The sequence below is a fragment of the Typha latifolia genome, chromosome 3 (assembly GCF_019914945.1).
Source record: "Typha latifolia isolate L0001 chromosome 3, TyphaL0001v2, whole genome shotgun sequence".
Classification (NCBI taxonomy): domain Eukaryota; kingdom Viridiplantae; phylum Streptophyta; class Magnoliopsida; order Poales; family Typhaceae; genus Typha; species Typha latifolia.
The window spans coordinates 5,391,201-5,452,424 of NC_133088.1; the positions used below are offsets into that span (position 1 = coordinate 5,391,201).

The 61,224-nt window shown below is 36.2% G+C and overlaps 8 protein-coding genes across 9 annotated transcripts in view; 1 reads left to right on the top strand and 7 right to left on the bottom strand.

Annotated features, from left to right (window-relative positions):
• LOC140783218 (large ribosomal subunit protein uL6-like) overlaps window positions 1-73 on the bottom strand; it is a 1,867-nt gene extending 1,794 nt beyond the window's left edge. The window contains exon 1 of the mRNA XM_073130009.1: window positions 1-73. This exon is cut by the window's left edge and continues 342 nt beyond it. Coding sequence (XP_072986110.1) covers window positions 1-21 — 21 coding nt within the window. The 5' untranslated portion in view covers window positions 22-73.
• Window positions 74-14,912: 14,839 nt separating this feature from the next.
• On the top strand, window positions 14,913-16,259 carry LOC140783449 (uncharacterized). Its single transcript, XM_073130339.1, has 2 exons — window positions 14,913-15,151; window positions 15,861-16,259. Exons 1-2 carry the CDS (start codon window positions 15,026-15,028, stop codon window positions 16,089-16,091), a joined length of 357 nt encoding a protein of 118 aa, XP_072986440.1. The 5' UTR covers window positions 14,913-15,025; the 3' UTR covers window positions 16,092-16,259.
• Window positions 16,260-16,446: 187 nt separating this feature from the next.
• On the bottom strand, window positions 16,447-19,279 carry LOC140783448 (uncharacterized protein C594.04c). The gene is made up of 3 exons (XM_073130338.1): window positions 18,893-19,279; window positions 18,544-18,807; window positions 16,447-17,127 (listed from the first exon to the last, which is right to left on the bottom strand). Exons 1-3 carry the CDS (start codon window positions 19,118-19,120, stop codon window positions 16,648-16,650), a joined length of 972 nt encoding a protein of 323 aa, XP_072986439.1. The 5' UTR covers window positions 19,121-19,279; the 3' UTR covers window positions 16,447-16,647.
• A 4,765-nt stretch (window positions 19,280-24,044) lies between these two features.
• On the bottom strand, window positions 24,045-25,118 carry LOC140783552 (peroxidase 44-like). The gene is made up of 2 exons (XM_073130461.1): window positions 24,909-25,118; window positions 24,045-24,806 (listed from the first exon to the last, which is right to left on the bottom strand). The coding sequence occupies exons 1-2, from the start codon at window positions 25,116-25,118 to the stop codon at window positions 24,045-24,047; spliced, it is 972 nt and encodes a 323-aa protein (XP_072986562.1).
• A 4,554-nt stretch (window positions 25,119-29,672) lies between these two features.
• On the bottom strand, window positions 29,673-33,907 carry LOC140783241 (uncharacterized). Its single transcript, XM_073130044.1, has 2 exons — window positions 33,535-33,907; window positions 29,673-30,140 (listed from the first exon to the last, which is right to left on the bottom strand). Exons 1-2 carry the CDS (start codon window positions 33,760-33,762, stop codon window positions 29,883-29,885), a joined length of 486 nt encoding a protein of 161 aa, XP_072986145.1. The 5' UTR covers window positions 33,763-33,907; the 3' UTR covers window positions 29,673-29,882.
• Window positions 33,908-40,269: 6,362 nt separating this feature from the next.
• LOC140783296 (UNC93-like protein 1) lies at window positions 40,270-42,261 on the bottom strand. Its single transcript, XM_073130130.1, has 2 exons — window positions 40,917-42,261; window positions 40,270-40,715 (listed from the first exon to the last, which is right to left on the bottom strand). Exons 1-2 carry the CDS (start codon window positions 42,101-42,103, stop codon window positions 40,478-40,480), a joined length of 1,425 nt encoding a protein of 474 aa, XP_072986231.1. The 5' UTR covers window positions 42,104-42,261; the 3' UTR covers window positions 40,270-40,477.
• Window positions 42,262-47,463: 5,202 nt separating this feature from the next.
• On the bottom strand, window positions 47,464-48,394 carry LOC140785101 (pectinesterase inhibitor 9-like). The gene has a single exon (XM_073132832.1). The coding sequence runs from the start codon at window positions 48,345-48,347 to the stop codon at window positions 47,745-47,747; it is 603 nt and encodes a 200-aa protein (XP_072988933.1). The 5' UTR covers window positions 48,348-48,394; the 3' UTR covers window positions 47,464-47,744.
• Window positions 48,395-52,884: 4,490 nt separating this feature from the next.
• LOC140784690 (protein GRAVITROPIC IN THE LIGHT 1-like) lies at window positions 52,885-60,295 on the bottom strand. 2 transcript variants are annotated; one of them, XM_073132214.1, is made up of 3 exons: window positions 59,903-60,295; window positions 59,383-59,449; window positions 52,885-54,506 (listed from the first exon to the last, which is right to left on the bottom strand). In XM_073132214.1, the coding sequence occupies exon 3, from the start codon at window positions 54,440-54,442 to the stop codon at window positions 53,177-53,179; it is 1,266 nt and encodes a 421-aa protein (XP_072988315.1). In that variant the 5' UTR covers window positions 54,443-54,506; window positions 59,383-59,449; window positions 59,903-60,295; the 3' UTR covers window positions 52,885-53,176. The 2 variants fall into 2 exon arrangements, with proteins under 2 accessions (XP_072988315.1, XP_072988314.1); XM_073132213.1 differs by having other exon boundaries at window positions 59,375-59,449.
• Between the last annotated feature and the right edge of the window lie 929 nt (window positions 60,296-61,224).

Consider the following 61,224-nt stretch of genomic DNA (forward strand, 5'->3'; position numbering starts at 1 on the left):
CGACGATCGGATCGTCTTCATCTCCTCCACCGGGAAGAAGTCGGCGGACGTGGGAGATGGGAGAAGAGGAGGGAGGAAACCCTAAAGGACTGGTAATTCTTTTTATAATATTACAGTTCTGGCGGATATGATCGGACCCGTTAACCCGATAGTGTTTGATCCGCTGAATAGGCGGGTTCGGCTTAGAGGTGTTAGATTGAGGTCACCACAGTAGTAGTGGCGTTTGGTTGCCGGTTAAGTGAAAGTTTCACCGTGAAATTAGTTAGTTATTCTAATTTTTACTATTAAAATTGTACATCTAATCTAATTTAGGGAAATCAAGTGTTTAGTTGTAGGGCGTCAAAAAAGCCCACGTGGAGCCTTAATCCTTGCCGTCGCTTTGCTGCTCTACTCTTCGGCAAGATTTCCCTCCGGTGGTGAGGGCCAAGCCCTCTGCTTCCTTCCTTGTCGGCAATGGAGGAAAGGTTCGATTCTTTCAGCAAGGTCAAAATGAAGATGAATTCATATAACTTCCTATCTCTTGTCTTTTTGACTTTAACCTTGAGAACACCGATGCCCTCCGATCCCTCGTCTATGCAAAACTCGAGACTGGGGACGACGTCGAGGCCCTTTACATCCTCCACCACCTCATTGATACCTAGTCCTCAAACTCTCCCATCGAGTTGTCGACTTGAGCTCAAGCCTTATCGAGCTAGAGATGAGTCGAACGATCTAAGCTTTTTTTAGCTCGAATCGAGCTAGAGCTAGGAAAATTTAGCAATCAAGCCAAGCCGAGCTAGCCCAGCTCACTCAAGTTCGGCTCCTTTACACCCTTCTATTTAGTTGTAAACTAGAATAGCGGTATAATCATTAACTTTAATGTGATATACAATTCAAATTAAATGTGAGCTAAAAATAGAATAAGAAATGAAAATTGCTTTTATCTTATGTGAATGGAAGCAAATAATCCTTAGTAGTCAATTGATAGTTGAAAAAAACCCCTAGACACACGTATGTATCTAAATCCAAGAAAATGATATCACTCGTTCGCTTAAGTAAAAGTCGGAAGAAATTTTAAAAACGAAAGCAGAGATGAACGCCAAGATTTTAACGTGGAAAAACCTAAATGGGAAAAAACTACGGATCCAAACTCGGATCAAAACCAATCACTAGAATAGTAGCAGTTACAAGACTGACTAACAAAATAATCCGTTGATCCAAACAACTTTGTTCCTCTCAGTCTTGCTCGCTAGAACCCACGATTCACTGCTTCTCGTAATTGATGTCCAACCTCAGTAGCCCTCGAGATTATTTTTTCGTCTAGATAGCCCTTAAGACGAAAGATTAAGCTTTGTAGATAAGAAGGACCTTGTTGGTTGAAGAAACGATGTAGCCTCAAGAAGTCTCCTTCAAAATTGCTTCACCAACTACTCTAGAGTTAGGGCATCACTATACTTATATAAGATTTCTAAGATAGAGTCAAATCCAAGTCTTATCTGAACTCAAGAAAGTCCAAAAATTACAAACTTCATAGGTGCGTTCGAACGCGGCCCGGGTGCGTTTGAACGACTTGACTTGATCTCAGTTGTGTTCGAATGGGCCCAAGTGCGTTTGAACGCAACAGCCTGATTTTTATAGGTTGCGTTCGAACGTACTTGTGAACGCTGCTCTCTGTCTGTGTGAACACATGTATCCACGTTCGAACGCGCTTGTGAACGCAACTCTCGGTCTGTGTGAAGGTATATACCCACGTTCGAACGCGCTTGTGAACGCAGCTCTCGGTCTGTGTGAACGCATATACCCACGTTCGAACGCGCTTGTGAACGCAGCTCTCTATCTGTATGAACACATATACCCGCGTTTGAACGCGCTTGTGAACGCAGCTCTCGGTCTATGCGAACACATGTACCCACGTTCAAACGCGCTTGTAATGTAGCTCTCGATTTGTGTGAACGCGTGAGCCCGCGTTCGAAACCGCTTGTGAACGCTGCTCTCTGTCTATGTGAATGTATGAGAACGTGCTGTGAACGCGATGTGAACTAATAAATTTTTCTCCAATAATCTTGCAATTCTTTAAAACAGATACTTTCTAGACTTGTATAAAAGCTCATATATATGTATAAATACACTTAGAATATTTTGTACACAATTGCCAATAATAAAAACCTAACAATCTCCCCCTTTGACAATTTGTGACAAAACATCTAGATTACAAGATATTACAAAAAATCCAAAATGAGCACTTCAATCCTACAAATAAAAATATATCGATCCAAGATCAAGTGAAAATAACTAGAAGTTAAAAAACAATTCACACAAGTTCACAAGTTCTCAAGCAAAGACAAGTTCATAGCTTCTTCAAGCAAACATAAGTTCACAAGTTCACAAGTTCTTCAAGCAAACAAAAGTTATTAGCGAGTAAACTCCTAAACTAGTAAACTCCCCTACAACCAGTAAACTCATAAATTCCTAGGAACATCTAACTCTCCCCCTTTTTGACACAAATTCTAAAGACTAAGAACTAGGAGAAAACTGACGATGAAGAATAGACAACACGGAGTCGAGCACAGTCCCCTGATGAGCTTGCTTAACCTGTAAATCATTCACGGCCGAATGTAAGTCATGCACCTGAGTGCTAAGCTGATCAATCTGGTCAGAGAACTGTGGTAACTCTCCCTCAGGGTGATATGAATCATCGTCAGAACTGTTAGCAGAACTGTCGAGGTTTGATGGACGTCCAGTGGCGGAAGAGGATGACGGCTTGAAAGGAGACGGTTGATCATGAGCTTGACTCCGCTTAAGTGTTATCTAATCCAATGTTTTTTGTGCAGTAAGCGAAGCTTATGAGGCATCCACTCGCACCCCACTCTGAGTGCACAATTTGGTAATAAAAAAACCAAACGGCAACCCTTCACGAGGCGCTTCTTTCTGTGCAGCTGTCAAAATAGAATCGTATATTACAGCAACCAAATCAATAGAAATCCCCGACAACATCGCATGAAGGAGGAAAGCCCGATCCGGACTAATATTTGAATGTCGAGTCTTGGGGTGACGTTGTAAAGACAAAAAAGGTGTAGCATGCGAGCCACTGAAGTTAGTTTCGCATGTGGCATCATATTATCTTTCCAACGTTCCTCTTGTATTAACACATTATTAGTATAGTTTTTAACATCAGGAAGCGGATCAGAAGATAGATACTGGAACTCACCATCAGGAAGTTGGAGTTCAGCACGAATGACATCAGAGTCCAAGTATACCGAAACCCCATGGACGGTAGACCATATACAACGTTCCAAAATAGTGGCATTGCTAAAAAATTCCCTGACAACCTCCACATATGCTATCCCGTTCATCCGACACACGGACATCCATCCTCGCTCAGTAAATATCTGTTCGATCCTCAAGGTGCAAAAATTAGAATAGACAACTGGCCTTTCACAGATAATAGGTCGAGTGCCAAAATTATATTTATATCTCCCTACAGCAGTAGATGTAGAAAACTTGGGAGCCAAAGATGGTGAGGAAGGCGGCCTTGGCTTCTTGGAAACTGTAGCTTTTTTAAGCATTCTAGAGAAAGAAACAAGTCACAAGATTCAATACATGCCTAAAGCATACAAAAAGTAACAAGAAATCCAAAAAATTCAAGAAACCATGAAAGTCCTAAGTGAAATCCATCTTCCACTAGAAAATGCTAAGTTGTCACGTTCAATCGCGCAAGAAATATCAAGATATTAAATCTAACGTGATCAAAACTAAAAAATGCACGAAATAAACCAAGATCAATAGGCTAAATTTAATAAAAAAATAAGAAATTTGATGGACGATCATACCTTGCAAAAAGTGAAGAAAAACTTGAAGTTTCGACCGAAAGACTCTAGATCCGGAGGAGACTACCCTTTAAAAGAGTTTGAAGTGAAAATTTTGATGAAAAAGATGAAGATCTTGAAGATTTGGGAAAGAGATAATTAAGGGTTTCTAGGGTTTGGAAGATGGAAGATGAAAACCCTTGGGTTTGGACGCAATATTTAAAGAACCCCCAGTTTGCGCGTTCCAACGCGCCAGTCACCACGTTCGAACTCAAGAAGCCTACGTTCGAACGCCAATTTATTTTAAACAATAAAAAATCTTTTTGGAGATACACTTCTAAAAAAATCAAAATAGATTCAAGACATAAAATATGATAATCAAATGAAATAAGTCATACACAGATCAATCAAATCATCAAGAGCATATTATAATTAATTCTAATGCATCACTTAAATTTAAATTAATCTTGATTGATCATAACAATATGCATATGCAAGTTGAGCATAGATAACATGAAATAATCTTCTTAAACAAACTTTCCTATTTAAATAATGATGCAACACAGTAGTCAAACCTAGGGGTATAAACGAGCCGAGCCTGAGCGAGCCGGCTGCTACTCAGGCTCGGCTCGAAATTAATTTTGAGCTTCTTCATTGGGCTCTGAGCCGAGCCTGATCGAGCCCGAGCCTGAAACAAGCCTATTATCAAGCCTCACTTCGAGCCGAGCTGGCTCGAGCCCAAGCCGAGCCAATTCGAGCCCAAGCTAAGCCACAACATATTTAAAGTGAAAAAAAAGCTGAAATTGAATAACAAATTTTATCTGTAAATAAAATAAAAGTCAACCAAATTGACTATAAAATTTAAAATTAATCAGTGATTAGCAACCACACCCATTTCAAAATTTTTACCAGTAAATATAATAAAATCCAACCAAATGAACTTAATTTAAATTATACAAAACCTTACTAAAGCCTATCATTCATCAAAATTTGGCTCAAAGCAATCACACCAATTTCAAAAATTTTACTAGTAAATATGACAAAGCCAACCAAATGAATTTAACTTAAATTATACAAAACTTTACTAAAGCTAACCAAATTATCACACCAATTGTAAAATATTAACATATGGTAATTCATCAAAATTTGACTCAAAACAAATCCAAATTTTGACATGACATCCAAATCATAAGTCTATCACTTGCTAAATATTACAATATAAAGTACTTAACTTATATCTTGCCAAATATTATAATAAAAATATGATAACATGCCAAATATTACAACTAAATTTATTTGGCACTCTCAAACTTCAACACCAAAACGAAGCTTCATCCTATAACTGCAAAAAAAAAGAAAAGAAATAAGTTAATTGCAGCTTAAACATCATTGCAATCAGTATAAACAAACAATGATAGGAAAATTCAGAAAATTCAGTTGTTAATTGGTATGCCATGATCACTGAACATATAAAAAGAAAAGATCTTAGTTTGGCCTAATGGTTGGCACATATACTTACAATCATTATTTCAGGCACAAAAAACTAAGAAATATGTATAGACTAATGAAAAACAAGTATAGGCTAATGAAAAACAATTGTAGGATTTGAATTGGATGATAAGATAATTAATCCCACTGCAACTGTAGAGAAAACTAACTAAATGGTACAAATATGTGATCCTTATTCTACAAAGTAAACTGATTTTCATAACCTTGACACTATCACATATTAATTATTCAACATTCAACAATATTCACAATACAGACAAGTGCCAACTATAGAAACCAATAAACTTTCTCTTGTCTAATATGAACCGATAACTGTAACATATGGTAAGTAAAATACGAAATCAGGATAAATAATAAGTTATAATCTGTTCATCATGAATGAACAAAATATACATACCTCTAAAACACAACAGCAACATGAGCAAAAGAAAAGGTGAGAAAACATTTGACATGTGTATGAAATTACATCAAAAATTTCATCAACATAGAATATCATCTTCATACCCATTTCCATCTTTGGAAAGATCAACAGGTAGGCTATAATCTAAACGCATTGAGAATGACATAAATAAGTGCCAGAACTGCCTACAAGAAGAGCAATAAAAGTTACTTGTTTATATTACCAAAAGACATACAATATATGATACATAAAGATTTATGCAAATGAAACTGCTATACAAATGAAAAAGACATACAATATATGATACCTAAAGATCAAACTACATTTGGAATCTTCACAAACACATTATCCATCGCCGATACCTAAAGAAAATAAGATTATAAAAAAGAAGTTAGCAATAGTTTATAAAAGCATAAAATGAGAAAATTTTATTATGAGAAGTATAGTACACATACACTAGAGGAGTTGATTTGTTTTTTTTTGATGATTCTCTAATCCAATTTTCTCCACATATTAAAGCCTCCACTGTCTCGGAAGACAAAGAGCTTCGAAAATCGTTTAGAACTCTACCGCCAGCGCTAAAAGCTGATTCAGATGCAACAGTGGTAATAGGAACTGAAAGGATATCTCGAGCCATCTTGGAAAGAATAGAAAATTTCAACATGTTTAGTCTCCACCATTCTAGAGCACAAAACTTATCAATCAAACTTATAATCTGCTCCTCTAAGTATGTTTCTAATTCAAATTTCAGAGGTTCAACTGCATTTGTTGATTCCAAAAAATTTTGAAACTTTGCTTGACCTTCTGATCCTTTAGCACCAATCAAGTCATCACTCTTATCAAGTTGAGATCTATCATTCATTCCATTATTTTCACTTGATGCATTCTCAAGTTCATATGATTCAAAAATAGTATACAAAACTGACCCTTTGCATGTTTATTTGAGCTTCTGCAAAGCAATATATTTTTGGAAAACAAAAGTTAATAAACTTCATTTTGTATCGGGGATCTAATATTGCTGTAGAATTCACTTTCAAATAGCCATATCCTTCAAAAAGTAGAATTCACTTTCAAATCCTTTATTTAAAGCTTCTTTCACTTTCCATAAATCAATTAAAAATAGATTTGCAGTAGGATATGAACTTCCCGATATAATTTGAGTAACATCATAAAATTATTTCAAAAATTCATAGACTTTTACAGCTTTAAACCAATCATCTTCTAAAGGTAGCCATTTGTAATTTGCATCTATCATTGCATATTGTTCAAAAACTTTTTAGTACACAAAAGCATGTTTTAACATAACATATGTAGAATTCTAACGAGTTGCAACATCCAAAGCTAAATTCTTAGAAGTAGGAATAGAGAGTTGTCTTGCAATTTCACCAAACTTATACATACACGAAGGACTCTTTTTTAAGTAAGTAACATTGCATTTGATATTTTCAATGACATCTTGAATGACATGGATCCCATCTTGAACAACTAGATTTAAAATGTGAGCACAACATCTAACATAAAAAATAAGCCCCTTGAAGCATAATTTATCTCTAACTTGAAAGTTATTCATAATAGTCTTAGCAGCAACATCATTGGCGGAGGCATTGTCTAAGGTAATAGTTGATACTTTATCCTCTATTCCCCAAGCAATTAAACAATCAATAATAGCATCTAAAATAACAACTCCAGTGTGTGAAGGTTCTAATTAACAAAAGTTGATAATGCGTTTTTGTAAACTCCAATCAGAATCAATAAAATGAGCAGTCAAAGACATATACTCAATATTTTGATTTGAGGTCCACAAATCTAAAGTCAAACTAATTCTATTAGTTCATTTCAAAAGCAATTTCACTTCTTCTTTTGCAGATTCATATACTTTCATGACATCACTTCTCATTGTGTTTCTAGAAATCCGTTCATAACATGGATTAAGAACCTTCAGAAGAATATTGAACCATGTATGCTCAATCATATTAAAATGATACTCATGTACCATCATCATTTTTGCCATTATTTCTCTCACCACATTTTGGTTGTATCCAGATGAAATAGTTTTGAGATAATTTTCTTCTATAGTTGAAGTCCCAGTGCAAAATTTCACATATCTTTTTATGTGTGAAGTGGTGCCTTGCTTAGGAACATTAAATAATGACGGACAATTATTACATCGATACTTTTCTACCTCTTCTCCATTTTCTTTCACCTTAACCCCCTTGACATACAACCATACATTAGAAGTTCTTTTTCTCCCTTTCTTTTGACTATTACTTTCTTCTTCCTTATTAGTTTCATTATTCTCTTCACCAATATCAATTTCAATAGGTTCATTTTCATTAATAGCATCAGAAAAAATTTTAGTTACTAACTCTGACATCTACATAAAAAAATAAAAAAATAAAAACAGAAGTACTGCTTAAATTTTTATAATACTTAATTAATACAAAACAAAAATAGATATGACAGATACAGTTAATCGCCAAAGGAAACAACATATCAGATCATCTACAAGGACAGCTTGGTATGGCGCAACAACCTAATGTAGGCTAGAAATAAGAAAAAACAATGTAAATAAGATGTACTCATTCAGGGACAGATTGATTTATCTGTGCAATTGTATTCTGAACTTAACGAACCATCACTGCTTTTGAGAAAGGAAATAGCCAAAAGTGGCAAAAAAAATTACAAAGTGTTAAGTTATCTTGTCAATCAACTCAGTACATAGAGGCAAACTAATATTCATTGCATGTTTAGGATGCTTGCTTATATAGTTAATGCAACAAACTGGCATATTAAATTTTTGGTGGCACCGGGCAAAATGAGAATTGTCTATGGCTCTAAGACTTTAGGCAACAAATTAATATGATATCTGCATTTAAAGGAAATAAGCAAAGCAATTTAATACCACCAGAAATAGGAAAAAATACTCTAAAGAAAAAAAATACTCTAAGAAAAAATTACTCTGATGGAGGAGGACGATAGAGGATACCTCTTGTCGGTCAATGGAGGAGACCACTGCCGCGGGAGGAGGACGATAGAGGATACCTCTTGTCGGTCAATGGAGGAGACCACTGCCGCGGGAGAAGGACGACGCGGCGGCGGCGGCTTGGAGAAGGAAGGTGAAGCGGAGCTTAGAGGAGATGACTATCGCGGGAGGAGGACGACGCGACGGCGGTGGCTTGGAGAAGGAAGGTGAGGCGGAGCTTAGAGGAGAACACTATTGTGGGAGGAGGACAACGCAGCAACGGCGGCTTGGAGAAGGAAGGTGAGAACTTAGATTTGGGGATTAGGGTTTTATAATTTACTTTTATACCGAGCCGATCGAGTCGGCTTCAGCTCAGGCTCGGCTCGATATTGATTTTGAGCCTCTTTCAGCAGCTCGGGCTCGGCTCAGCTCTGATCGAGCCAAGCCGGACTCGAGTTCCAGTCGAGTCGAGCCCGAGCCGAGCCTGAGCTACTCGACAAGCTTGACACCCATAGTCAAACCGACTTAGTATTTAAATTTACACTTTTTGACTTATTCTCCATAACATAACAAGAATTTTTCCTGTAAATGTTTTTTACTGAAACCATATAGATGCAATTATGGCTTTCACACATGAGTAGGTAGCTCTTTTCTCATAGTACATATCAAATAATGTGCAAGAAGATATTCACATATATCAATTTTTTTTTGAATTTATAAGCAATGTACTAAGTCAAACTGGACTCTAAACAAGATGGCTTTCACACTAACTCATTGTAGCCATTTTTATTTATCTTTTATGAACACATTTTTGATGACTAAGCATGAGGTCAAACTGTACAAATCAAAATTAATAGTGAGCTATTTAAAAAAATATTTCATGATATCATGCTCACTCAAGAATATACACACGTTATGAGAGCATTAAATTTAGTTTAATTATAATAGAAGTCGAGAGAGTGAATAAATCAAAAATGTTACAATATACTACAAGATGACAAAATTGACTATAATAACTCATAATCAAGAAAAAATTATATTTATATGTCAAGAATATATTATTGAATCTAGGAGTGCATCAATTTTTTTTAATAAAAAATAAAACTCTCGACAAATCTGAAACTAAAACTAAGGAGAAAATTTCAGTGTAAAAGAAAACTAAAAAAAACAAAATGAAATAAAAAAAACTCGCAAACCAAAACACAAAAAAAATCAGTCCAAAGCACAAATTCCTAAAGAAGTACGAAGATACTCAAATCTCTGTATATCTAAAAATTTTGTAAACAAATCTCCCAACTATTTCTCCGTCTCAATATGTTCCAGTGCTATTATTTTGTCTTCAACTAACTCGGATATCAATATGCTTTGTACGCGAGTGTTGAACATGATTTTTCGATATATTAATAGCACTCATATTGTCACAATAAAGCACCATAGTATCTTGTTCAATGCCGTAATCTTTGATCATCTGTTTCATCCATAATAACTGAGAATAACAACACCCCGCTGCAATGTAATCGGCCTCCACAGTAGATAAAGATATCGAGTTTTGTTTCTTACTGTGCCAAGCAACCAGATTGTTTCTAATATAAAAACATCCGCCTAAGATACTTTTTCTATCATCACATGAACCTGCCCAATCAGAATCCGTGTATCCCGATATGATAGCACTCGAGTCATAAGTAAACTAGATACCTAAATCAACTGTGCCACTGACATATTTTATGATACATTTCATAGCAAACAAATGTGTCTCCTTAGGTTCAGACTGAAACCTAGCACACACACCAACGCTAAATGCAATGTCAAGTCTATTAGCCGTTAAGTATAAAAGACTACCAATCATGCTCCTATATAGTGTTTGATCAACACTTTTTTCTGAAATGTCCTTACCTAGTTTGGTAATTGTACTCATAGGAGTTCTAGCATGTTTTGCATTTTCTAAACTGAATTTAGTCACAAGATCCTTAGCATACTTGGTTTGAGCGATAAATATCCCTCTTTCTGATTGAATAATTTGAAGTCCCAAGAAGAACTTCAACTCACCCATCATGCTCATCTCAAAATGACTATGCATGAGATCTGCAAACTCCTTAGATAAAAATTAACTCGTTGCCCCGAAGATAATGCCATTAAACGCAACTAAACTCATATTCTCATGCCTAATTAACAATGTCTTGTCCACTCCCCATCGAGTGAACCCCGTATCTACTAAAAAAGTGGTCAACTTCTCATACCAAGCTCTTGGAGCTTGTTTTAGCCCATAGAGGGTCTTTTTCAATTTAAACATATAAGAAATAAATTTATAATCTTCGAAACCCTTAGGTTGTTCCACATAAATACCTTTGGAACCCCTAGAGTACTTACCTTTTCTTTACCTATTACCTTGGATGAATTACCATCTCCGAATGTCACAACTCTCCCTTCATGTTCTTCGAGATTAGAAAATAAGGACTTGTCACCCGACATATGTCTTCAATAGCCACTGTCTAAATACCACAAATTAGAATTTAAAGCTTTCAAGGCTGTATGCACAATATAATATTTTAAATCACTTTTCTTGACTCAGATGGCCTTTGTTTTCATCCCATAAATGAAAGTACTTTTAGGTTTTTGCAAAAATTTACAATGAGGTCGAATATGCCCTAGAATGTCACAATGATAGCATGTCGGAACAAACCATTTTTTACTCACACTTTGTCGAGGAGTGTGACTAAAATTTACCTTTGACACCGTTGAAGAGTTTCAGTTTAGAGACATTTATCCAAGATTGCTTTGAAAATGCGGTTGATAACCTCGGGTTTTGTTCCTTTTGTATACTTGCAGAAACAAAGACAGTTTTATTATTATTTGAATTACTAGTGTATCCAATATCATTCGTGTCTTTTCCAGAAATCTGAGTTTTTAAAATCTCGTCTAGTTTGTTCTTCTCTTTAAGAAATGTCACATTCTTTTGCAATCGCTCTAGTTCAATTTCATCGGCCTTCATCTTATTTTTTTGCATTGTCAAGTTGTTCAGAAAGGTCTTTGACACGTTCAAGTTCCAATTTGTACTTCTCCTCAAATTGATTTTTTTCTGGTTCGATTGCCTTGAGTCGTTGAAGTAGTCTAAGATTGCTTTTCTTGAGTTTAAACGACTCCAAGTATAAGTCATTATATGTCTTTTGTATTTCAGATTCATCTTTCTCAGTTGGTAGCATATCCTGATCATCTGTACTATCAGTATCAATAACAGAGTCAGTATTAAGTAGAGATGAGGCAAAAGCTACAAAGTTTTCTTTGTCTTTTTCAGAATCATCATCAGATTCATCTAAGTCATCTCAAGTGACTTTCATAGCTTTACCTTTCCTCTTAAAACGATTAGGGCATTCTTGTGCGATGTGTTCAAAACCAAAATATTCAAAACATCGAACTTTATTCTCATAATTTTTATTTTTCTGTTTGACATTGTTGTTGCTCACACCAGTATTCGAACTCACAGCATTCTTCTTTTTCACAAAGGCTTTATTTTTCTCATGTTTTTCAGCATTCAACTTGTTTGGCTTACGAAAGAATTTATTAAACTTTTCGACAAACATAGCCTTCATCATCAAACTCCTCTAAATTTTGTTCAACTGTGGATAGGGCCATCCATTTAGACTTTCTCGATTTTGAAAAGCTGGACTCAAATATTTGTAGATTTCCTACTAATTGTTCAACTTTCATAGAATCAATGTCATTACTTTCCTCAATAGTTGTAACTTCCGCCCGAAACCTTTCTGTGAGAGACCTAAGGATCTTACGAACAATTTTGTTTTCAGAAATTTTCTCCCCTAGGTTGAAACTGGAGTTGACTATATCACTCAGTTTTACATAGAACTCATCAAATGTCTCATTCTCCTCCATACGTAGAGTTTCAAACTAGTAGTCAACATCTAAAGTTTTGAAAGTTTTACAGCCATAGTTCCTTCGTGAGTAGTTTCTAAGATCGTCCAGGCTTCTTTTGCTATCTCACAAGTAGAAATTATTTTAAATTCTTCCGAGGAAACATAACTAAAAATTCATGCCTATCTGATCTCTCTCTAAGAGTGAGAGAACCTGCTCTGATACCAATTGAAAAAAACTCCTAGACACGTATGTATCTAAATTCTAAGCAATGATATCACTCGTTCGCTTAAGTAAAAGTCGGAAGAAATATTAAAAACGAAAGCAGAGATGAACGCTAAGATTATAACATGGAAAAGTCCAAACGGGAAAAAACCATGGATTCAAACTCGAATCAAAATCAATCACTAGAATAGTAGCAGTTACAAGACTGACTCACAAAATAACCCGTCGATCCAAACGACTTTGTTCCTCTCAGTCTTGCTCGCTAGAACCCACGGTTCACTACTTCTCGTGATTGACGTCCAACCTCAGTAGCTCTCGAGATTGTTCTTTTGTCTAAATAGCTCTTAAGAGGAAAGATTAAGCTTTGTAGATGAGAATGACCTTGTTGGTTGAAGAAACGATGTAGTCTTAAGAAGTCTCCTTCAAAATTGCTTCACCAACCACCCTAGAGTTAGGGCATCACTATACTTATATAAGATCTTCAAGATAGAGCCAAATCCAAGTCTTATCTGAACTCACGAAAGTCCAAAAATTACAAACTTCGTAGGTGCGTTCGAACACGGCTCCGGTGTGTTCGAACGGCCTAACTTGATCTCAGTTGCGTTCGAACGGGCCCAAGTGCATTCGAACGCAACAGCCTGATTGTCACAGGTTGCGTTTGAACGCGCTTGTGAACGCTGCTCTTTGTCTGTGTGAACGCATGTACCCGCGTTTAAACGCGCTTGTGGACGCAGCTCTCGGTCTGTGTGAACACATGTACCCACGTTCGAACGCGCTTGTGAACGCAGCTCTCGGTCTGTATGAACGTATGAGCCTGGGTTCGAACGCGCTTGTGAATGCTGCTCTCTGTCTTTATGAATGCATGATAACGCGCTGTGAATGCGATGTGAACTAATAAACTTTTCTTCAATAATCTTACAATTCTTCAAAGCAGATACTTTATAGACTTATATAAAAACTCATATACATGTATAAATACACTTAGAATATTTTGTACATAATTATCAACAATAAAAACCTAACAATAGTATAGATGGGCTAAACCACCCGACAATAAATAAGAAAAGTGTCAAAATTTAAATGTTACCTTTGCAACTCATGCATCTATATACACAATATCTTTCTCAAATATATGTAATGCTTATGTATATTAACAAGCACAACAGAGTAAATAGAATTGCAATTGGAGTAAATAGATATGCAGTACATAGCTAAAAAACAATATTTTAACTTTTTACCTTTGCAATATATATCTATATGTTTGTAGTTTGTGTATGTAGGTCGGGTGTAAACGATTCGAACCTGAGCTGCTCATGCTTCGGTCAAAATGAATTTTGTGCCTCAGAGTTTGTGCAGGCTTGGCTCATTTAGCCTTAGATATTATTTAGGGTCAGCTCAATCACATTCGAGCGAAGCTTGAACTAAACCTCAGCTGAGCTCGAGTTGTAAACAATCACCCCGACGATGAGGTCTTCTCCGATTCAACACACAAGCAGGGTGAGAATCAAGGTTGTTGCCATTGCCATTAGCGTCAGCACTTTCTTTAGCAATGAGAAAGGAGAAAGGAAGGAAGAAATCTTATGTGAAACAATGAATGGTCTCAAATATTTTATAATTGAGAAATTATGAATACTCTTTTATGATTAACACCCTAATTTTGAGTTATTTGACCATTTCTTTTTTCTTATAATTTTAAACCCACACTAATCAAATTTACTTAAATGCCCTTAAGAAAAATGTTGTTGAAAAGCTTGGATTTTGTAAGATCACTTTATTTTGGCAAGGGTATTTGAGAAATTAAATGAAAGTGAAAAAGATACAAGAGTAGTTTGGAAATTTAGAAGATAAATTTAGTGTCCCTAATGAGATGTTTCTATTTAGACACCTTGTGATACAAAATTCATAAATAAAAATAAGGAATTGAATTATGAATACCTCAAAGATACAATAATAATAATAATAATAATAATAATAATAATAATAATAATAATAATAATAATAATAATAATAATAATAATAATAATAATAATAATAATAATAATAATAATAATAATAATAATAAGTGGAAAGTATTAAATTAAAGAGAAAATCTAGACGACAATTCATCATTTAATGGAGACCACCAACTCCCCCTCCAAAATTAGACAGCAGCTTTGCAACCTCCTCCTCTGCCTCCTCACCCTTCAAGCCCTCTATATAATGCTCCCATGGCCATGAGGACCTCTAATTTATCGCCATTACTCCTCCTTCCCTTTGAGACAAATTAAGGGCCAAGCTTAAATGGGGGGCTGTGCAAGCAGACCGAACGAAGCGGATGGCCCGAATCCCGAGGCCCCTCCGGCAGAGAGCCCGGCCACCCATGAGCTGACCTCGAATATCCATCAAGGTGATGATACCCCTACAGAGGTGAGAACTAACATCGCTCTAAATATTCACTATTTTATTGACCAACAATTTTCTTCCCTATAGATTTTTTTGCATACATACCTTTCAAAAATTTCAAATTACTATATATATACCCTTCAAAACACAATTTTTTGCATATAAATTCTTTAAAACCTTTATTTTTTTTGCATGGATACCCCTTGGAATTAACTAACAATTAAAATTTAAACAATTAAAACTTAAATGATTAAGATATAAAAAGATGAAACTATCCTTATTCTAGATTTCATAAGCTTTTCTTAATTAAAGACATTTTTATTTTTTTCCTATTAAATTATTAAAACTTAACTTGAAAAGTAATCGAGTAACATATATATTTTTAAGGGGTATACATACAAATATCAAGGGCATAAAAGTAAATAAGGGATTTTTTTGTAAGGTATGCACGCAAAGAACCCAAAGAAATATACTACAAAATAAAGAAAAAGCAGAGTACCTATGTAAATTTCTAAATTTTTGATTTTATTTTATCTGTTTGGTTTCTTCAGTACGTATAAAAGTTTTTCTCAAGTCTTGAATTAAGACAGCGGGGTTTGGAATTTGATTCCTAATAATTGTCTCTCCTGAATTAAGATCCTTGCTCCTCCGACCTATGATAATCTCAAAAATTTTAAGTTATTAGGTAAATAGATCAATATTGTATAATGACTACCATCATATACTTGTCAAGACCCAAGAAGTTGAGGAGCCCTTGATCGACGTCTCCACGCCAAAAGTAGATGAAGACAACTCCCCTACCTCCGGGACCGGCGAAGAGCTAGCTACCGGGATCGGCGAGCTGAAGACGGAGACCGCGAAGCCAGAGGAGGATGGTGTAACCAAGGCAGAAGGAGAGGTGAATGACGAAGCTGCCAAGCTTGTTACTGGGAAGGAGGTTGTTGACCAACCTCTGGTGAGCTAACAGGAGAGTGCAAAACTTTGATGAGCTTCAGATGAATAAGAATGAAGGCTAATTATTGGAAGAATATGAAATATAAAACCACGTAAATGATAAATCTAACAATTTAAGTTTTTGGGTCAAACTAGTTTTCTAACAATTCTTTGATAATATTGTCACTGAGGCAAATAAGAGTGAAATCCTTGCATTTCTGCAAAAGAATAATTATGAAAATGGGATTCACTAACTAGAAAGCAACATTGTGTGACTATTAAGATTTGCCCATGCATCCTATAGTATTTGAATGTAATGCTCATCATACATGTTGCACTATGCAGAACAACCTCTGGATGTATGGATGCATGTTGCAAAACAAATGTTAGATCACAAGATTCTACAACATAAAATAATGGTTCATATAAACTTTACACTGGAACATATGATGATCAATTTCAGAGTTGGTAAAAATTAAAATACAGAGAGAATTTTGGAAGAACAGGACTTGGACAACTGAGTGACATTCCAAGGAAAAGAAAACAGCAAAGAACCGGAAGAATGGACAAACAAATGACAGAGATCCTTAGATGCTTTTCTGTTTTGTTCCTGGAATATCCCTCTTGAACCAAGGGATCCACACGGACGTAGTCTTCTGGTACTGCGTGTAGGCTTCAGATCTGTATTCTTGCTTCAGCATGCGCCTCTCAACCAGCACTGTGACATAGGCCAGACACAAGCTATTCACAAGTGGGCCAATGCACATCCATCCTTGACCCACGTTCCAAGCAAAGAGGAACAAACCCCACCACCATAGCTGCTCCGCAAAGTAGTTCGGGTGCCGGGAATATTGCCACAGACCTTTGTCAAGGTTTGGCACCAGCGGTGCGCCGAGTTCCTTTAATGTTGCATTTCTGCTCACAAAGTCATGGAGCTGGGTATCTGCAAAGTAGGCCATGATGATTCCAGTTATGCAGGCAATCGCAGCGATGATGTCCCATGTACCCCACGGAGTGTCACTTGAGTGAATAGCATACATCGGCAGGCATATGCCAATGAGAAATACCTATAAAGCGAAAAAGTCATGAGATATCAGGTAATATACGCTCAGAATCGGAACAAATTGAACTGACCTCCACAGATGCAGTTGAATGCAATTAAAATTAAAAATTGTGAGAGGTCTCTAATTCCAATTCATGTTCTTTGATTTAGGAATATAGGCAATTTATACTTTTTTGTTTTTGCATCATTGAATCATATTCCCAGCCATGATGCCTTTTCGGCTATAATGCCTATGGGTACTAGTGCAGTAGGATCGACCTGCAACAGGGGACCAGTAGGTAGGTGTTACCTTACCCTTTTTGGATAAATATTGTCAGGGACGCCTGCTTTGATAGAAAAACTCAAAGCTAATAGATTTCACCTAAAATGGCAATCAACAATTCAGAGGCAAATGAGGAAATTGGAGTCCAAACCATGAGGTCGCTCATTTATGGTCAATTACATGAGAAGTTATCCATGCAACTGTCATATTTTGCATCTGCCTAGTATCACCTACTAAAGCAGATGATCTTTTTCCAATTGCCTTATATATCACTTAAGACTGTTGGTCATTTTCTTCTCTGAACTACAAAATATGAGCTCATATACTCTAGTACACTACTAAGAAAGGATAGTTTAGCATAATACTCCACAATATGTACCCAGGAATGTGAGATGCCTTACAATGAATAGTAGATGTGAGGTAAAAAACAGAGAATATCAGGATAAGAAGAAGCCTTCACAGTATGAACTGCAACCAACAAATTAGCTTGTCCAAATTAAACATCTTATCTTTTGGTAGCAACAACATTTAGAACAAATCGCCAAATGCTGTCAATTAAAGTGTAGGTAAAATAATTATTTAGTGATAAAAGATATATCGATTATCATTGCAATCTAAAGATTATTTCTCTGTAACTTCGTAGGAACATAAGGGAAATGGAAAAGAAATCATTATCAAATTGAGTAGCTATAGAATACCTAGATGGAAGCATTAAAAGAGTATCTAAATAGAAGCATAATGATGGACACCAAAGACCTTCAATTGAACTGGCGGGTGAGAGAATTCAGAGACCTGACTCTCTTTGTTGCTCATGGTTGGAGTTCTAAGATAGAGACACTGTTAAGACTGGTACATTAAGAGCTTGATCTTGTGAGAGCTTTCTTGTTTACATTAAGATCTGACTCTCTTTGTTTATGATTTTAATTAAGTGCCTGCACTAAAAGTTTTATCTTTTAGATTTTCTCATTTACAGATTATACAATAACAAGAACTTTGTCCTCTTAAGACGGTCTTTCCATTCATATAGGCATTTCGTCGAACAATTCTAGTACATTACAAAGAAGAAGAGATCAACATAAAATGAGTAAGAACAATTAAATACCCAAATCCCGATTTATAAAGGGTTAATCACAAAGAGGACGGGTTTGTGGTGATTACCTGCTGGGAGAGGTAGACAGCGAAGAAGGAAATCCACCACCAATGCTTCCCATACTCCTTTCTCATCTCATTAAACCTCCAATCCTCTCTGGCGCCCCACTCCCACTTCTCCCTCCTGAAGTAATTGTGGGTAAGCCTAATGCTCCACACCCAAGTAAGCACGATCGCCACCATCGACCTCACCATGTCCGCCTTCGCCATCGGATGGGTCGCGTAGTAGTGTACCAGCATCACGGGGATCACGGTCCAGTACAAATCTATCAACTGCAAGCACAACCCAGATCGCATATATGGAATTTAACAAGAAAGGCGGCACCTTTAGTACAAATCAAGGAAGAATGAAGGGTACCCAATTGTTGGATTGGAGAATGCCAACGAGCCAGAAGAGGACGTCGACGTTGGCGAAAAAGAGGAGATTGGCGAGGAGGAGAGGGTGGTGGTAGCACCATGACCAGAGCTGGGAAGTGGCAGTTTGCTGCTGCTGGGGCTGCTCGTGGTGGTGGAGGAAGGAGAGGTAGAAGAAGATGGAAGGGAGGGAAACAAGAAAGGCAACTGCAATGTTCTTGAGGCTGCCCATGGGATTTGGTTTAGTTTTAGCTCCCAAATGAGGCTTTAGAGGAGTTTTGATGACTTGATGATGAGCTTTGTGGAGAGGGAAGGGGTGGGTAGTGTTATATATAGGAGGAGAAACTAGAAAGAGAGTGGTCTTAGAAGTGTTAGGGGAAGACTAAAACTATCACTATGTCAGCCATAATTTTCTTTCTTTTATATATAAATTATAAGTTTATAGACTAATTATAAATAAAATAAAATAACTAGCTCTCCTCTCACTCTCTCTCTTAATAATAGATCACAAGGCTGCTCAAATTATGTGCACATAAAGTTCACGTAGGATTTTCACCTTAAATCACCCCCATCCTATGTCTAAAGTAGTATTTGAATTTTAATCACCTACGCTACTTAATATAATATATTAGTTTTTAGATGGTATAAAGTTATAATGAAGAGAAATCTCTTCTTCTTTTTTTTGAATGAGTAATGCTATAGATTACTTTTATTGTCTTTCTAAATGCTACTGGTGGTAAAATGTAATAATACATGAAAAAAAATAGTGGGTAAAGGATAAAAATTTAATACATAAGAAGAAGATGATTATTAATTAAAATCATATAGTCAATTACAAAAATTCTATATAAGATATTCTACACATTAATAGTATTTACAAAGATGCTAACTTTGAACACTAGAAGCATTCTCCAACGGCTTATACTTAGGGCATCTCATTCCACTTAAATCCTAACCATATACTTAGATTATCATAATCATTCATCATATATGTATTAAATGGGCTACATATATAACACTCTGCTATAGTTACAAATATAAATAGTAACGTAAAATAAATCTATGCCTTTATAATAAGCCAGTAAGATTTAAGTACTAGGCTACAACCCATTTTTGGAAATTACTTTTAAGAGTCTCAAGCTTGTGTGCCTCTAATGATGATTATAGCCGCTCACTTCATAAAGTGAACTTCTTTAAGGCCCACTTCCATCTTTCCGCTTGTGATCACAGCCCAAAAGAACCCAAATATTGTAATTATGATAGCCCATAGATGGCCCAATATATAAGCACACATGAGCAACTTTAGGTTCAGATTAGAGCCACCTTTGCTCTCCAGTGGATCCATGACACCTCTTTCTATTCTTTTCTATTCTCATCTTTCTTCTAAACTAGTCCTCAACTTTATTGTTAATACTAATATAAGAAAAGATTGCAGTAGAAGTGTTAGCTTTTCTGGATGGGCCTTTGGATTAGTTAGGACGGTGGCCGCAAAGATTCGTTTAGTCTTAGAAGGGAAAAAGTTATAATTTACATCCAGTGGTTTGGTCTAGTTTTAACTTATTAGTTTATATTTTAAACTTAAGCACTAAACTCACTCATGATTTGAACAAAGTTAGTAATCAAATATTTATCTATATTTCGGTGAAACCTGGTATAAGATAAGTCACCTGATAAGTAATATGTAAAATTTTATCACGAGTAGAAGAGTGTGATAAAGTTATACACATTTTCTAAGCATAATTTTTAATACAATTAACGTATTTATTTATAGTTAGTAATCAAATATAAATTTTTATATAAATTTATTTAAGGTAATCATTACGTGTTACAAATAAACAACAAAAATTGAGTAAAGTTATATATGTATCTAATTTATATTTAAGCGGTGTGCATAAAGTTATCCTTAAAAAAATTTATCCACGAGACAAATGAAATACCAATACTTTTGGACAAAATAATCTATCATTTATAATTTGGTCTGAATAATAAATAATAAAGCGAGTTAAATGGTTAAGTTTGAAATTTAAGAAGGCTAGTTAGAATCTTTTTTTTTAAGGAAAGTATGTAGACTGATTCATATTATTAGTTTCAATTAAACGATTATAACTCGATACAAGAGAAAGAAAAGGGAAATAGAGTAAAACCTTAAGAACAAATCCCTCACTTAGTTGTATTACAGACCGAACTACAATAAACGCAAAGTATCATGTATAAAAAACAAGCACTCAAACATAATAAAAAAGAGAGGAGATATAACAATGCTTTAGAAATAAGCCTCTCGCTTAGCCAACTGTAGTTGTACTACAAATATAACGGTATGGGTCTTGAAAGACTGAGCACTCAGTAAAGGAGCAAGCCCAAGTAGAATTCCAGGCTCACCTGAGCCAAACAGAATCCAGCGATCATAACAAAATCACTTGATGACTCCATGTGATAACTCTACCAAATGCATCCACAACATTGAGAAACTAATTTCCCAAAGCACAGGACGACAACGGCAAAGCAAAAAAAGCGAGGTGAGGTGAGGGCGATCAAGCAACTGTGACTGCGGCTGAGGGTCGAGGCCATGGAAGGCAACATCCACGACAGAATACCCTACTAGGAGGGAGGGAAAGAGTCTCTACGCCAACGCTAGACTAGGGCCGACACAGAGAGAGAAAAGCCTTGTTGTCGGTGGCGAGGAAGAAACTCCTTCTAGGAGGGAGAAAATTGGTTTCTGTGCGAAACCCTAAGAAGGTTTGTTTAGAATCGAACTAAACCATAGGTAGCAAATACTTATTCTAGGTGTTTAGAGATTGTGAATAAAATAGGTTGATCCTAGAGTGATAATTCTTAAAAGGATTTTTTTTTTTGCATAATTTTAATAGGCAAATTTTCAAATAACACAATTAATCGTATATTCTTTAAACTATGGCTATTATCATTGAAATTAATCATATATTCTTAAACTAGCCTAAACTTTTTACTTATCTTTCACTTTTTTTTTTTGGCAAAAAGAGTCAAATCTAAACGCATCTTTTGTCACTAGGTATCACTTGGTGATGAAATTGATTGAACCCTTAATCTTTTAGGTATTTTCCGAACCCATTAAAGTTAATCGGAATATCTAAAATATATGAACTACCCTTCTTTTCGATAGGAGCGAGTAAAGAAGAAGAGGAAAGTTTTTTAATTTATTTTTCCTACAGTAATTGGGATTTCATCTTAGGTTCCGTTGCATTTTGATTTAGATTCTCCTCTAGTATGATATTGGGTGACTTAAGGATAAAATATTTCCTTGGTGATTGAATTCTAGAAGTAGATGAATCGAAGCCAGTGAAATGACACTTCTATAGCGTCCAATGATTCAAATATCAGTTATATGATATTTTGATACTGTAAGGCTAATTCTAACTACTATTGTTGGATGTGTGATAAATATATAGCATTAATACATATAGTTGTAATTAGGGCTGTCAAAATAATCAAGCCGGCTTGAGGTTGGCTTCATATGGCTTGATCAAACTCTACTCGGAAATAAGTTGAGTCGAGCTTGATCTTCAAAATAGGCTTTAAAATAATTTCAAACCAAGCTTGATCATGAGCCGGCTCAATTAAATAAGCTTAATAAGATTTAATTATACTTAAAATAATTATGATATATATAATGAGTAATATTTTCTGAAATATTATAAGGTTTATTATGTACTCTGATATTATAGAGATTAGTGAAATTTTTATTCTATTCGTTTATATTTTTAAATTAGCTTTATTTTAAGTTAGATCTAAGCCTAAATCAATCTTCATTTAATTCGAGCTTGATCAACTAGCTCAAAATATAATGATTAAGACTTAAAATTGCTTATTGATCCTCGTTTAGGCTCAAGTTAAAATTACCTTAAAATTTGGCTTAAATTGAAATAAGCTTGATCAGAACTAATCTCCATCAAGATAAGTTGGATTACACCCTAATTGTACTATAACTTATCAATTGTTTAATATTATGTATTATTTTATATTTTCTATAGCTATTCTGATGTCTCCAACTACATCTTTGACATTTCTATCCGGTTGCATGATAACTTTGAATAATTCTTTTTTATTTCGGGTAAGAGTGTACTTAATTCTTAATAAGATGGTAGGTGGGTCTCCCACAATTAAAAATATTTCTAGATCCACAAACTTTCTAATTAATGTATTTAACTCGAGATTCTAGTGTTTAATATTTTAGAACATTTAAGTCCAAAATCCTCGTGTGCCATGCTTAGCTTCATTAAAAATAATCCTTTTAATTTAGTGGGCAGACTGGCAGAATTGGGTGCAGCACTGCCTATTGGTATATAAACCTCAAGAATTAACACTAAGTCAAAACAGACAGCATGAAATTAGAAGTCAGATATAGCATATTAATTATTATTGCTACTATTATTCCTTGTCATATTATCATATACATAATATATATATGGGAAATTGTATTTTATTCCTCCTATGCCTAGGTCTAATTTTGCTTCACCCCTATATTTTTATTTATATTATTTTATCTTATTATGGATATTTATTCAAACTAAATTTTTTATTTTTTTCCTCATATTTAATTAGATTAATTTGAAAATATTTATTGAAGATTAAATTGTAAAGAATTGAATAAGCTTTTTAACACATCTAAATGCCGAAAAGATGAGATAACAAAGATATGATAGAAATATATATCCGTTCAATATTTTTATCATATTTTTATCATATTTTTGTTATTTGAAATTTAATCACTTTTATTTTAGATGTATCAAAAATTTTATTACTCATCTACAACTTTATATCTAATAAGAATCTTTAAATTAGATCCGTCACTTATTCAAATATCATGAAAAAATAACTGCTGTAATTTAGTTTAAATCAAAAAAATGTTAAAGAACACAAATAAAACTACTAATGATATGTATTGCAGTAAGCTAGCATTGAGGCCAGTCTGGTGCACCGTGGACATCGTTGTTCTCATGAAGCAGTCGTATACAAAACTCCAAGTCAACGTCGACAGCAACTGGAACAACTAACGAAATATTCATCGAGGAATCCGAAACGCAGTAAACAGAAAGAAGTCAAACTCTTGCCGAAGCTATTGAGCAATGAGATCACGCGAAGAACATTGATGAACAAATCGTGTAAATTAAACCCTCCATCTATGATTTCAAAGACGGTTTGTTGAACTTGCTACAAATCTTTCTTATCTCTCCTGCACTCCCAACGAGCACTTCCACACTCCCCATCCTCACCAACGCATCTGCAAACTTCTCCATGAATCCACTCGAATCCGAACCCAAGTCCGCGACGATCGCCGACGTCGAATTATCCAACGCCAGCTCCTGATCTATCTGCATCACTCCTCTGTTCATCAAGATCTGGTTATAGTAACTGTTATCCACGACAAACGATGTGTTCTGATCCAAGAAGGCAGTTGGGTCCTTCTTCAGTGGCCTTGGCCTGCGGCCGCATGACTTCCTCAGCTTGGCCGCTAGTGCCGGGTCCATCGTCGGGTCGCCGTTGAGCCGGTGCCGGAAGAAGGTGCAGTGCGCGACGCCGACGGTGTGCCCGCCGAGGAGGACCGCCATGTCCTCGAGGGTGAACCCTTTCTTTGTGAAGAATTGGAGGGCTTGGGAGATGGAAAGGGAGGGCCCGGGGAGGTTGACGTCGTTAGGGTTGGAGACAAGTCCGTCGCGCCGTCCTGTGGGGACGTCGTAGCTCGGCCCGCCGGCTAGGGCGACCGCGTCTCGCGTTGCCAGGGTGATGATGTCGGCACATGAGACGGTGGACGGACACAGGGCTTCGATGTTCGACTTTGCCTCGTCGACGATCTCGAATCCGCGGACCGTCAGGTTAGGGCCGGCGGATCTCTCCGACTGCTTCTTCTTCGTTGGTGCTATAAGGATGGAAGCATCGCAACCCTATATACATATATACGGATGTATACAGAGAATTAATAATGCCATTATAACTTAGCATATGCATGCATGCTAAAATGTGGTACTTTAGAGAATATCTCTTACCCTAACGAAGCAGTCGTGGAAGTGCATGCGAAGAAAGGCAGCGGCGACCGAGGGATCGACGGCGAAGTACTTCGCCACCACGGCTTGCACAGTAGATTCAGCTTGTGGGCAAGAGGAAGCGTAGAAACCAACTTGGAGATCAGCAAAGGAGAAGGAAAGGGAGGAGAGGAGAGTGACGAAGAAGAGGATGCTCATCTTGAGTCGATGCATGGGTCAATAGCTCTCACTAGTAGTTGGTTTAATGCATTCAAAATATGGCCATATATATATATATAGAGAGAGAGAGAGAGAGAGAGAGAGAGAGAGAGAGAGAGAGAGTCTAATGCAATGCATTCAGAATATGCCCAATTGAATGAGATCGATTGCTTAGGGACATCCAAACCGCGTGATCGTTTTTTACAAGTAGTAGTAGAAAGTCAAGGGAAATAATGTACGTATAGGGGTAGTTTGACTTTGGTGCCAATTGCCAGACAAGGGCATGTGAGCAAATCCGGGAAGGCTAATTCTAACTAGTATTGTTGGATGTGGTAAATTTTTTTAGGCTGTCTAGTCTAAGATTTAACCTGTGTGCTGTAAGCTATCGCGTTGTTGAGCCGTTGTGCCAACCACTAAGTTGATAGTGGACATAATTAAGCAGTACCTCTCGTATCACGAGCCGAAGATTCTCCACAACCTAAGATGTATGGAACTTTAATGCAGTACAAATTTGGATAGATTGTGTAACCTTTGTTGAGTCTCTCTTGAATTTAATTTGATAAAATGGGCACTTTTATGGCAAAATATAATTTAGTTAGCCCAAAATTCAGACTGCATAACTTTGTTTGTGTTACTTAACCAACTATATAACTACTTAATAACGTTAATTTTAATAAAAATAATTAGAATACCTATTCTCTTTAGATCAACTAATTAGAAAAGTATTTTTTTTTATAATCTTTTTTCTTCTTATGCTTCTTTCATCTCAATTTTTCTCACTTTTGCATTTTACACATTATAAACATTTTTTTATTAAAAAAGAGATAAAATAAAGGGTAGAATGGTCAAATTTTATAATTCTAAAAGAAAATTAACTTCACCATTAGTTTTGACGAAAAGAAAAGAAAAACTAAGAATTTCATAAAGGTTAGAACTATAAGAGAGTTAAATAACATAATTAAAAATTAAAAAAAAACATTTTAGTATTTGCCTTACCATCTAGCAAGAATCTATCTACCTGTGCCATGAGGTTGTAACAAATAGATTATTTTTCTCAATACTTACTAAAATATTGTGTACAACAAGAATTTAGTTGAGTTGAAAATATACACCTCATTCTGCTCGAGTGCCCTAACCGTTTATAACACTTTGAATATATGCTCTTACTTGAAAAGTTACTTTTTTTTAGATAAAAGAAATCTTAATAGTGCTTCAATTAAATCAGTGCCACAAGAATTTGACATGATCTGAGCTTAATCGGATCACCTCATAAGGGAGATTGGGTTCACTGGGACGAATTAGATTATTATTGAGATTTTTATTTCAATAGTAGTCTCAAGCTATGGTGTTTGAACGGTTATAACTTGGTGTTCGAACACCATAACCTCGTTCAAGAATAAGGCTCTCTAGTTTTGGCCTTCGAATAGCCATTATCTGGCATTTGAACGCCATAGTTGCTGACTACTCTCAAGTTTTGGTGTTCGAACCCTGTCAGCATGGCGTTCGAATACCTAAGTTGCTAACTATTTGAACGCCCAAACCCAAGAGTGTAGCCCATCCAATGGTGTTTGAATGCTAAGCCAATGCTATTCAAACACCCGACTTGTGTTAGAGTTAATTTGAATTTTAGTTTGTCGCTAAATATGTGGAAGGCAACCATTTGGAATATTAACATTTCTATCTTTTCATACCTCATCTCTCTCAACCTTCTTCTCCGATCTAAGGCCGACGCTATTCCCTTCCTTCTCAACTACCGATCCCTCTTGTCCAATAGGATCGATCATCTTCTCCCTCCTCCCTCAAACCCTAACCACTGGCTATTTCTTCTCTCTTTATCCGTTGATCCCCCTTCTTCTCTAGAGTCACCAATCTTCTGATCCCCCTTCTTCTTATCTAAATCATAGATCTCTCAAATACTATCATCATCTACATTATCCCTTCCGCTCTCATCATATAATTCTCACAATCTCTATTAATTGTACCACTAAATCGCCCTCTTTATCACATCAAATAAATTACCTTAGACTGATTCATAACAAAATTCCAACAAAAAAATATTTATACAATACGAGCTTCTCTAACCACCCAAGCTCAACCCCTTAGCTTTTTAAAGTTACTTAGACTAATAAGCTCGAGTGCGCCAAATTCACCTTACGGAGCGAAACACAACTTTAATAGCAATATAAGATCGATCTTTAGCCATTAGTTGGAGTCATAACAAAAGGTTGTAGCAAGCTCCTACCTCCTGATCACTTTGGAGGATTCATTGCCCTTCGATGTTGTGGTGAACCGACTAACACTAGCACAATAAAAAAACAATGAGTTGAATCAAATACGGTAATCAGTTCCACGTCCAAGCTTTTTCAAAAAAAGATCAAAGAAGAAGAAGAAGAAGAAGATATAAGCTGTAAGTATCGATCTCTCCTGCCATGAACATGGTGGAATTGCTTTGAGAGCAATTAATCTTTGTGTCTGAGCTGTACAGCGTGTTGTGAGGCAAGAAAGGAGGAAATGGAGGAATGCATGGCAACCTATGCATGAAAACTATATATATTATACCACAACTAGTAATACCTTCTGGTGTAGCAGTTTGACTTGGGAGGCTAAGAGCGCAGTTAATAAACTTGAATCACCTCAATATATCTTGCAAAAATTCCATATCTACATAGCTACTTAATGTATGTGTTCAGGTATACAATTGTCAACAATTTGTGGGTGATTCCATCAGCACTATATGAATTTATTATAACCAAAAAAAAAATTATTATAGATGTGAACATATGCAGCAATTAAATTTCCTGATTGTGTTGATAAGTGATAATTTTGAACTTATATAAAAGTCATTTTAGGTTCTAAGCTAAGATGCTATTCCGTAGAGGAAAAAATCAAAGAAAGAAAATTTGTGGCACCTTTAAAAAAGTAAACTAAAAAATTGCAAACTATTAAAAAAATATGTGCGTAAACAGATATCTGATATCCATATTTTATCTAAAAAATTATACCCAACCCATATCTATATATCTATCTTTTTCAAAAAAAATCTACTTATATCTGAATCAGTATCAAGATATTTTTTTTAAAATTCTACCCATATCTGAATCATATCCGGATCGAATCAAATCAGAGTTAATTCGACCTTATGCCTCACCCGCCCATAGGTCCGAGGACCTAGAGCGAATGGCATGCTGTGACCCTAGCCTTATCCAGGGGCCTTGGCAAACAGACGCTTACAATCAAGGACAATATGGTGAATTACCAAGTCTAAAGAGCCACATGTCGTCTCTTGGAGGGAGCATGGAGAGTTCGATCAGTCTAGCTAGAATAGCTCAAACTTCTCTCATCAATGGACTTGTAGGTCAAGAAAAATAGATTTTGCATAAGGAGGTGAGTGTGGTTTGGAAGGGATGAAAATTCCTAAACCTCCACAAAGCGATTTTTGCCAAGCTGCGTCAGCCCAGCTGACTACGTTGCCAGGATCAAGAGGAATAAGGGGATTTGTAGCCCTGTTCTCGAGCTTTCAAGGTTTTTCGAGGGACGTCGAAGCAACTGAATAGCATTACATACCACTTCTCTGGGGAGCACGTCCTTGCTATTGAACACCTTTTGGCATCGACTTTCCAAATGCTCCAAAGCATAGAGAAGCAAAAGAGCACGTCGTCGGTCATTAAGCGCGCGAAGTGGCAGCAAAATAGAAGGTGGTCGACAAACTCGAAGCTAAATTTTTGGCTCAAATAAATTTTTTGAGTTGAGTTTGAGCACAAACTGACTAGCTCAAGCTCAATTCGATAAGCTCAAAATTATTATTATTATTATTATTATTATTATTATTATTATTATTATTATTATTATACATATATATATAATTTATATATCTTCGTAATAAGTTTGGCTCGTTTAAGGGCTTAAACTAAGATCTGTCTGAACGGAGCTGACTCTTTTAAAACTCAAGTGCTGCTCGAATGAAAATGAGCCAAGCTTAAACTAAATATTTTAGGCTCAAAATTCATTTCAGGTCACTGAACAAAAGACAGACTCGCTCAGGCTCGCTTACACCCCTAGTTCATATAGAAATGACATTCGATCTAAGCAAATATAAGCAAAGCCAATTTACAAATTTTCGTGTTTTTTCCTGTGACATGATATATCCAACTCTAAAAAATTCAATACCAAATCTTTCCTTCTCTATTACATAGCAACTTTGTAGAAAATAAGTCAGGATAAAATGTTTGCTTTGAATTAAGGACTCTCTTTAAATTGGTCTAGAAACTCCTAAACTGGTTTAGTAATTAAATATTTTTTTTTATCTTTTTAGTATCTAGTCAAATTTACTTTTAAAAAAATCAAGACTAATAAATCGAGTTTGGGGCTTAGTCTCAAATTAAACAAGACAGAGTTTTGCATACAATAATAACTTAGACAATTAGATGGAAGAACATCAACAGAAGAATTTGTGTACACATATGTGCTATCGGTTCAGAAAGTTCTGCGACCATTTCTAATAAAGAAAATCACGCAATTGCAGGGGATGTATAAAGATAACACGAAAGATGAAAAAGAGCACTAGGCATATGACTGGAAATCTCAAAGAAGTAGATTTTAAGAAGCATATCACTGATCCATATGGAAATACGACAGTCTATCTTTGCTATTCTTGAGAAAGCACCAAAAAGTTCAAGATAAGATTCATCAGGGAAAGACCATTAGAAAGATGACAATGTTATGGTCAGGATAAACATATTCAAGATAAAATAAACAGTTCCCATCGTTCTAAAGAGTCATTCAACTTAAAGTTGCACTCTTTCTCTTGGATGATTTTTTTGTCTTATTTTTCGCATGTACCAAAGCGTTTGTGGTCTCAGGCACCGATGAAGGATTGCTAGCTTGCTTAGCACACTCGGAATCTTCAGGAGTTGAGTAAAAGAATTTCTTCGCAGAACCAATGTGAGTGCAGGACAACTTTAGCATCTGACGGCCTGTCATCCATTTTAGCATGATCTTCATATGGGTTTTGCTATTTAAGCCATCAATACCAGCATCCTGTTCAGTATTTTGATACAAGCCAGAACTATAAGTTAGGTCTTCTCCAAAACTTATGTTCCTAATTAAACAAATAAAAAGAGAATAGATCTTAAATGCAAATAATTCTAATAGAGAGGAGCTGCTCAAAACACTATAGGTGTATTAAAAGGCAGTCGCAGATGGCGTGAAATCATCCCACCTCCTTTCACCTAGCGCCTAGGTGGAAGATAGTCAAACATATTTAAATATGCAAAAATAAAAATAATCATATATGCTTATATACTATATACTAAATAACATGAACAATTAACAACCATAATAATAAGTTCATAATCATAATAAATAATATGATCAAAATTATCAAAATCATAACAAGTTCAGAATCATAATAGATAACATGATCATTATCATAACCTAACATTAAAAGAAAAAAGTTAAGAAAAATAGTCTGTCAGTGGGAAGAAGTTGGCCAGAGTGAGAGTGGGAGAGAGTTATTTGAGAGAGGGAGAGTGGAGAAAGATCAACGTCGTCCAATGTCGTCTGCCACCTGCTGCCGTCCACAATCATTTGTCATCGTCTACTGCTGTTCACTACTGTCGATCGTGGAAGGGAGAGGGTGATCGAGAGAGGAGATAGGTTTAGGGTTCAGGAGATCGCCCGAGAACAACAGTGGAGAGTCAAAAAAATTTTATATATAATGGTTAGTTATCAAACCCGATCTCCTAATCTAACACAATAAGACGATCCGACCAGCTTCATTAAGTTGGTGGGCCAAGCTGCCAACCCTCCAGAGCAAGCCGACTGATCCTCCTAGCAATTTTCAATGCTTAGGTGACCCAACAAGGCACCCACCCGCCTTCCTTCGGCGCCATTCGGCTTAGCAGGGCAGCTGTCATTGCGGCTGCCAAAAAGGCCATTGAACACTATTCTTGATTTCCTTCCAAAATAAAATGGGATATCATTTTGGGGGCTGACTCAAACTTCATGTAGTAGTATGCTCCTAACAACTAATGGTGGTCATGCTCCCCACAAATATTTCAACAAGCAGGTTAATACATTTGTATCACTAAGCAAAAACTCAGAAAAATAAAGAAAGATTTCTCATATGGCTATATTTCCAAAACAGTTGGTTACCTTTTCAAAAAAGATGATAACCAACTGCGGCAACCAATTAGAATCATGGACTAGATATATTCTAACAACTACAAGTAGCCATGCAGAAGCTCCTCCACAAAGCATTAATTAGGGCATGCTATTTCAAACTAGCATAGAATATAGATACATAAATAAGTATTACTTTGGAATTTTTACCTTATACCTAACATGTTCGCTAAATTATTTTAGCCTCCAACTATATCGTATAACTACCATTGCAAATTGATATATTTTAATGAAAGAAATAACTCAAAATTCCTGACGAGAAACATATGGAAACATATTACGAATTTATGATACATACTTAATAATCTCATAATAAAGGTTCTATAATTAAATCTAAAAACACATGGGTTTGGTAAACAAGTTGACAGTTAAGAGTAACATGGAAAATGACGTCTACAGTTTAAGTTTAAGAATACTGTGATCAAAGTTTAGATCAATTGAACTCTCTTCACAAGTCAAGGTGGGATAGCTCATGGACCATCAGCAAAAGATAAAAGAGACTAACAAACGTTTCACATGCTCACTTGAGTGTTTCTCCAATGGATGTAAAAAGAAGTGGGGTGACTTACAAACAAACTGTGCTTTCACAATTACAGCATAACTTTTAATGTAGGAGCAGGATTAAATCAGAATGAAGCAGCACATTTGACCTGATGTGTATAAAGGGAAAGCAGAAATTGTTTCACAAAATAGCGTTTAATAACTTCCTGCATGATATTGTTTAATAAGTTTCACTTATCTATCTAATTAGTTAGTCAAACTTTTAACGTTATTTCTAACAAAATTTCTAGAATAGGGGCTTAGCTATATAATTAGGTAATTATGGGGGTTATTTATCAAAAAAATTTCTTGATGGGATGATAGTGATAAATTGTGATAGTTGAGAAGACCAAAATATAATTAACCCTAAACTTTAAACCATGAGGTCTTTCAAGATAAATAAAAAATATTGCCAATAACTGTATTAAGAGATCTATTTAGTTAACGACATATAGATTCAGTACCAAGATAAAAGGACCATTTTGATGATCGCCTATTCACAATCTCATGCTCCATAATTTAGTAATTAAAAATGATTATTAGTGTCCTGAGAAATACAAGAGTCCATGTGAAAGTACTCTCCCTTTTCTTCTTCTTATGGAATGGCAGTTAATCCACGTGCTGCAAAGACATACAATAAAATATTCACAATATAATGGAGTGCAAGAATATTCCAATTGCTGAAGGACTGTTTACTAGTCATATCTAACAATTGATGCTAATTAAGTGCTCAATATTCCTACTTCAATGTCTATTTGGATGGTAAAAGAAACTACCTAGAAATATTTAAGGGACTGGCTTGGCTGATCAAGGAAATTGAGAAGGAATACAGAGGAGGAAGAGGGAGAATATCTGAGTAGAAGGGAATATCACTTGTTACAAGCTATCCATTGGGTTCGATTATATAGAAAGCTGCCTGAGCTGTGATCTCTACTCTCTTAAAAACTTGCTAAAAAGGTTGGTCGATTCCTCCTGGTCTTTTCTTGTTTTTCTTTTCTATTTCATGCATCTTGAAAATGTACTAAAACTCAATGGATGTATAATATGAACATCGGAACAGCTCATACAGAACTATGCATATCCTACAGATATCTGCAAAACTGATGATTGGGAGAGACTTTACTAACGGTGAACTCTAACAATTAATCCTCAAGAGAAAAGGACTTTAAACCCAACTAGGTTTAGAGAGATCCATTTTTAGTGAAAACAAATATATAGAAGGCAACAAAGCAGTAGAAATGAAATTGTCACACAAGATGACACTGGATACAGTGATTGAAGTAGTATTAATAAACCAATACAATCACCATAACAAATGAATGTATTGAAACAAATACAAGTACCTGTAATAAGGTAATCAGAAATCTTCTCCTTTAAATGATCAACCTGTTATTATCAAAGTTAATACTGAAATAGCCAACATTCACCATTTGGTGGTAAATTAGCATAGATATAGGGTGAAAGATATATGCCAAAACGAAATGGCGATATCTAGCTTGTCAGACAATTCATCAAACAGCTTAGCGTCACCACGCCAACTAACAAATAAAGCCCAAACTAGAAGGACCCACTTCCTCTTTCGCACAGAAACATCCATTTTTTGACTCCAGTCAAGGGCATTCATCCATACCAACCATTCCCAACCCAAACACCACACAGTACCAATTGAAACAGAGAGAAAAGAAGAGTGCCCACATGAGCTATTTCACACCTTAGCGTAGTTCCAAGTATTGGAGACGGAGAGGGGACCGTGGTCTTTAAATATCTGGTGGAGTCCTTTCGCGATGGTGGTGGCCTCCTCCTTCGGCACCTTGGGGTTTATCCTGCGGAGGTCCGGGCTCCGCTTCCTCGAGAAGGACCGCACCAGCATCAACATCCTCCCGGCCGCCGTTGCAGCGCCGCCGCCGCCGCCGCTGCTGCCGAGTCCGCGGAATAGCATATCCACCGGCTGAATATGTTATTCGCTCCTTAATCCTAGAGAACCTTCCCCCTCTGATGGAATCGAATATCAGAGTTGATTGTTTGGTAACTTCCAGGGTGCAGTATTTTGGCGAGCTCGGAGGGGTGGCGACAGTAATCGGGTCGGATCTTGACCCCGTTTAACTTTGTCTTATTGCGGATTCATATTGGATCTTAATCACCACTCCAATTTCTAATCCACAACCAGAAACCCTTTAAAAATACAAAACAAAAATAATTTTCCATAGATTTGCTTCCACGAGTACAAAATGCTCCGCTCGAACCGGAGATAAAAAATTAAACAAATTCAGCATAAATCTTTATTTCAAGTACAATCATAATCTAAGAACTAAGGTTCTACCTAGTCTGTAAGACACTATAATTGACTTCTTTAAAATTATGAGTAAATTTATTAATGTGATTGTCCATCGCTCAAAAAAACTTGATCGACTCCTTTGAGAATATTGACCAGCAATAGCGAGTCAGATCCGATCCAATAATTGGGAATGCTTTTGTCACACAAAAGATGAGAGCTTTACAAATACTCATTATTTCAGTGTAAAGAATAGAGCTGAAGTAACCATAACAAACCACTGTGATAATTGGAGCATATTTAGCTTGTCAAACTACGAAATCTACCTCACGTAACTCATATTGACTCACAAATGAGCCATCTGTTTTAACTTTCAACCACCTAAGGGTGATGGTTCTGATGGACGAGATAAGAGGGGGTGATAAGTATTATGCGTTCGACAAAATATTTCTCAACATATTCAGAAGTAAATTTAGTGAGTGGGTCCAAATCTTTTCAATATCCTCCGATTGGTTATTGTAGCTGACATTGTTATGAAAATTTCAAATTTGTCGAAGTATAACAATAATTAGAGCATGTAGTCAAGCTCTAAGTTTTTTTGGCAATCCGTCACTATTCTAAAGCTAATGGCCATCTTCTTATGTGTCTGAAAACATAAGAAACACTAACAAATAGTTTCTCACAAACTCTCCAGAGTGGAAGCTACCTAACAATGGAAAAAAAATGTGAGAAATGGACTTTGCCTCAAGATTGAATAGAGAACAACCAGCATTACTAATCAGACTAATATTAACTATGTGTTGCTTAGACAGTAGTTAGCATAACTTCGAGTGAAAAATCTTTATTTTTGAAGAGATCTCAAGGGCCCAATATTTTCTTCTACCTATCCAAATTTGAGTGGGCCCAGTAGGATAGTGCAAATAGTTATAACCGGTTTTAGAGGTAGGGGTGAAGTTTCCAAATCCAAATTTTTCCTTGTATCCCTCAAAGAGATGAACGTATTAAGAATACCATCAATTAGCCTAGTGGGTACCCAAATGAGATCGTGAAACATTTATAACCCACCACATAAGTCCCTCACATAGTAGTACAACATAAGAAACTAAGATAGTCTAACACCTTACTAAATGAAACTACTACCGTGTTCTCATTATGATGACAGTCAATCTACAACATATGTCAACTATAAATGAGTCTAACCTTTAATAAGTAATATTATCACTAGAGAAATATTATGAATATAAATACACCAAATAGAAAAGGTGCATGGATATCTAAATAGTTGATCATCATGATGGAAAAATAAGTCATGCACATATATTGGTTAGCATGATATGACCTAACATATGCAAACTTTATTTACTACCATTATGACTACTCAATACGCTTGACACTAGGTCTATCGACCATTACCCATACTCGTTCGACATAAACACCCCAAGGGTGGGTAGATCATAGTTATAGAATCGTCTGCCCATTATTTGATGAACAGGTAACCAATTATTCGTCATCGTATATTAAAGACCTAAGTTGTATGTCCTTTAGCATGAGTTAGTATTATGTCTTAATACTACTCATCAGAGCCCTTAACTCAATGTCATCGTACAACCTGTGCAATAATCATGCGTTGTTACTCAAGGACTTCCTTACCTTACGCCTTTGGGTACCGCTAGGTCTACGTCATCCTACATTTCGATTTCTAACTTAAATATTCAAAAAATATTAGCTCTCATTAATGGACAGTATAATCGCTCATCACCCGACAAATAGCATACTTGATTGTTTGAGATCCATAGACTAAAACATCAAGTGTGTCTTACTATATAATAATATAATATAATTTCTTTGTCTCTTACCATGACTAAGGAGATGTCAAATACTATTGAGACGTAGAGGTCACGCCTTAATAGTAGTGCATATGTGCTAGTGGCATAGTACTATACACCACAAGTAAGCATAATAGAAAATATCATCATTATAAAAGCAATATGTTCTATTATACATAAGCGTGCTAAGGGATACACTAGTAATCATGATAAAAGTAATCTATCAACCAGCAAGTTAAATCAACATATACAACTATAATATTTAGGCTATCATATCATGTGTAACTATTTTAGATATAGATTAACACATCACATCAAGCAATAGTAGCAAAAAAAGATAGTCCACTTGCTTAGGAATGCTAAGCCTTCCCTAATAGCGAGTTGTTCCACTCTAATCCTAGTATATAACGAAATGAACGTTGGTCCTGCGAAGGTCTGCGATAAAATACCAAGTCAAAACCCGCATACTAATATTAAAAAAAAGAATAGAAAAAAAGCCCAACTCAACCTTCGGATTGGTTGCGCCCACTTTGTTTTGTGATTACTTTGACCTTAGTCCTTAGGAGTAATCGAGGATGATTTGAATGAACGAGGAGCTCTTGCTTGAGCCTAGCTAAGCCAGCCCAACCACATGAGCTCAGGCTAGGCCAGCTCGACTAGCCCAAAATAGGGCTCGATCTCGACAGCCTAGCACATGCACTAGCCTAGCCCAATCAAGCTCGCATTTAGCTAGAAGGGAGGAGGTCAATCCTCCTTCCCTCTCTTGTGCACACCACCGCAAGGGAAGGGAACTCACCGATGGCCAACCACTATCAGACCACCACTTGGGAGAGGAGAAGGGTCGAGATTGTCGCCATAAAGGCCCCAAAACAGGCTCCAATGAGCAACAGCTAATGAACAACAAGGCAAGAAAAGAGAAGAGCGAGATTAAGATGATCTTGATGTCGAAAAGGGGTTAAACGTCGCAACAATGCGCGGTGGGCTGCTGCGACTGGATGAGGCTCACAATGATATCTCGAGCGCTGAGTAGGGCACCCACCATCGAGGCCACCCAAGTCTCGTCGAAGGAGGGGGAGGGTCCCTATCGCAGGCCATCACCTTGAAACACTTGCCAACCTCAAGGATCATTAGTCCTTGTCACCATTATTGATAAAAAAAAGCCCTCACAACACTGACGATGGGACGACCCTACACGTCGAGGCTATGACAATAGAAAGAGAGAAAAAGAAGGGAAAACCTTATCACAAGGTGTGGTGAAGTCACTAGCAGGGGTGGAGGGGAGGAGGGAAGTAACGTTGGCTCCAGCCACGACCGCAAAGACTTCAATCGATGAATAGGGATGTTTGAGTATAACACACGCCACCGTCAACATGCATGCAGGGAGGAAAAAAATGAGAAAAGGGAACTAGGCAAAAAAAAGTTAATGGGTATTATAGATAGAAAACTTTAGTAAGAGTGTCCCTATAATACATATTTACAAAGATAAACTATTTGTCAATAGGAATAGAGGAGATCCACAATATGTCAAAATATTAGTCGTCCTATTATTCAGATGAATATTATAACAAAGTTTGCAATCTAGCTCTCACAAACTTTTTATTTTCTAACTAAATTTGGTATTAGACCCTAATGGGTCACAGATAGTGAGCATGCCCCCACAAGCCCACCCAAAACATGGATATGATTTAAACCGGGTTAGGCTTCTTGAACATGGACAACACCCAAAACTAGGGATTGGTTTACACTTTGTCCAAGTCTAAACCCAAATATTATTTAGGCCAAGCTTGGATCCCTCTAGCTCTCTTACCTACCACTCATTAGAGATTGATCGAAGTTTGTTTGTATATATTGATTTATTCGCTCACAATAGAGAGACACACTTCTATTTAAATTTTAAATTTCTAAAAGATTTTTTTAAAAGAAAGTTTGTAGACTAGTGATTCATTCCATTTAGCAGATACAACTTGATACAACGAAAGAAAAGGAAAGTAGGGTGACAACCCTTTTACAAGTCCTTCACTTGGCTTACAAACAGCCTAAACCACGAAAAAGCACAGCATCAAGTTTAGCATAATAGAAGCTATCTTGCAAATAAATAAAGGTAATAGGACAATAGTCCTGGAAATAAGCCTCCTATTTGATCAACAACACCACAAAGAGAAGCATCAAGAAGCTTAAAAGGGTAGTGCATGCAAAGTTGATTCAACATCCTATGGCTTTGTCAATATCATAGTAGACCTGAAATGCAAACCTACAACACTAGCAATAAGAACTACAATAGAAAAATAATAAAGAGATGATGTTGGCTAAGCCAAAACATCAAACAGTGCAAAGACAACCTCCCATAAAGAGAGAACCCACAATGAGCAAGCTTTACAAAAATAAAAACAACAACCCCTAAACAGACAAAGCAATACTCAATAAAAGGGAGACCATCCCGACCATCAAGTGTCAGGAAAACCACATCAGGGTTAGTGGCTTCAATAAGCGGAGGGAAGGGAGAGTGAGGTGGCGGTGACAGAGGTTGCGGTGTCTATTAGTGGAGAGAGGAGAGTAGTGGTGGTGTCGACGATGACATCAGTGAAGGTCAAGTCCAGTGAGGCAAAAAAAGGTTGGCCACTGTAGGCTCCGATGGCTAAAGGAGGGAGGCGATCTTGCGCATGGGCTTTGGCTCTAGGGAAGGGCAGCACTGATGATGCCGATGACGAAGCAGCCGAGAGCAAAAGAGGGAAGGAAAGAGGAGAGCAAGGATGGGAGGGGGAGGAGGAAAACACAGACTACCAGTGGAGGGCATCGGGTGTATGAGGGAAAAAAGAGGGAGGAAGAAGAAGAAAATGAAGAAAATGACTCCCCTCCTCCTAGCCAAACGGCCACGGGAGGGGAGGACAAAGATCTAAAGAAGATTGGCGGAGGAGACACACACGAAGGGGAAAGGGAAGGAGAAAAACGTCTGACTTTTCAAGTGCTGACAGAGGAAAGAACTCCTCCCCTCTGCCTAGCCGAAATGCTAAAGGAGGGGAGAGGAAGAAAATGCATGTGACAACCGCGGAGAAAAGCTTAAGGAAGAAGACTTTGGTAATAGTCGATGAAGGAAAAATTCCTTCCCTACGCCTAGCCTTAAGGCTAGGCGAGGGGGAGGGAGAAAATGTCGGTGACGACTGACGGGGAAAGATTTTGGCAAAGAAGAAAAAGAGGGGAGGAGATCGCCAAACCCTAGCAAATAACTGCTAGGGCCAACGCTCTCTCACATGGCCAAATTCCTAAAAGTTTATATTAGTGGAAAGTGTCAATTCATGGAAAGAAAAAAATTACTAGAAAATTCTAATCTTTATTAGATAATGTAGATCTAATATATATATAGGTAAAAGCTATTTTTTAACTAAAATGATAGAATGCCTAAAAATTAGATCATCATTAAATCACTTTGAGATGTTGATAACAAGGTCAAAATTTTAACAAAATTTGCAATCTGACTCTCACGCTGACAGTATGCTCCATCAGCCCACCAAAAATATGGACATGATCTGAACTGGGTCAGATCCAGAAATAGTCCACAATTGGATTGAGCTAGGCTTTGCCAAGCCCAAACCAGAATATTCTTTAGGCCGAGCTTGGCCCCAAGTCCATTAGCAACCTTAATTGATCCTAGACCAGACCCAAATAACAAATTTACGATAATACATAAGCCGAATAAATGATAAAGATAGAAAATCAACTCAAATAAATTTAACCGTAACTAGATTTAGACTCATTAAGTGCACCCAAAGACCAACGACTCTCTGATCTGAACTATGTCATTAGCTGTTCATTTCCTGCATCAGTTCCGAAAGACATAAAAAAAAATCAAATGAAAGAGGTTAGTTTATCCTTTCACGTATCTCCAACTTTAGATGTTCCATAAACCATACATTTGTAAGTTTCTACCCTCTGAACTTTATCCATCTTTATTCACCTTTATTCTTTTGTATTTAGATGACAATTAGCTCACTCCATTGAAGTCTCTGGTCTTATTTCATTGTCTATAGAGATCTGAAAGAGATTTCATTTCCTACTATTAGTAGTTTTTCACTTCGACAATCTACCCTACAATGGGCATTTTCTTCTTCTACGTGCCTTTGTGCTTTGCAGTTGTGGAACTCTGTATGCTTTCCATATATTTGTCGGGGCGGGGGGAGGGGGGATCAATTTAAAGTACACAAGATCGATTTTTTTTCCCTTTTTTTTTGATCTGACACAAATTATGGAGGCACAAAATAGTACCCAGATGTCCTAGTAGGTGTTTCTTAATGCTTTGGAGTAGTTAACAACATGATGAACAATCTCAATTTAAGCATAGTTGCAAATCCAATTTGGAAACAGAAGTTGTACGTAGTTCATTTTTTATAATAGAACAGAAGAATTACAAGGCTTGACAGATGAAACCAACAAGTTAAACAGTACATTATTAACACCCAAAAGACCAAAAATCCTGCTATACCAATCATCCAAGAGTATTGTCTCCTAGATTTAATATTTTGACAGGAGAAGAAGGAATGAGAAAAGTACAATGGCAGCTTTCATCCGGTCTTTCCTACCCCATTACCTTGCTCATCCATGGCAATCTTGCTCTCTCCATCCTCAGACGAATCCTCATCCCTCACAGCCAACACCACCAACACCACTAGCAATGGATAGCTTATGGTAGTAAGAGACCAGTTCACAATCAACTGTGATAACAGAGGAGTTCCTCGGGTGTCGACTTGCCATGCCACCGCTGCGCCGGCACTCTGCACACCCTTGTAGAATCCACTATACCTGTCACAAAAGTACTACAAAAGTTTAGCATAAATCCAATTATATGAGAAGAGTTACAGATTAGTTTTACATTTGTACTGCCTGTATGTAAATACCCATATGACATTTGATACAAAGATTTGCAGAGGAAGCATCTGATGTAGTAATGGTACTAACTAGAATTCAATTGAAACTTAACAAGAATTTCTAAGGTTATATTACCGGCTGAGCGTCTCAGAATCGTCGGCTAACGCGCCGATGACCCAGTAGCACAAACTTTGGAACATGGCATCAAGCAATCCATAGCTGAAGTAGAGAACAAATGGCCCTGCATACTCTCTCCCATCCTTGAAATCCAATTCATTCAATGACTTCCCGCCGGTGTACCGTAACTGGTTCGCGAGCCCGCCGGCCCAAATTGCCGTTCCGAGCACCGCCACCACTCCGATCCCGAAGTAACCCCTCATCCTCCTACTCTTGAAGCTAAAATCTAGCAAGTATCCAATCCCCATAGACCCTAACATTTGTGCTCCCCAGTAGAAGACATTGTTCAATCCTTTTGTTCTTAGATTGAAGAGCAAACCGTTCACATTGTTGAATTGGTAGCTGTAGAAGAAGTTGCTCGCCCACGCCGCCGGCACGATGAGCAGCATCTTCCAGTTTGCGAAGAGCTTGAGGATCTCGACGGCCTCGGTGCGGGTGTCGGAGTAGGCGACGGCGGTGGCGCGGGTGCTGTCGTCGCGGACGACGCGGGACGGGGGGAGGATGGAGAGGGAGAGGAGGGCGCCGGCGCCCATGAAGCACATGAAGGCGATGTAGGTACCGTCGTTGACGGACACGGCGTCGGTGCGGTGGTAATTGAGGATGAAGGGGATGAGGCCGCCGACGACGCCGCCCATGTTGAAGATGGTCCAGAAGAGGGAGATGTAGGAGCCCTTGCGGCGAGGCGGGGGGTACGAGGTCATGATGGCGCCTTGGCCGGCCCAGAGGAGGCCAGCGCCGACGCCGAGGACGGCCCCGGAGAAGACGACGAATGGCTGATGGGAGTAGTGATTGTAGTAGAGGAAGGAGCCAGCGTAGAGTGAATAGGTGGAGCAGCCGGCGAGGAGGGTGAGGCGGGGCCCGAGGAGGTTGTAGATGCCACCACCAAGTATGCCGAAGACGGCGAAGGTGGTGTAGAGGGCCGTGTTGGCGTTGTTGGCGGCGGCGTGGTCGACCTGGCCACCGCCACCCATGCCGGAGAGGGCGTTGAACATGCCAGGGCAGCAGAAGCAGACCAAACCAATGAGACAAACTTGGACGAATGGAGAATTATAGCGAAGAGAAGAAAAAGGAGAAGGTGTTTGATTCGGGTCTCGATTGCCAATATCAACATCTCTACCCGCGTCTCCTTCGGATCCCAAACCCATTTTTTGCAGTTGGGTTTTGCGGCTTGGGGGAGAAGAGACGAAGGAAAGAGATTGGGAGATGGAATTCTACCGAGAATTCTGAGTAGGGGATGGGATTTGTGAGCTGGAAGTAGGGGGTTGCCAGGGAGCCTTTTTAATACATCAATCTTCCTATGATTAGAGGATGCATTTATTAGTCTGAAACCGTAGTTAAAAACAGAGAACGCACGATACGTGTCTTTATATTCGGAGCACAAGAGCTAATTATAGGTTAAGAAAGTTATATAGATTAGTGCAACTGTCAATTATTTAATAAAGAACAGATCATAACAAATTCAAATTATATATATATATAGTACTCTAAAACTTCATCCAATATTGACTCTTAACGATCTTAGTGATGAGTGTGCATAGTGTAGTGATAGGGATTTCATATTTAAGGATCTTATACTTTAGAATTGTTTATAGATAATTAGGGAAATAGGCATGATTTCAGACTGATAGATTTTAATTAGCTTCGTACTTAATGATTTTGATCTCCTAAATTATCACTGTATTTTATATAGTTTTTTTTTTTTTAATTAAGAGAGTGTATGTGAAAAATAATAATAGTTTAGGAATCTGAATAAAATGATTTGCTCTAGTAGTTCAGATTTTTCAATATACATGCTACAATTAAACAGCATCAAGAAACACAGAGAGAAAATTGTTGATATAGTTTCCAAACTCACTTATTCATCCAATAAATTTAATTGAAAAAAAAAGTAGAGATTCAGTCACAAAATAAGTCAGCAGGGCATTGAGAGAGTATATATTCCTCAATAGAGGCGTTAGGATGAGAAGGGTTCTCATAGTCCTGGGAGTATCTTTTGCTGAGGGAATCTCAGAAAAACTCACAAGTAAAGGGAAACAATCAAGCAAATAGAGACAAGATGGAAAGATATAGTAGAGAATCATCCTCCAAAGTCATTGCTTACTGTGGTCCATCACCTGCAATGCTTGACTTGAAACCTATCAAATTTTACCTTCTATATTTTCCATCAAAGCAACTCATGGGTGGAGTGGGGATTGGAATATTGGTTGATCTCAAATGACCCTTTTGTGTCCATCTTGAAAGCTTTCTCTAATTTTGGATTTGTCTTTCATCATTTATTAATTTAAAGCATAAAATCTAGAATTTAATGCTTCCTTACTTGCCGAGTGATTGAATCCTATTAATCCAATACACATCTTAGTTTAGTATTGTTTAATTTTTTTTTCCTTTGTAAGTTGGCTTTCAAATTAAATAAGCTCTTCTCATGCATTATTTGTGATCCAATTGGCATCACAAACTGGTCTAAGTTGTTCCTTTCTATGGACAGTTTCAAAGAACGTAAAGGATGCCATTTGTTGGTCCCAGGCTAACTGACACAATGCATCTTACCTTTCTCTTCGTTGCCTTCAGTTTCCACAAGAATAGGATCTGCTATTCTGCTTGGGATTTTAAGAAAAGGACTTTAAGGAATACGCACTCATCTAACTCACGTTGTCAGTTCTTTAACAAATTTAATAAATTAAGTTTTTAGAGTAGGAAGTAAATTAATAATACATATTTAACGAATTTAATACTATCTATTATAATCCTACAGTCTTACTACTTTAGCTTTGGGGACAATTTAGCCAACATATACACAAAATTGATGCATTGAAGGCTAAATGAATATCTGATCTGCAGACTTTCTTTAAAAAATATGGTTCATTCTTATGCAATTTTCATTTATTAGCTATCTAATTGGCCGACTGATTTCTTTCTCAAAATAAGTAATTAATGTCAATATTATGTATATAAAAAAAGGGAATAAAGGTAAGGTCATCATTTAGGTTCTTGTGTCAATTCTGGCGTCCAATTAACATCATTAAATTCTTATTTTTCTTAACAAAGAAAGAAGATTCGTTAGGTTACAATCTGAGCCGAGCTTCTCTGATCAAATTTGAATTGAAATTAATTTCGAGTTTAATTATAAAATTTTTGATCCAATTTCAATCTTAAGCTAAGCTCAAACATATAGAAGCCGATGAATAATATAGTAATATTATGAGCCTTTAGATGTTGTGAGCATATTGTAACTCTATTTCTTTTGCTTAATTGTTCATTTAAACTTAGATTTTTATCATTTTGTTACTACTATATTATTGCCCTCAACTCTCAACTCTCAACTCTCAACTCTTTACTCTCAACTCTCAACTCTCAACTCTCAACTCTCAACTCTCATCTCTCAACTCTCAATAAAAGAAATCCTTAGCTCTTAGAAAGAATCTTTTTAGAAGGCTATCAACCAAGCAGTCGTTCTCTGAAGATATCATTGTCTTGGTTTGTTTCTAAGACTTGCTTGCCACGGCCGGCAAACTACATATAAATTAACTTTCGAGGTTCGCTTTCTCAATGATGAATGAAGACTTTCAGTAATTACTGGGATTAGCCTAAATGTGTAATTTGATCATTAGATTCCTCTTGTTTTCTTCTAAGATTCTACTGGAAATAAATCTATCTCATTTGCAGGCGACCGAGATGCATAAATAATAAGTAAAAATATCATAGTTATTTTTAAAATCTTTTGTCTCTTTTAAATTACTATTATGATTAATTTTGATAGAGTATTTCTCACATATTATTGTTAAAGTTACGGAATACATATAAATAACTAAGATAGTATTCTTTCTTTTAAGTATAGTGTAAATGCAAAATAAAAAAAAATTTAATTTAAATTTGATTTAAATTATAATTAATTAGATTTAACTAATATTTTAAATAATATAATAATAATTATAATATTTTAAAAAAATTCAATGATAATTATGTAAAAATGAGCCGAGCAAGCTCACTCCAATAGAATTCAAACCGAGCCCAATTAAGCCTAATTTAAGCTTGAGCTTTAAATGAGCCATGGATGGAACCAGATCATCCTTAAGAGATAAGAAATTATTTGAACCATTAAATTAAAATTCTTATGATCCCATACTATACATGATATATAAATTAATTCAAGCCAAATGTAGCCAATAGGATACTGCACATAAGGTTAATGGAGCTAATAGCATATGAATGCACTCAGGTTGAATCAAGAAAGAACAAATCTAAGTGAGTTAGCTTGTGTTTATGTTCAAGTAAAATATTTTAATGAGGCTTGACTCCTTACTTTCAAGCCATGTTTTCAGCTGGCACTTTTACTCATATTTATAAAAACTTATTTAAGAGAATTGTGAATTTAACGATATTCTACTTAAATCGATGTTGCTAGATTTTGAACCCAAAACTACTCGTACAATATACAATATGAACCTTTTTAACTATTTGAGCACTATCCCTCCGCCGTAAAATATCATATACTTAGCGAAGTCTTGAAATCATGAACGGCTAATGCCCGGCCTAGCCCGGGAGTTCTTTCATGGAGGAGACCGGCCCAGGAGCCCATCTTAGGGACTACAATCAATTGTAAAATCTGGGATGAGAGGAGTAGGAATATGCTTCAACCTCTCTCTCAAAGATTTTATTCTTTTTTAACATATCCTGAAATGTTAGCTCTTTCTTATAAATAAATAAATAGAAAACATCTTGTGTTTTATTAAAATCAAGTTTTCTAATAAGAAACTGACCAGGTAAACAAATCATATGGTAAGGTGATGTACAGTGTATGTACTACTGCATGGGGATCACTTACGTACCACTCCATTAGAAGACTAGAGAAGAGTGTAGGTTTGACATGCACTCGGTTGTTAATTACAGCCACTGCAAGAGGCCTGGGGGACCTTCCATTCCTCTCTCTCTCTCTCTCTCTCTCTCTCTCTCTCTCTCTCTCTCTCTCTCTCTCTCTCTCTCTATCTCTCGGACCACGGACCAATATGATAAACTTCACATCCCTTTCTTTATTACTTCTTTATTTCTATATCAATAGCATCAGATTCGGAGATGAGATCGAGATGATAAGGGCGAACAGAAGTGCGAAAGTTGGGCAAAAAGATGCACAGCTCTCTCCGTTTTTATTAGTCCGTTACTTTCATAGTCTCTTCGTTCGTTTGAAAAATGAACAAATATTATATATATACAAGCCGTGGATTGCGGTGGATTTGTCGAGCAGTGGACCCCCATCCCTCCCCCCCTGCCCGTTGGCAATGGTAAGTGTGAATGCTACGCAAAGGTGTAAACTATTACGGCAATGAATGAGATCGATCAACGAAGACAAAGTTGCACGGCGTCCAGAGTAGGAAAATATAATTAATGTGCTCGGCCATCTGGTATCGCTTCTTTCGGCTCAATTTATTATTATTAGATAAATTTGCATATAACACTTTACTTTTCTTTTAATAAAATTATAAATTATACTTCATCTTTTTACTATTTACAAATTTAATGAATACATGTAAAAAATAATATATCTTGAGTTAAATTTGAACTAACATCGTAAAAATATTTTGTTAAGTAAAAAAAATTATTTTTAATATAACTAAATACCCTTATTTATATAATTGCTAAAATGCCCTTGGAGGTTTAGGACTTTGTTGAGAGTGTTTCTATAATTATTTTAGTACAGTTAATTTAGAGGTTTCTGTAATATTTACTAAATTGTAAGACTTGATTTATAAATAATAAAAATATAAGGTATAAATTATAATTTTGTTAAAAAAAATTATTATTATCAGACAACTCTGTATCAAAATAAATGACATTTTTATTTTTTAAAATTTTTTATATTTGCCATTTTAGTAAAATCTAACTAATTACAATTAAAATATAATTTAGATCCCAAAATAAACTATTTTACTCTTATATAAATTATGAAAAACTATACCAAATATGACAATACAACAAACTATATCTTATTTTATGTGAGGTAAAAATTATTGATAAATATTTTACAGCATAAATTTAAAAATAAAAGAAGGGGATATTTCAGTTATTTATATGTATTTATTAATTTTAATATTTTATTAATAATAAAATGACAATTTTAAAAGAATAAAATTTTTTAATAACAATTCTGATATTTTACAGAATATAATGATAATTATGATATTTAAAAAGTAAAAGTAACTTATTTTTATCATCGTTTACAACTTATTATACAATTTATTATGTTGTATTTGAAATATCATAAAAATATGCTACCCTTTAAATTTTATTGACATTTAGTTACTATATAAGATGAATTAAAGTAGCTATAAATGCTAATAAATTGTTTAGATTAAAACAAAAATTAATATAAAAAAATAGGTTTTGGGGTCAGATGAGAAGTATGTAAATAATTTTCATTTCTAAAAATAACAAAATATTTGTTATTCTATTAACTCAAAATATTTTCAAGGTGTTAAAATAAAATTCATATGCGGAATAATAAACATTCAGGTATTAAAAGTGTAAATAATAATAATAATAAACAAGAGAAGGATAGTATTACAGTCCAAAATTTCTTGGTAAACTTAACACACAGCATAATCTACAATCTAAGACGCCAACTCTACTCATTACTCAGATAAACAAGTTTAGAACGAGGGATTAAGTACATATTTTGTGCTGATGACCTATTTTTTAATAAAAACAAGGAAAAAAATAGTTCGCATCAAAACTTGACCTAAGATTAAATATACAAAACATACATAACCACACCGTGGCCGGGCCGGCCGTTCATCAGTTGCGCTGGCCGATCCGGTTAACGAGCGCCAAGGCATTACTGGTGACCTGGGCCACCTCCACCACCTTCCCCCTGATCGCCGACCGCACCGCCGGGCTGACGCCCCGCGAGAGCCCGTCGAGGCAGGTGGTCTCGTCGGTGAGGGCCCCGCTGACCCACGTCTGGACGTTGCTGAGGGCCCACTGGAACCTCAGGCTCCTCGCCCGCCCCATCCGCCCCATCTCCCGGACGGAGCTCCTCAGACGGTCCACGCTGTCGCGCATCGTCTCGACGCAATCCCGGACCGCCCCGGCCTCCCTGGACCGGACTGGCCTCGGACCCGGACCGGGGACGGCGGCCATCCTACCCACGAAAGCGGAGGCGGACCGGGCGCGGTCGGCGCTGACAGTGAGGGCGAGGTGGGCGAGCTGCCGCGGGCTGCTGCGGCGGAGGGAGGGGGCGTAGCCCATGAGGCAACGCTCGCAGAGGTGGGGGTACCGGGTGGCACCGCAGGAGCTGCGGATGAAGGCGGCGGGGGAGGCGGAGGCGGAGGCGGCGGTGGAGCAGAGCCAAAAGGAGAGAATGAGGAGTGGGAGTGAAAGAGGAGGAGAGGCTGCCATTTGGTAATTTCCTTTACCTTCAGTAGTGGTGATTAGTGAAGTGGGTTTAGGGGAATTGGGGGGATTTTTATAAAGGGGATGAGGAGGAGTGGGGACACGTGGGTTTGGCATGGGAAGCAAGTATGTGTAATTGATTAATGGTGGGGCCAATCATTGATGACTTGCTTGCTTGAATAATGATATTTTGGGTCACTCTAGCTCACTGCTGATGTTTAGGGCTTAGGGTTTTGGCATAAAGACACATTAATATCTGCGGTAATTTCTTAGGCTATGAAATTACTAGTTATATATTGTTTTATTTGATTTATTTATTCTTTTACTTGTCATATCCACTTTTATAAATAAAAAAATAGTGTATTTAAGTCACCACTATAGCACAGTGCGGATATTTGTCAGATTTTTATCAAAATTATATGCGAGTGATTTAGACTTGTTGTGATCCATTTCTTGAGGAATAGTTAGCTTCTTTTGTATGGTATGAGATTTCATAATTAATAAAAAAAATACTATTAAAATTTATTTTATAATTTTAAATATAACATGCTTAACAAATAGTTGTTATAGTTAACAAATGCACCTAATTTCTTTTCAAAATTCTGAGTGTGAAATATTTATTGGTTATTATTTTTCTCATATAAGAAAGAATTTTCTTACTCTACTGTAATATTAGGTCACATTATATAAAATTTTAAAAGGTTTAAAATATATAATTGTGATTCAAATGGCAATTCACTATTATAAAATTAAAAAAATTAAATTTTTATTAACTAATTTTAATTAATTTTAACTAATAAAATGATTAGAAGATTCCAATGGCCAATGAGCCACTCTGGTGAGTAATGTAGTAATTAATAATTGTGAAGTTCCAAAGTTTTCACTGACAACAAGCATATAATAAAATTATTTTCTCTCTTTTTTTATTGGATACATTGTGATTTTGACTCATTCGAAGCTTTCAATCTCTCCTACGTGACTGCCGAAGAGACGCCACCATTCATAAGCAGCCGTTGAGCACTGCAAATGTAATTAACAATTAATTTGCATGGATTGCTTCGTACCATTCACGTCAAATCATCATCATTAGCTTCATGGCCAAGAGCTCTCTCTCTCTCTCTCTCTCTCTCAAGTTATTTTTCTACTTAGTGTAGTGTAATTGCATGGTTGATGAGATAATTAAAGAACACGAAATTAAAAATGGTCTTAAGTTGGTGAAGTGCTCTTAATTGACTATTTCCGATGCGAAAATTAGGTGGGCCTTTTAAATATGACGAGTTAATCGTGTGAACTATATACTCGGCAACTATTTCGTCTACTGCTACCGACACCGGAAGCGGGGAAAAAAATTATTTGGATTTTTTTTTGAGAAATTTGCGTATAATATCCTAATTTTTTATATTAAAATTATATTAAATCGAGAAGGCAAGACGCCCCAAAATGATTACACTCTGCTGTCTTGTCTTGCTGGAGTAAGCTATCGGCATCGTTAAGACATAATATGGATGTAAACTCACACACATCTAAGCTATTCCACAAAAAAGACAATGCAGTTATCCTAGAGTACTTAGCGAGCCAGTTAACAGCAGAATTAGGTGTTGAATATCCTATTTTTTTGTTAATAGAGATATTTTATTTTTAAATAACTAAAATATTTTTATTCTAAAATAATTAAAATATTCTTAATATGACTTGGTTGAGAATATTTTCATAATTTTCTTAGTATAATTAATTTAACTAAAATATTTAATTAAATTTAATTAATAAAATTAACACCATGATATTTTTTGTGCAATTTATAAATAGTATAAATGTACGTTATAATATATAATTTCGTTAAAAGATAGTTAGTTATATACAAATTTCCCCCTTTTTTTTTCAAGCACACATTATGCTGGCGTTTCTTCATTGGCTGTCTGATCGACCGACTATGGTACTAATTGTAGTGATCTGTTTTTTTTTTCAAATAGCACCCTCTCTTTCAGCTATTTGCAATACAACTTCTCCTTTTTGTCAATCATTTTCGTATCACATCCTACATTAGCCTAAACAAACTACTATTTAACAAAACGGTATCTAAACGCTAATAAAAGGGAATTACAAAGTTTAAATAAAATGATTAAAATGTAGGGTGTTATTTGAAAAAGAAGAATACTCTAGAAGACTCACGAGAGTGGTGAGTCTAAGGTTAAAATAATGGAGAATAATCTGAGGAGGAGTGGAGCCAGATGTAGCCCTTGGGTTGGGCATGAACACATGGAGTTGTATGTCGTTTTGCTGGCAAATTGTTGGCCGTCACTGGTTGAGGTTTTAGGGGGGATGCCAATTTTTCTAGTTTAAGAGCCAACAACCCAAATTTATGCCTGAATTCTGGAAGCCTAACCTACAAATTAAAGGCTAAGATCGATGTACGAAACTATTTATATCTTTCGTCCCCACCGGTAATGCAGCTAGAGGCAAGTCTTGGAAGTATTCTTCATCAACTTGTTCATTCTAGTTAGGGGGTGTAATCGTGCTTAGTTTGATCGAGATTAATTTTAACCGTCGTTTTAGAATCAAACTTGAATTGATACACTTACTATTTGAGCCAATTTTGAGTTTGAGTCGAGCTCAAGTGTAGATCAAACTTGAATTGAATCAAGCTTGTTAATTTAGGCGTGATTGAAGTTTAAATTAAGCTTGATTCAACAATCTATAAGTTGAAACAAAAGTTTCATGACTTTAGCTTTCCTTTGCGGCTAGCCTTAGCTCTACTAGGGTTTCAACTGTATTTTTTTTTCTCTTCTAGAGAGTATTTTTTTGCTTATCGTCGCTGTTTTTTTGGCTCGTCTCCCTCTCTTCTTTTCTCTCTTTCCTCCTCTTCTCTCTCCCTTCTTTTCTTTTCTTCTTCTTCTTCGTTCTTTTCTAGTTGTTCTACTTTTTAACCTCCTCTCATTCTCTATAGTCATCCAATTCAACCTCCACCCTCCTCCCCTCTTTGCTTTCGTAGCTACCCACATCGTTGGTGAACTTAGCCCTGATTATTGCCGTTGCCTTCTCTGCCACCATCTTCAAGGAGTTTGTCGACTCTAGCGAAACATCTAGCAATTCCTTATCCACAATGTCACCCTTCTCTCTTGAAGTTTTGATGTTTTTGTTGGTCTCCGTTAGATCATCTCCTATTGGCGGCCCATCAAACCCCTTTTAGACCATCATGTACCTTAGTGTATGGTTAGAGTTTTACCTTGGGCTTGTGCTCTAGTCATGCCAAGATTTATGGCGATGATGACTTAGGGGTAGTTTGTCTCGCTTTAATCTTGGGGTCAATTTGGTTTACTTTGGGCTTCCCCTCATTCCTTGCTTATTTGTGGATAATTGTAGCTTATGTTCGTTAGTGTCTTGTTGCCTCCCCTCCTCATCTTTATCGCGCCATGCTCTATCTCTCACTTATCCTCCACCATTATTCCGATTGAGGCATTGCGCCTTTTGTGGGAGCTTTATTCTGTAGGGCTCTCTATGTTGTTATAGGTTGGTGATCCTCGATCATCCAGCATTTAATATTTCACATGGCCTTTTTTGGATTGCTTGATCACAATGAAATCTCAGGTTGACTCGAGGCTTTTTACTTTTGTGAATCTATTAGGATCATGCTTCATTTTGTTATTTTCTTGTATTTTTGAGTTTGACGTTTTATTCTATTTGTAATGTTGTCTATTGTAAACCAAGTGTGGGGCTTGTGTTTAAGTGTCATCGCTCAATCTTCTCTTCTTTGTATCGGACTGCATTTGTAATTCTTAGATGTTGATAAATTATTCTTTCCTATGGACTTTCCTTTACAAAATTAGAAATTACAAATTTTAGAGACTAATATTATGGGCAATTAGATTTTCGTCTAAAGATTCCTAATATATATATATATATATATATATATATATATATATATATATAATATTAAATATATTAATTGAGCTGAGCTTGATCGAGCCAACTCATCTCGAAGTCAAATTCTAGAGAATCTAAACTAGCTAAGTTGATCGAGCTTGATCGAGCCTTAGTAGGCCGAACTCGAGCCAGCTCGAATAATATTGGCAACCCTAATTCTAGTTGCTTTGAGATGGGTGGTATTCTATAATCAGAGTAATACTTGAAATAGTCACCTGCTTATGACTGGAAGCATCAATTTCTTTTCCCCATCTATCATAATTTAAACATGAAAAGTAATTGAAGTCTAGATCTCTTTGAGCAATCTATGATCAACACATGGCAATATGGCATACATGTCTTCCATCGATAGATGGGATCTCTATTTAATTTGTTCAGTCAAACAAGAATGGAAGCTCATTTATAGCAGCCTACCAGCACAGCTTGCTCTTTAACGTTTCACAGGCCTGGAAGCAATCTAATCAGATCAAGTACAAAACGATCTTTGACAGAGTAAAATCAAGTATTCACCCAAAAAAAAAAAAACGGGTGATAAAGAACGAAACTGTCCACAAGAAATATTCAAGTACTGCTGAGTGCTGGGCATTCCAGAGTAACAACCGCAGTAAGAGTGGCAGAGTAATGCTCATTCCAATCATAGGTAAATTTTACTCATCAAACAGATTCACTGTTCTGATACATAACAAGAAACTAATACAGCAATTTACTCATATCTACAACAACAATATTGTGTTTGTTTTCATCATAACATACTTTTTACTAATGTAAGGTCTCTCAGCTTCCAAATTCAACCCCACAACTTACACCATGCCTTATATATGCAAATGGTCCTCATCAAATGATTAGATTCTTAATCTCCACAAAAGATAGCAAGCTTTCCATCTCAAAAGATCTCTCATATAAGATTTTAACCATTATCCAGCAGATTTCACACCTGAAAGGTACACCTGGGACTGAATAACACTGCTACCGATCATAAATCCTGGCATCACCATAAACCCAACTGTAGGTCTCTGAGCCCCCTCGCCTGGAATGATATCTTTAACAACACTTTCCATATAAACCTCAGAGTATTCGCTCCCTTTTCTCACCTGAAAAACCTTAACTTTTGGGTCAAAGGAAAATGCGAGTCTGTGTAGCAGCCATATTGATTTGGCCAATTTAAGGAATGCCTGGTAGAAAGGCGTCCTTGGATGTCCTCCACTCATAACATAATTCCTTTGATCCATATTACCAAAAAAAGATACCTCCATCTTTGGGTGCACAACAGATAAATATTTGCTTCTGCAAAATTTTCCAAAAATGGAATCTGGATTTTGGCTCAATACGTCCAATGGGTCCATGGCTCTTACTGCAAGAAATTGATGGAAGGAACCCTCCTTCGAAACAGAAACATTGCCTGCCTTAACAGAGAAACTTTCTTCCTGGAACCCAATGAACATTTTCTGGCAAATGTGAGACTCAAAAGCATATTTTTTGTGAGCCCTTCTTGCATAAACTACTGTTGGTTCAATTGCATTAGCAGCAGCATCAAGATCCCACCTTGCTGCTTTCATCATGTTAATCAATGGCTTGGAGAAATCATGTATTGACTTATATGCTATATCTACGGTAGAAGTGAATAAATTTGGGGTCAACTCAATTGAGAAAAAGTTTTCTTCTTCAAAGCCCTCTGATTCCTTGGAAAGCAGACCCCTCTGCTTCAGTTTCTTCTCGAGCTTCAACTTTCTCTGGTTAGATTCTTGAATTTGCTGCTGCAACTGGGTAATCTCAGAGTCCCTAGTCTGAATCTGGGATTGGAACTTATTTACCATGACCTCATATGTTCTTAACAAACTTTGCTGCTCTTGGATTTCCACAACTAGGCGTGAATCCTGAGGTGATGCTGATATGGCCTTGGGGTTTTTGTCCCTATAGGAATGCTTGAGTTCAGAAAGTCTCATGAGCTCCTCTATAACAAGCTTATCAGCAGCTTGAATCTTTTCTGGGTCGTATGGAGTGTGAGCATCCTGGAGCTGAACATATGCTGCTTTCAGAGAAGAGATGTTGTTGAATATCTTTGATACCAGATCCTCCATAGAATCTTTATTCTGGTTTACATTCTCATCCATTGGTTGAGGATAAACTTTTTGATTATTATTATCATAGTTTTGTGTCTCCTTAGGTCCTGTTCCTAGCATAGCTTACTATGCTGAAGTAGCAGCTGTACCAGCTTTCTTCAGACAAAGACTAACCAACATTAACCTGTATAATTTTTCATTAGTCAAACAGTGCAATAACAATTACAAATGAATAGTGCCAGCACAAAAGCATCACAACATAGGAGCTGTAAAAATCATGACTTTTTCAACCTTCCAAAGATACACCCAGACAATTGCCTTTCCAATTTATTTAGGTTTTCTAAAATTAATCAAATTGTACAGAACATAGAAATATAACCCTTAATTAATGTAGGTTTATATATATATGTATATAGCTTCTCAAATGTTTCACTTTGTAGTTAATCTTCTAAAGTGTTTCTTTACTCATTTAAATCCTAAAAATCTAAAGAATGAAAAGGTTCTGTCCTTGACTACAGTATAATTAGATTGCCAACCCATCTAGTATCTTCTCCTTCCCCAACAAAGTTGCCTTCTATTAACAAGTTTCAAGATATGTCAAGGGTATTTAGTGGACTCAAAGATACGCAGCAGATTTGCTTAATTTCATTCTTACTCATAGAATGTTGAGAGTTCAAGGATATTCAATCTTCCAACCACCTGGCTAAAAGTTCAGTCTTTCAAGCACTCGAAGTTCTTTCAGTAGAAGCTTTACCCTTGCTGTTCATAGACAGAAAGGTACAGGAGAGTATTATATCTTAAGTCAAAGGCTTTATACAGTACTAGAGAGAGAGACTTAGGGCATGTTTGGTTGTCGGTAAGAAATGGAAGTTTCTAGAAAACTTACTTTCTAACAAACACTTATCACTTCCTAATGTTTGGTAAGAGAGAGCAAGAGATTGGAACTATGGATCTTTTACTTCCTATTGTTTGGTTGAGAAAAATTAAAAAAAAAATAGAACTTAATACAGAAAAAAATTGTTTGCAATATGCAACTATACCCCTCTAAAGTTTTTTACCTATATGCATACCCTTTTAAATTTTGCATTTGTGTGTATATCCTTTAAAAGTCATGGTTTTTTACATACATACCCTTTAGGCTAATTATTAACAAATATAAGTTAAAATCTTTAGTAATTAAAATATAAAAGATATAAATACCATTAATTAAAATGAATTTGTAAAAATAAAAGTAAGAGTATTTAAGTCCTTTTCAGTCAAATTGATGAATTTCTAATGACTAGTTAGGTTTGAAGGGTATTTAGGGAAAAAATAAAAGGTATCCATGCGAAAAACCAAGGGTTTAAAAAAAATTAAAAAATATTAATTTTAGAGAGATACATGTAAATAATAGATTTTAGGAGATATACATGTAGGAAAAAATTTGAAATAAAATATATCTTAGAAACTTATTGGTCACATGCTTTACATGTAAATGGGAACTAAAGTTGGGAAATCGGCTCTCCCTTATCCGGAGAGAAAATGGATTTGGTAAAAAAATTAGAAATATCATATGATTTAGAGGAAGTCAGACAAGTTAGTTCCAACTCCTTTCTACAAGCAAATGATAAAATGTGAGGCAATTCATAAAACTATCATAAATTATCTGTACTCTAAGACCTCGTTTACTTTAAGAATAAGGTCAATTCTAGAATAGGTATTCCTCTTTGTTATTTCCAAATAAAATCTTTACTTTAGGAATAACTAGTATTATGTTTACTTGTATCCTAAAATAACTGAAATAAGAATGTAATAATTATATTTGATGTAATATAAAATAAAGAAAAAGGTGAAACAATGTCTTATTTTTTATGAAATTACCATGAATACCCTTTGATTTGATATAAAATAAGTTGATAGGATAGATATCAAAGGTAAATTAGCAATTAAGTTAGTGTGTAGTGTAAAATATAATTTTGATGAATAGTATTTATGTTCTAGAGTGAGATGTTCAATTGTTATTTTAGAATAAGAAATTATATTCTAGAATAAAAAAAATTGTTTCTGAAGTCAACGAGCTAAAAGGTGTGCCTATGGACAGCAATGGTTGATACTTAAGTTTATCATATATGTTCACATGCAACCCTTATAAAAGATAACTATTCACAGCATTTGATGGACTTTAAACTAGAAAACTTAATAATTTTGAAAGAAATTAAACTGGAGGTCATAGGAAAAGGAGACAGAATAAGGATTATGTTTACAATATACTAAACCTTCATTTTCTTATATTAATAGTTCAGTTATGAGTCATAACTAATTTGCAAGTAATATGAGTTCACAATGTTATAAAAGGCTCACTATGGATGTCGACTACAAGATACCATATATGTATGTGTCCTTGTAATTGGTAAAAAAAAATATCTAGAATTTTATCTTTCTATATATATATATATATATATATATATAGTTTTGTGAGTATATGTGAATATGTAAGAAAATTACAAAAGCTACTACGATAAAGAATAAGTTACATAAAGAGAGCCTATTTTAAGTTTATAATATGACTTTTAACGTCTCAAAGATCATTTAAGTTTTAAGTAAGCTAATGCAAGAAATCTGTACATCAACAATTATATGATGAATCATCAAAATAAAAGTTATAGCAATGCAAAAGCAGAAGAAAAAAAATTATCAAAGTGAATAATTAGCCTCTCTTCCTTCCATGCACAACAATCCATGCCTAACTTCATAATTACCTATAATGTGCTCAGTCGCAAGCAGGTTCCCTAAGTGCTACAACACCCAACTGCATGGTAGGTGCACCTAAAAGGCTAAAACCTATCAGCATGGACAAAGAAACCCACAAGACATAATGAACCATATGAAGCAGAAATGGAACAAAAGACTTGCATCATGGCCGCCTTTAAAAACACTGAAAGTAGCCCACCTAAAACCGCCATCTGAAGCATAGACAAAGTAACCCACCTAAAACCGCCATATGAAGCATAGACAAACAAACCCACCTAAAACCACCATGGCCACCTTTAAAAACACTGAAAGTGATAATTGTTACATTAAAATATGCTAATGGTTGCACAATTTTTGATATGGATATTAACCTTGTCCAACAAGAGACTTGCAGGGCTAACTGCATAAAAGGAAAATGATAGTTCTGATGCTAAAGATAAATGAATGTAAGCTTTAATAATTAACTCCCAGGAAAGGATGCAAATGCTCTGATCAGCAGGGCTAGGCTAGTCTAATCCAATATGGGACTTAACAAATGACTTCTTTCAGCTTAAGTCTATTTTCAAAATTCACTGAAGGAATAGGTGAGTTTCCAAACTTTTTAAAGGAATAAGTTAAACTGTTGGGTGAAAGCAAATTGCCGTCAAAGTCAACGTTTTTTTATGCATAGGTTACAATTTCAGAACTACACTAATAATGCCACGTGAAGAATCGCTAACCTTGAAAGCAATTAGCTTTCAACAAAGGCAGTTCAACCGCTTCTTCTAAAAATTTAGAGACACTATTCCTCCAGTAAGTTTGAAAAATAGACTTAGTTTGCAGAAAAAGTCTAGCAAGTATGATCCAGGTTTGTTTTATTAGTATTAGCTACTTATTAAGAGCTTCTTTACAAGTAATGAATTGTAAAGAGAAAGAGTATATGAACCAACAGTTGATATTTGCTAGTGTCCAACTGTCCAACAGATCAAGTTTAATTCACAAGAAAAATAAATACCCTCAAGTTTTGGGCAATATGCAAAATCTGCAAAGCAAAAGAAATATAAGAAAGAAGAAAAGGAAAGGCCTAAAAGAAAATTCAAGAAAAGTTTACACATACAGAATAAGAGTATAAGATGACATATTTGGGAAAAAGAAAAGTAAACAAATACCAGCTATGAATGAGATCCAATGGTCAAGTTAGTGAAACATATGCATAAACACCAGATGTACAGAGTCCTTATAATTTCCTGACCGGTTTATTAGACAACAGTCCTATTGCACTGTAAGCTATTCTTATTAACTGATATCCAGAATAAGTTATAGTTGTATGAACCTAAAGTTTACCTCAACTCCCTTGTAGTACTCTAGTTGGGATCAACATTGACCCACGACCAGTTTGGAGACAATTGACTTCAGCGCACAGATTATGATCCCTAATATATTAAAATTAACTGCAAAATATTCATCACTTATAGGTAAAATTAAAGAAATATAATGTCTTACCTAATGAAGGTTTATCCTTTGTAAAGTAACCTAATTGATAATTAGAAAACTACTACCATGGTGAAAACAGATCGGATATAGTTTGAGTAGTGGTCAATCCACATCCAGATCCATATTTTTGCTCCGAATATAGATTTAAATATAGACCGGATTTTAAATAGATACGGTATAGATCGGATATTTCAATATAAATTAGATATTGATTGAAACAAAAGGGACATGACATAATCTAAAAAATAAAAATAATAGTCAATCAAATACCTTGCTAACATGCATGAAACACTTCTTAACATTTTGCTTCCCTTTCAAAAGAGCATGCTAATTAACTAAATTTGCAGGTTAAAAATGATATGATATACTAAAAGTAATACAAACAATACAAGAGGATTATCCAAGTGTGCTGTTAAAAGAAAAATAAGATTAATTGCAATTAAACAGAACTATGAAATAGAACAAAACACTAGAAAAATTGCAATACCAACTCCTCTCAGTTCTATAAATCTGAACCAAAACGAGAAGAAATCATTTAGTATGCACTAATTGATGTTATCTGTCTACTAATTGATGTTTTAATAATTACAGGTATGACGAAGGCATCATGGAAGCTCTCTTTCACACCTTACTAGCTTAGATACAAGAGAATAAATGTTAGGCTGTGATCTATTTTAACAAATTATATACTAAGTATATATATATATATATGTACCAAAAATAAGAGATTTGCATTAACTTGAGTACAGAGAAACATGATATATATCATTTTGCCACTGTTTTATGTCCATTCCACAAATAAATAACAAACTTCTCACAGAAAATATAGCAGAAGAGGAAAAAAAAAACCTGCATACTTAGAGATGGGCTTCACACAACCATGATAACCATAGCAAATGAATGCCGCAGTTGCTCTTGTGACACCTGAAAATATATAAAAAGACAAAACCAGAGTTCAGTATATATGTTGCTATAGAAAAGGATAATTTTATCCTAGTTAGCAAAGGTCGCAGATACTATAATAGAAGAGTACAATATCAACAACTCATGGCCCAGTTCATTATTTGGCCAAGAAGATGCATTATATTATCCTTTTCAAACCAAATGCAGTCCATTTCGCACCGTTTATGGAGCATTAGTCAATGTTGAAAATGATCCACAAAATAAATGAGCAAACCTTAAACCTGCAGTGATCTCTGAAGTCAATAATTCAGAAAACAAATTAGGCAAGATTAACCACTCACTCAAATGAAGAGTAAACCAGATCATAACAAAAGAAACACCAACAGACCACATTGATGTTAACCCTAGAACTCAGAGGACCACTTCAACAGTAACTAGGAAAGGAGGGGCTGATCAAAGTAAGCGAATTAGTACCTGGAAATACGCGTCGGTGGAGCCGGAAAGGCGATCGACTTCGGCGATCTGGCTGTGGGAGAAGAAGAGGAGGACAGCGGGGAAGCCGAGGAGAAGTAGGTAGAGATTAACGCCGGAGGAAGGCTTCGAAAGCGAAGAGTACCGCCGACGTTGAAGATGCTGGAGCTCGGTGTCGCGGCTGCGGTGGGCAGAAGGGGAGGAGATGGGTGGTTCGTGGAGGTGACGAAGGCAGCGGGCGATGGAGGGGACGAAGATGGAACGCTGGCGGTGCTAGTGGGTGGCGGCGATGGGAGAGGAAGAGGTGGTGGTAGAGGGAAGCGGCAAGGAAAGGGAGAAAGCGAAGAGGGAAATAGGGGGCGACGGCTGATGTTAGGTTTTGTGAAATCGTGAAATGAGAGTAGGTAGTGGTTTAGTTGTTTATATATAATCGGGTTAACGGATATTTGACATCCAGATCCGACTAATTTACACAAAATCGTACTTGAATATGGGTCTAGGCTTTTTCTCTAAACTTCTACCTATATCTGAATGGATAGCAAATTTATACTCGTGTTCAGTCTGATTCGAATCAAATAGCAGCCTGGTTCAGAGTTAATCTAACCTATTATTTTCCCTTTCTAAAATGCGATACATAGCAAGTTGAGAGTTCAAACACCTTAACCAACTAATAATCACGAAACATTTAAATAATATTGATCCATTCTTATTGTTCATAGAAATAAGTGTCTCGTTTATAAAATTAAGTTTGCTCGTTGAAGTCTAGTTTTTTTCAATTTATTATATTACAAATTGTCCAGTATTTGAATCCGCAATGAGTAGCAAATTTGCACTCACATTCGGTCTAAAATGGATGAGTAGCAGGCTGGGTCAGAGTTAATCCAATATGTTTTCACTTCTAATTGTCAATCATTATTTTCCCTATCTGAAAGGCCGATCTTTAGCAAATTGAGAATTCAACACCTTCAACCAAATAGCAATCATGAAACCTTAATATTTGTTGATTCATTCTTATTGTTTACAGAAATAAGTGTCTCATATATAAAATTGAGTTTGTAAACTAAAATCTGATTCTCTCAATACATTACAGTGCAAACCGCATAGCATTCCTAACCTAAGGACTTAGCCAAATCTTTAACAATACTTATACATTTACCTCCTTATAAATAGAGTAGAAATTAAGATCCACTGATTTTTAGCTTTCCCGCCAACTCTATTTATGGATAAATCATTAGGATCAAATTCTTTAAGCCCTTGAACCCCTTATGTTTCGTAATATATTGCATTGCTGGTACTCTCAAATCTAAATACAACATAAGAATGGA

Excerpts from the sequence above, each read along its gene's own strand:
- LOC140783449 (XM_073130339.1), top strand. The coding sequence starts at position 15,026 with ATGGGGGGCTGTGCAAGCAGACCGAACGAAGCGGATGGCCCGAATCCC. Across the intron at positions 15,152-15,860 it reads GTGATGATACCCCTACAGAG|ACCCAAGAAGTTGAGGAGCC; the intron begins GTGAGAACTAAC and ends ATACTTGTCAAG.
- LOC140783448 (XM_073130338.1), bottom strand. The coding sequence starts at position 19,120 with ATGGGCAGCCTCAAGAACATTGCAGTTGCCTTTCTTGTTTCCCTCCCT. Across the intron at positions 18,808-18,892 it reads TTCTCCAATCCAACAATTGG|TTGATAGATTTGTACTGGAC; the intron begins GTACCCTTCATT and ends TTGTGCTTGCAG. Across the intron at positions 17,128-18,543 it reads CTGTCTACCTCTCCCAGCAG|GTATTTCTCATTGGCATATG; the intron begins GTAATCACCACA and ends TTCGCTTTATAG.
- LOC140783552 (XM_073130461.1), bottom strand. The coding sequence starts at position 25,118 with ATGCATCGACTCAAGATGAGCATCCTCTTCTTCGTCACTCTCCTCTCC. Across the intron at positions 24,807-24,908 it reads TCCACGACTGCTTCGTTAGG|GGTTGCGATGCTTCCATCCT; the intron begins GTAAGAGATATT and ends ATATGTATATAG.
- LOC140783241 (XM_073130044.1), bottom strand. The coding sequence starts at position 33,762 with ATGCTATTCCGCGGACTCGGCAGCAGCGGCGGCGGCGGCGGCGCTGCA. Across the intron at positions 30,141-33,534 it reads ATACTTGGAACTACGCTAAG|GATGCTGGTATTGATGGCTT; the intron begins GTGTGAAATAGC and ends AATACTGAACAG.
- LOC140783296 (XM_073130130.1), bottom strand. The coding sequence starts at position 42,103 with ATGGGTTTGGGATCCGAAGGAGACGCGGGTAGAGATGTTGATATTGGC. Across the intron at positions 40,716-40,916 it reads GATTCTGAGACGCTCAGCCG|GTATAGTGGATTCTACAAGG; the intron begins GTAATATAACCT and ends CTTTTGTGACAG.
- LOC140785101 (XM_073132832.1), bottom strand. The coding sequence starts at position 48,347 with ATGGCAGCCTCTCCTCCTCTTTCACTCCCACTCCTCATTCTCTCCTTT.
- LOC140784690 (XM_073132214.1), bottom strand. The coding sequence starts at position 54,442 with ATGCTAGGAACAGGACCTAAGGAGACACAAAACTATGATAATAATAAT.